This window comes from Fundulus heteroclitus, chromosome 2, assembly GCF_011125445.2.
Source record: "Fundulus heteroclitus isolate FHET01 chromosome 2, MU-UCD_Fhet_4.1, whole genome shotgun sequence".
Classification (NCBI taxonomy): Eukaryota; Metazoa; Chordata; class Actinopteri; order Cyprinodontiformes; family Fundulidae; genus Fundulus; species Fundulus heteroclitus.
The window spans coordinates 22,157,330-22,228,480 of record NC_046362.1 but is presented as its reverse complement, the minus strand read 5'-3'; the positions used below and the strand labels follow the sequence as shown (position 1 = coordinate 22,228,480).

Here is a 71,151-nt window from a genome sequence, read left to right as displayed (position 1 = left end):
GTTTAGGATTGCCTTCGACTGTTCTAGTTAAACTGTTTTGCTGAAACATCATTAGTTAGACTTTGTAGTCCAACTGTTTTTAATGTTTGCTTTTAGTTTCTATTCTATTTTGTTTCTACATTTTATTCCTACTTACTTTTATTCAGTTTTTTTCTTCCTGTATTTTAATCATGTAAAGCACTTTGCATTGTCTCTGTACTAAAACGTGCTATACAAATAAATTTGCCTTGCAATACTGCAACATGATTGGTTTGAACTGTTTGTGGTTCGGTCACAAACGGTTGAACTAGGGCGATACAAGATGGATTCTTGGGTGTTTGTGAACACAAAAATACAGCGAGAATTCAGCATGCAGGCAAGGTTACCAATACTCAAGCCATGGCATTTAAACAAGTTGATGACAAGTTGAGTTGATGCTAAGGTGCTCAAAGTAAACCAAGAAAATATCAGTAACCAAACAGTGCATCAAGAATTTAGCAGATGACTGGTTAAAGGCTTTATTCAAACTCTTACCTACAGAGACTATTTGGCAGAATATGTCGTACCATTTCATTGATACATAGTTGTTGTTTTGTTCTCGGGATTTAATGATAAAAAAAGCTTGAGGTGTTCAAGTCACTAGGGGTTCAGATGGTTCTGGGGTTTAGTTGCGAAAGATATCGAGGTTCCAGTGGTTTGATGGCAAAGGATACAGATGTTAAGAGCTAGTGATAAGCAAGCAACACTACAGGAGAGTTAACAAAACGTTCATGACTGAGACAGAAGCAATTATTATCAGTGGTGTAAATGCCTTGATTGACATATTTTTCTTCTAGGATTAAAGCAACATTACAACCCAAGTGCTAAGAAGCTCAGAGGTGGCAGCCCAGCGGTCTGCCCTGGTCTCACACTAGTCTGACATAGATGGGCCACAAAGGGACAATTTCTATGTGTTGCTATGTTTATAATTTTACGTTTTTCTGCTTTGGTAACAGTTTTCAAAGCTATGTAACTCATAGCAGCAACTTGTTCCTTAGAAGTGTCGTTAAACAAAATACACAGATCATATGAGTTCTTTTAATAACCACCTCGTAAGATAACCTGCATCAGCAGGAAAAGGGTGTAATGACAACGTGTTTATTGACAGCTTGACATAAAAGTATTTATTTACAAGGTCTCTATGACTTTTCTTCTTCTTCTGAAATCACATGTTTACTTGGTAAGAGCACACACTATGACCAGATTGGCCCGGTTAGATGTGTGCATGACTCGTTTACCACTTTAACACCTTTTTAACCCCTGGTTATATAAGTCAGCTGTGAAATAAGGGGAATTTAGATTGAGGTTATGTGTTGTTGACCAGTCTTTGAGGGTTCTGGGACAGGCTTTTTGTTGTGCAAAGGGTCCAACTTGTGTTCAAAACTAGAATAATTTATTCCTATCCACCTATCCTTTTCAACATTTAAAAGAATTCTGTATAATTTCAAGTTTGTTACTGCAGGATTAAGCAGATCTAATTTATTCCAGATTCTGCTGGCAATTGTATCAAAAACGTGGCGGGTTTGCAAAAATAAAAAAAATAGAAAACTTATTATACTGGAAAGACGTTTTCAAAATTGCCTTATATAGACACATAACTCATACTGTGTGTATCCAGTCTACTCTATAGGTCCTATATTATCCTTACGGGGGGAAGGAAGCTTTTAGCTTTTCTGCTCCAACTTCATGGAACAGTTTACAATTAGAGCTTAAACTTTGAACTCTAGTGTCCCTGAATGTATTTAAGACCATAATAGAACTCATTATGTTTAAGTTGCAGAAGTGCAATTGTTTTACCTGAGTCATTTGGATATGTTTTATTGTAAGTTTATGTTTATTGTGACTATGTGTTGTAATTGACTCTCTGTTTGCTACCGGTCTTGGCCAGGTCTCTCTTGTAAAAGAGATCTTTTGATCTCAGTGGGACAAACCTGGTAATATAAAGGTTATTATTATTATTATTATTACTTATAATAATAATAATAATAATAATAATAATAATAATAATAATAATAATCTTTCTGAGAAAGACTACTAGGTTCCCATTAAAAGTATGTGTGTAAATGTTCTGCTTTTTCTAAAATGATTTTATTTTTTGCAGTATCACTTTACTGTACTGTAAAAATGAAGGTACATAAATAAGGAAACATTCCAAAGTCTTTGTCTGAAATTGCAAAATAAATGGATAAATAAATAAATAATAAAAGTAATTTCTAAAATGAAAATAATTTCTAAAAATTAATAAACAAACAAAAATAAAACAAGGAGGAGGAGCTTGAAATTGGCACATACTGGGAAAGTCAGGACTGTAACCAGGTCAAATCCAGATGAAATTTGATGTTTACTTAAATGTGTTGTTGCAGATTTTGTTTTAATCAACCAATTTAAGAAATTACAGATTTTTACTTATTCAATGCTGTAGCTATGCTAAAATCCCAGTACACAGACCTTTGCTGTTATTTTCATAATACAGTATTTTAGAATAAATTCTAGTAAACAAACGGTAAAACGGGATAATAGTAATCAAATGACTAATTTTCTAACAGTAGAGGTAAAATGCATACATAAAATGTTTTTGGAACTCAATTTGTGGCTTGCTTTGATTATTCCACACAGCCATGGATATCCCTGGCCAATTATATTTGACGTTTGTAAATACAAATTCTCCATGTCTCCGAGGATGTTGAAACTCTGACTCGCGTCACCGTTTTGTAATTTTAAAGACCAATGAGAAAAACTGTAGGGGTTTCTAAAAAAATCTTTTTTTCCCCTTTTTCAGAAATTAAACTGAAAAGGCGAGACTTGTTTGAATTGATTCATTACACACAGGGCTGTTACACACTTAATCCCTAATGTGGGTTCTCAGAAAATTGTATTACCACATTAAGGCCGTTGAAAGAGAGTTTAAATGTACAAATGTGGGTCTACTGAAAAGTACATTATTGTACTGTAGTTTCAAGAACTTATTCGTAAGGAAATGTTTATAAAACTAATATTAGATGGGCGCATGGTGTATCACGGCAATTATGAGAAAACCTACAACATTGTTGTGGCATAATATGACACCAATGTGTCGTATTGTAAAATCATTTGACGTCTTCAATCTTTAACAATTCACACCCTTCCTTAGTTACAATTGAGTTTTATTTAAAATTCTAAAAAGTCTAAATGGGATTGTATATTTGTAGTTTAGTTTTTCATTAAGTTGATTCCCAGACTAAGCTGCCTTGTTTTCAGACATTGAATCAGAATCAGGTTACCTGTTATACATCCTTTTGACCACATGATGGAGCCATTTGTCATTTTCTCTGACGTCAAAAGAGACCACTTGTGCATCAGCTGCAGGATTAACCTTTTTCTATTCATAAATAGCAGTGTAGCTTTAATTTGGCAAATATCTAAATGAATACTTAAATATGATAAATCTAATTCATTTTTCTCTGGCTCCACATTTGGAGAATGTTTTGGGGTCTGGACAGTTTGCACTGATACAAAGTTCCCATTTTTAAATCAAAAAACCTTTTAAAAATATTATAATGCTGACTACTTCAAACCCTCTTAATCACTATTGTCCTGCTGAAGTGAGAAAATATCATCCTAATATTGCCTACATGGACGCTTTACAACTCAGATAAGACTTCTGTCTGATAGATAAACAAACAGACATAATTATTAGCCCAATTATTCCATCAATCATGGCATAATTCACTAACCTGACAACAGCCAGCTGCATGTATCGCTCCGCCTAGCTCCACTGTATGGAGATAATTTCCTGCCAAAACGTTGTAAGCAAAAAAATGTGTTGCACACAAATAAAACCTGTCTTGCACACAAAATGATATGTCTCACACACAAAAAATTGTTTTGCAAACTGTTCGCCAACCTTGCGCTCAAAATATCATTTATAAGTTTTCCTCGAGTACAAAACGGTCTGTGCTTGCACAAAACAGCCTCTGCTCGAGTACGAAACAATCCCACCACCGCTGCGGTAAATTTGTGCCAAAAGTCACGTGATGCATTAAGAGTTGTTGTTCAGACTTCCCGACAGCAGGGGGCGCACCCAAAAAAACTGAAACGCACCGGTTTGGCTGAGGAAGAGAGACGTGATAACACAGCTAACAGCATCAGCACCCCACAGGTAACTTTCAAAACTTTCCCGGTGAAAAAGTAACAGCTCACTGATAGATCATGTAAGATTTTAGTTAAAGGCCCTGTTTAGTTTTATCTCTGATCTAAAAATGCTGTGTAACGGACTTTTGAAAAATAATGTATTTAGACTAGGGTGACCACCCGTCCCGCGTAGCGCGTGCGCGCACAGCGTTTGAAGCCCAATTCATGTGTCCCGCAAATTGAGACCGTGTCACGCATAATCAATGCTTTCTCAAAAAAAAAGTTGGTCGCTCTATCCTGGAGCCCCAGGCAGCCAAACGAACATTACTTGACAGTTCAGTAGGCCACACCCACCTCTCAGTTGAACTGCTGACAGGGTTGTCAACTTTTTCATTGTTGTCATGACTACTACGCACGCACGCGCATACCAGACACACTGGGAAGAAACGTTTAGAGGCGCGCTTTCTAAACGTTCTAATCTAAACGAAAATGGAGAAAGAGACTGAGTCATCATCGCCACCAGCATTTAAAAAGAGAAGGTGTGGGTACAAGAAAGACTGGGAAAATGAATATTTGTGGCTGAAAGGTGTTAAGGGGGATACCGAGAGGGCTTTTTGTGACATTTGCAAAACGTCCTTCTCAATCGGACATGGAGGGGAATACGATGTCAAACGACACAGACTCACGGAGACTCACAAGAAACGAGTCCAACAGAAAGAAACATCCAAATCTATGGATGCTTTCCTCCGACCTAAAAACGACTTTATAGCTGACAAAGTGACTGCTGCAGAGGTGACGAGTGTGTATCACACTGTCCAACACGCTACATCATATCGAGCGGGAGATTGTGGCACAAAGCTAGCCCCAACGATTTATCCGGACTCGGACATTGCCAAGAGGATGGCCTGTGGTCGGACGAAGGCAGAAGCCATTATCACGGATGTACTTGCCCCTGCCTCCGTCGAAGATTGCTTGAAAGTCCTCAGAAGACCACTGAATGAGCAACGAGAGGCCACAACCAAAGGTAAATTTAAAGTTATGTTCATGGATGTAACTGTAACATTGTTGTGTGTTAGCTATTTGTGTAACATTAGCTAGCTAATGTTAACTAATCATGTTCTTCTGCTGGTATGTTAAAAGTCAACTTTTCCTTCAGTTCACATTGCATCAGTGGCTAACGTTAGGTAACATAATGCTGCTCATCCGTGCCTTCATGAAACCAGGCTCTGTGTATCCTTACATGATTGTGAGCAACATTTCACTATTAGTTATCTCCCAAACGAAACAAACAAAACCAACTATAATTTTTGAAAAGGTATAAATATTTCTATAGATAATATTTATATAAAATCAATAAATATCAAAGCAGTAAAGGAGTATCTTGTAATTTTTTTTTATTAATAATCTGTTTTTAGAGAATCTCTTTTAAGTTAATTTCAATTTCATTGTGCAGTCTTGCACAATGACGATAAAAGAATTCTGATTCTGATTTCAATCCCTTCTAGAAATGACTCCACGTCTTAATTCTTAAATCAACATTACAGCATTTTTGGTTGTTACAACAGCAGTTACTGTCACATCGCTGCTCTGACAGGGAGCTTATTCTCGGTCAAGTAGTGGTAAAACAGCTATTGACCACAGAGTGCCAGTGGCAGTCTGGGAATAAATTCAATTCAACTTTATTTACATAGCTCCAATTAACACATGCCATCTAAAAACCCTTAACAAAGCCTACCTATGACACCCAAATGTGATCTGCATGAGTTCATTTACTTTTTATAAAAGTTAAATTTCACCTAGCCACCCTTAAGGTGACCAAGATTAAAGATACACTCACAAGGTAAATAAGTTTTTTTTCAAGCCCAAGGGGCTCCACCATTATGTCTCCATGTTATTTATACATGTTAATGGTATCTAAATAATGTGCTTGTGCTGCAGAATGTTCCAATAATTCAAATGTTTGAGATAAACTTTAGTACAAGCAGTTTATTTTATTAGTATACTACTCTTTTAAGTTCATCCCATCTGTGTGTGTGTGTCTCCACAGCCCATACACCATTCTTCTCAGTGGCTTCAGATGCCTCCAATCATGGGACCACCAAGCTCTTCCCACTGTCAGTGCGTTACTGGACGCCAGACTTGGGAGTACAGAGGAAGGTCCTTGATTTCTATGATGACAGTGATGAAACATCTGCCGCCATCTACAACCAGATAGTTACCAAGCTGGAGGAAAACGGACTGGGACTAGACATGATATCTGCGTATTCTGCTGACAATGCTAGTGTGAATTACGGGAGATACAACTCTGTCTTCCAGAAACTGAAAGAGAACAACAATTGCATTTTGAAGGCAAACTGTGTGGCCCACATCGTTCACAACAGTGCAAAACACGCAGGAGATCGGCTACATATCGACATCGAAAATGTCGTCAACAAGACCTTTAGCCACTTCTCCTCATCTGCCAAACGCATTGAGGAACTTAAATCAATTCACACCTTTGTGGAGACAGAGTACCAGTCCCTGCTTAGACATGTGCCCACAAGATGGCTGAGCTTGTGGCCTGCAGTGAAGAGGCTTCACGACAGCTGGGCTCCTATCAAGACCTACTTTCTCTCTTTGGGAGAGGACGAGTGCCCAAAGTCCCTATGGCGGCTCTTCAAGGATGACCAGGATGGTGAGGGCAACCCCCTTGATCTACAGGTAATTAATTTTAATTGCACTCAACTTTTTTTCCATCTAAGTATTATTACATGAAACAGGGATTAGAGAAATGATGATAATGCAAACAGTGTCAGCACACAGGATCATTGACTCTCCTTACGTCTTTTAGGTTTACCTGTCCTTCCTCAGCAATGCGCTGAAGATTTTCCATGACACTGTGCTGGTGCTGGAGCGAGAAGATGGAACTGTCTGTGAGCTCTATGATATGATGTTCACCCTAAAAACCAAGCTACAGCAACGACAGAGTGATGGTTTCTTTGGGGCCCAGACGGGTGTACTCCTCCAGCAGTTTCCAGACAGACGGGCAGCTGTGCTCAGAGAGGACATGTGCAACTTCTACCAGTCCTCCCTCACCTACCTGGAGCAGCGCTATGACTTCTCAGACTCCAACTACCAGAAGAAATTGGCTAGCCTGGCACTAAAGAAAAGCCCATTTAACTTCTCCCATCTCTGTGAAGCTGTAGAGGTCCTGCAGCTAAGCAAGAAGCTGGACATGGATGCGCTATATGATGAGTATTGTGTCGTTCTGCCGCACCAACAGGCCATCGTGCAGTCTGGAGCTTCAGTTGTGGAGAAGTGGGCCACCTTACTCAAGCACACACACACACCAAACATGACAGCATTAGCTTCTTTCCTCTTGAGTGTACCAATCACCAATGCTTCAGTGGAGAGGGTCTTTTCACTGATGACAGGATGCTGGACGGACACAAGGAACAGATGTTCGGTAAACCTCATCAAGTCAGAAATTCAGGTGAAGAGCAACTTCACATTCAGTTGCAAGGACTTTTACACTTATGTAGTGAAAGAGAAGGTTCTCCTCAATGCTGCACGCTCCAACAAGAAATACAACTTCAAGAAGAAACCTGAAGGTAAGAAACTTAGATATGTAAGACTCCATTTGTCTAAGATGAAGTTTGATTGATTTTGAACATTGGTGGGCTGTCTACAGGGGTGCAAATGTGTCACTTTTGGGAAACAGTAGCCTTTTAGGTCAAAATATGTCATTGTTTTGCATAGGATTGTATCTTGGCACCTTTTTGTATTGTTGTCACCTTGTGATGGTGATGGGTTTGCACTCCTCTGTCTATACTGGAAAACCATTTGGAAGCCTATCATAAATTAATTCTGTCTCTTATCTTTCTTTCTTATTTGATTCAGATGCTGGTGAAAAGGTTTGAGTCCTAAAGGTGACCCCAAAGTCCTAAAGGTGACCCCAAAGTCCTAAAGGTGACCCCAAAGTCCTGAAGGTGTCCCCAGAACACTGAACAGTTTTTTTTTCCTGCGCCTGCCTTTACCAACATCCAAGTTCACCATCCTTCCTCCCCCTTCTCGTTCTGTGAACCTCTGGAGTCGTGAGTTAAGACTTTTTTCTTTTTTTTTTACAGTTCCTGTGGTGTAGAGCAACTACAATTCCTGTTAATCCTTTAATTTAAAATTATAATTTATTTGAAGTGAATAAATTGTAATGAAAAATAAATAAAATTAAATAGCTAAAGTAAATCGGAATTGGAAGTGCATCTGTTCATTGAATGTTCAAAGTATTATGAATCTTTTTTTAGAAAGAAATACACATTGGTTGGCCTATTCATGAGCATACATCAGCAATTACACATGTTTATGGGAATAGGGCATTATTAATATACAATGTAAGGTGGTATGTGCTAGAAATGTGTAAACCACTATCAGTGAGTCTGCCCGAGAGGTGGGGGCACCGCCGCGCCAAGCAGTGTCCCACTTTGTCCCTCAGAACATACCCCTTGTCCCCCCTTGGGCTTATTAGCAGGTGGTCACCCTAATTTAGACTATGATTTGATCTTTACTCTCCTTTCAGAATTAAACGTCTTTGGAGACGTGTGGTGCGCAGGAACTAACATACACAACAATGTGCTGCACTCAGGAGAGGACAACAATTCACTTGACCTGTCAAACATGTTAGATAACTTCTGTTGTCACCATTTATTTGTCCCAAGACTACAACTAAGTTTTCACACCATCAGCAGTGGCTGGGATGACAATTCACTCAGAACTGAGGGGAATCTAACACTCAGTCAGTTATGGAAGATGGGAAGCATCCAGCATGCTGTGGTAGAACCAGAAATCACAGAGGTAAGAAGGATTTTTTTGTGCTGGCTATTATACAGTTTCTCACATTAATGCGTATATTTCAAACCAGAAATTAATTTATCTGATCACTCCAATACAACAAAACATTGAGTACATCAGAGAGGTGGCACTGAAACTGGTTTCTTTGAAATCTGTTTATTATGGTCCTTCAAAATAATTAATGGATTTTGGAGTCATTTGCTTTTCCATCCTTAGCTTCATAAATTTAATTATATTCAGTAAGTTGTAGCAACAGAATCACGGCCTCTTTTTTATTCTCTATATATCTTTCTTGCAGGGACTCTGCCTGCCTCATATTGACTGGGACAACAGTGGACTGCTGGATGACCCACACTGTGGGGTCACTATTTCTGAAACTGGGATTGAGCCCTGAACAACTTGGTAGCACTGAGGGCAGCCATGGATGCACTGGGACATTCTGAATCGCACGGCTCAGATATATATATATATATATATATATATATATATATATATATATATATATATATATATATATATATATATATGTTGCTACTCTCCAGTATGACCAACACTTTACGGGTTTAATCCTATTGTGGTTACCATTGTTGCAAAAGGTTTTTAAGTAGTAAAATCTAGTCAGGGAAATGTAACTAAGTTAGTGCATTCACTGAATAAAAGTGTAGAACTGCTGGGATTATGATGGTAAATGTGTATGGTACTGTATAAAAATTTTGAAAATGCTGAGGTTATTGGAAAAAAGGGCACATGGAGCTGTAAATAAACCTGAGGATGCAAACAGTGTGGGAAAATTAAACAGTCCTTTATTTTCCACATTGCATAATAAACATACCCTTTCATAAAGTCTTCATTTCCAATTCTTACCAATATCAATCAAAGTGAATACACCTTTCCACAAGGATTGCTTTTATTGTTGAAATCAAGACTGAAAGAACTCCATTAATTATCCAGGTTTTTCCCAGTAAACAATCCATGTATTACCATAAAGCGGGCTGTATAAAACAAACTGGCTGATGAAATGGATGAAGCCGAAAACAGGACTATGAAAAACAATTTCTGCATGTAAGACTGTCAGGAAATTTAGAACCTCAAACCTGGCCTTTTTTTCCCAGCCTAAACGGCTCCACTAAGAGCTATGAAGGACATGCTGCAACAGTTAGTGATCAAAGTAGTTAATACTGGGAACTAAAACGGTTACATATTAAGTTATTTTTAAACAAGCTCAAATCATCTGCCGTATGTTTAAAGATTACATAAAATTTTGAATTGTTCAAGTCTTTGTAGTCTTGTGATGGAAGTCGGCGTGTCTCAAAGCAGGTTGATGATCTGGTAGCCTTCCATCCAGCCCAGAACTTTGATGACCTTCACCTCATCAGTGGATGCTGGAAAACAGATATGTGTTATGGATATGTAAAGGATAATACTCCTCTTAAAGAAAAAAAAAAAATTACCAAGAGGAAAACAAACGTTTTAAGAAAATATCTGCCCATGTGGCCAATTCCAGCTGTGGTTTTTGCCATGGCCAAACCAATTTTATTAAGTGCACAACACATATTTGCAATTGGGCACAGATGACCTAATTTTTACTTTGAAGAAATTAAGGAGTTAGAAAGGTAGTGAGATATAATCTAGATCTGCTGCTATATGCTTTACTTGTAACATTCATATTTATGTTAGAAAACGCAATTTTTAATTAATTTCCTTACCAATTTTCAAATAATCAATATCCACTCGTTGCAATTATTTTAAATTGCTTAAGAATCCGTTTTGCACATAAGCATACATGCATTGGTGTAACAGTTTTAGGATAAATTATCATATCCAAACACCAATTTAGGTTTACACCAATAAGAACAACAGACAGTCAGTTGAAAACAACATAAAAACACATTATAATCTGTTAACAATGCATTTATCTGGGTATCCACTCAGGTACTATTTATTTGACAACAAAGTAAAGGGAGAAGCCAACCAGTGGGGTTACATACAAAGCAAAAGTTGTTTTAGCATGGCGTTCAACCTAAGGCTAGCTTTCATGTAATTTGCTCTAAAACGTAACATGGTCCCTTACTGTAACACAGCAGTACCTTTAACTGAAATCTTACATGTTCTATCTGCAAAGTGAGCTGTTACTTTTTCACCGGGAAAGCTTTGAAAGTTACCTGTGGGGTGCTAATGCTGTTAGCTGCACTGAGCTATGGTGTCACGTCTTTCTTCCTCAGCCAAACCGGCGCGTTTCAGTTTCTTTCGGGTGCGCCCCCTGCTGTCGGGAAGTCTGAACAACAACAACAACTCTTAATGCATCACGTGACTTTTGGCACAAATTTACCGCAGCGGTGGTGGGATTGTTTCGTACTGGAGCAGAGGCTGCTTTGTGCGAGCAGAGGCAGTTTTGTACGAGCACAGACCGTTTTGTACCCGAGGAAAACTTATAAATGATATTTTGAGTGCAAGGTTGGCGAACAGTTTGCAAAACAATTTTTTGTGTGTGAAACATATCTTTTTGTGTGCAAAACAAGTTTTATTTGTGTGCAACTCATTTTTTTGCTTACAACGTTTTGTCAAGAAATTATCTCCATACCACTGGAGCTAGGCGGAGCGATACATGCAGCTGGCTGTTGTCAGGTTAATAATTTACATGGCGAACGAATCTTCATCAGCACAGGAAGAGTGTTTGTATAGTGAAGGATGCGATTAATTGATGTTATTACTGGGTTGTTGCTGAAATATTAGCAGTAGCAGTTGTGTAAATTCAGTAAAAGAGGCTCACTTGTGCAGTTTTGTCCAAAAACAATTGGCAGTCTTGTTTAGTTGGTGTTCAAAATGTACTAAAGTATTAAATGTGTAGAAAGCAACATATTTTCCCTATACTGTTGCAAATACAAAACAGCTTAATGGGGATTGAAGTGAAATGTTCATAACTTTAAAGTTACAGCAATACCGATCTCCCTGAGTTCTGAAAATAACAACATAAGACCTCATGAAGTAGCCTCGTGAGACCATCCTGATCTCGCGAGCTTTCAAGGTTTCACTCGCAGATCAGTCTGGCTCCGTAAAGAAAATTTGGAGCCGTTCACCAAACGAACGTCCAATCAGCGTTGGCTTTGAGGCGGGTTGAGGTGTGACGCAACGAGAAGCGACAGTTCAGTCTAAAGAACATGGCGGCTTCAGCCGATGAAACTAGCGTTAGCGCGGCTATCGAGCAAGTTTTATCAGAATTACAGAGTATTTCTTTGCTGAGCTAACGAGCCTTTACCTGCAGCAGCAAGAGTAGCTTGGCTTGTGGTTGTGTTTTCGTCGTTGCTCTGTTACGAGCGACGACGAATCTGATTGGTTTATTTGGCCCGTCTATCACCAACATAGGCCAATCAGCTAACCAGTATTTTTTTTTTTTTTTTTTTATTTCTTTTTTTTTATTACAGAAATTAGAAAGTTACAGTTCACGTTTGCATGAAGGGAAAACAAAAACAGTCAAAATAAAATAAAATACATAAAAGACACATTTCAACAACAACAATTAAACCAACCAGTATTTTCGCCCCTTCCCAAAATTACTTCAACGGAAGGTTTCCAGATGGATATGCGGAGCAAATCTATCTGGCGGAGTCAGGTAACTTATGAAGACCCTGGGTCATAAAGATCTTGTGCCTTGTTTAAATCTTCAGTGTAATCTGAATGAACTTTATATTTCCATATATAATTTTTTGCTTTCCCTTTACAGTTTTCTATGCAGGTTCTTACTGTGCACGCGCAAAAAAGCTCATATTCCATATATTTAAAAGAGCTGCTTTATTGTGTGCTTTCTCTTTAAGAAGGCTACACCAGGGACAGGCCTACATCCCCCACAATTCCAAGCGGCACAATCCCGTCCTCGCACAAGCGGAGCGACAGCAGCAGCAGCAGCAGCACCTGATCCAGAGAAGATGACGGGCTGTGCTCGCAGAGGGTGAGTTAGCGGTGAGAAGGTTTAGTTTCACCGGGAGAAATGTCTCTGTCGTCCTCAGACTCGACCAGCCGGAGGAGAAGGACCGCAGAACAGGCGCAGGGTGAGCCGACCATGCTCCTTATTTACGCTTAACTAGAACGCTAAACTTTATTATAACCTACTGACTGTACCAATAATAAAAGTGTAAGCCTGCAACATTCTCCATCTTTATTTCAGTACTCACGTTTTAGTCGTTACTTACCGCTTTGCGGGAGCAGAGCAGGAAATAGTCAGTCACATTGTATTAATTAGGAGGTTTCCTGCCCGGAGTGGCTCTGTTTATGTGCGTAGGAGGGTATTAACTGTGACACAAATAGGCGCACAAACTCCGGACTTAACTGTTGGTTATTACCATCCACAGCTCAAATCTTTACTATTTAAATGCATATGAGAAGAGTTTAATAAATATGTAAAAAAAAAAAAAATTTAATATAAAAAAATAGAAATGCTGTAATTGTCTAAACACAAATAGGTTATTACATATCTATCTATCTGTCTGTCTGTCTATCTATCTATCTATCTATCTATCTATCTATCTATCTATCTATCTATCTATCTATCTATATAATCAAACAGGTGGAAGGAAACTCCATGTAATCTATCTATCTATCTATCTATCTATCTATCTATCTATCTATCTATCTATCTATCTATCTATCTATCTATCTATCTATCTATCTATATATATATATATATATATATATAATCAACCAGGTGGAAGGAAACTCCATGTAACAAAATGCTTAATGAACAGTAATTAATGATATTATTTTAAGGAGATTTTCTGACTTAGACCTCAGATTTCTTTAATTAGTTGACAATCTAAGCAGGTATATTTGCATTTCTCGGTCATTTAAAGGTGTAACACTGACTCTCTCTACGTTAAAGACATTTACTAACTGAAATCATCAACATCCTGCTCAGTCTCACTCATATTTTCACACTTACCTCATGAAGCTTAGAGAACAACAGAAAAGTAGGAACCAAAACCAGACTCTAGTGTGTGGACAATGTTTCCTTTGCTGGTAAAAGGGGAAGTCAGAATGGTTGTCTTAACTAGTAATGTCTTCAGTGTTGTTATATTACCGATAGAAATAAACACACAAAACTGGGGCTATTGCTCTTCCATTTTACAGATTGAAGTGACCAAATGTATCATCAGAAAGAACCACATGTTGACCTAGAGTTCAGACAAACTTTGTTCTATACCGTGTAGATATGCGCTAATCAATCAGAGAATTTTCCACTGTCTGATCGGCAACCAGCAGGCCAGATACACAAAGAGGTTTTACATCGTTTTTCTATTCATTTAATGCATAAAAATCAAATATTGTCACCGTCTTTGTTTTTTAAATGTATCAGTCCACAGCGTGTGCGTTAATGGACTTTTTAGAGTTTAACAAAATCAGCTAAAGGTTAGGGAAATATACTTTGATGCGTTAGTGTGGGATGATTTTGTGAAACTACTCACTCTATAAAGGGGCTGCACCACATTTTTTTCTTTTTTTACGGGTTTTAGTCCTTTATAGAAATTATAGGAATCGGCTGTTCAAACCTCAGAAGAAACCAGAACAGCTGGTATTGGCTTTGCATCTTTAACACTGTCTATAACAAAAAAGAAACACATAAATCCTTTTAATTTAGAGAGAAAATGTCAGTGTTACACCTTTAAATGACCCAGAAATGCAAATATACCTTCTTAGATTGTCAATCAATTAAAGTTTGAAACTGTTTGAAACTGAAATTAATAACATTATTAATCAAAGCCTGGTCTGTGTATATAGTCCATCCATTTTTTTTCAGTACAAAGTAAACGGGTTCTTCTTATGATTGACCTTCGCTGTTTTCCTCTTTAAAGATGAACTCGCATTTCAACTAAAACTATAACTAAAACTATAAACTCTATAAACTATAAACTCTACTGATAAGTGTTTATAGTCGGATGAGACAGAAACTAAGAAAAGTTTGGATTTACACCGTACAAGCTGTTAAGAAAAGTAGTGGCGGCATCATGGTCTGGGGTCTGGTCTCCTTTCAGAGGAATTGATAGATTAAACAAACAAAGAGTTTAAGCTAACAAGCTGAAAATGTTGGTGTCCCGCTAGAGAAATAATCTAAACCACACCTAGAGCTGCTTGTGAGAAGTCTGATTTATTTTTACAGCTTCAAGTTGGCCTTCCCAAACTCCCGATCCGAAATCCATGAATCGTGTCTTGATTCGCAGCTTTTGTATTTCAAACAATTTAATGAACTGGTTAAATAAAGCACAAATCAGGATGTACTTAAATTAAATAATTTTTTCCCCTTCAAATGTCATAGCTGCAGCAGTTAGTACACCGACAAGTTGATGAGACTTGTTTCAGAATGACTGCGCAGAATAACAGGGGCTGCTTCTCAGGAATGAAAGGCTGCTGTTCCTACAGCAGCTTGAAACATCCATCCATTGTCTGGTGGTGGTGGTGATGTGGTGGTGATGGTGGGGGGGGGGGATCCTGTCTCTGGCATTCATTGGGTGAGAGGCAGGGTACACACAGGGCGACACACCATGCACACGCACAAGGGCAATTTGGGTAGATCAGTTCACCTTACAGTCCTATCTTTGGACAATAAAAGAAAACTGGTGTACCCAGAGAGAACCCACACGTGCACAGGGAGAACACAGGCCAGGGTTTCTGCAAGGCAACAGTGCTCCCAATTACTAGGAGCATTCATGCTCCTACTAATGTAGCTAATTTAATGTTTGCAATATAAAGTTTTAATTTGAGACAAAAACGTTGAGTCATTAGGATTTAGTTTTGTTTATTTTAATCAGAGCTGCACAGCACATCCACTTGCAAACAGTATCAAAATTGTATTGTATTAAATACTGCAGTTCCAAAAGGGCTGCCTGCATGCAACGTTTGGTGGGATGTTATATTTCAGGCGCCGCATGTTCACTCTCTGCCCGCCAGTAGAGTATTCGGCCAGTTCAAAGGGCTTTTACTGCCCTCGATGGCAAAAACCCGATGCATGTGATGAGACATCATAAGGATGGGAAAAGAAAAATTATATCGTAACTACATTATTATGTTGCGGTCCTAATTTTCATTAAGTCACTTGATTTTTATTGTTGTTCCTAAACAATGACTCACCTTCGTAATCTCGTGATTAATCATGTAGCTTTATTTATGACAAGTAAAATGTGAAAACGTCGGAAAGAACCTCCTGTTTGGTCTTGGCTGTTTAAGGACATGCTGTGTTCGCTGTGACTGAAGGTGGTAAGACCCTCTGCGGGTCTTCTCACAGTCTTTGTTGGTGTTTCAGATCCTTCATGTGTTCTTGATCCTCACGCAAACTGTCCACATGGAGAGATCCTTGACCCGCCGCTGGACACCCGTCCACCACCCGGTCCGTCTCCACATCACTCCTCATGTCCGGCAGCAAAGTGCTCGTCTGGACAAGCGTGTAAGTCTAATGTGGCAGAAAGCGCCGCGTCTGAGCAGCGTTCCCAGCCTGTCCGCGCGTGGCTAAGCGGTCGGTTTCTTGCTTCTTGCTGCAGGTGTGAGCCGGCATGTCTGTGAAGAGAGCTGGGAGGAGATAAAAAGCAAGAAGACCATCAAGGCGGAGAATGAGGTTGAGGCTAATAAACTGGTCAACAACTACAGGGTGAGAAAAACTAGTGTTCTTTATTTCTTTCTTTCTTTATTTTTTTAAAGTTGGTGGACTCCAGAGGGGTGGTAAATGTCTTACTTGGCGTGTGCATCAGTTTGGTTTCAGAAAGTGGAAGAGCCACGTTACGGCGCGACCGTTTGAACACCGCTCAGACGTTGTGAAGGAGCTTTATTCCGAGCTGAACGTCGTCAAACCACACTCAGGTCCAGGTGCGGGTCTTCGGGTCAGACTGCTTGCTACACAGTTGTTTGAAATCGGCTTGATTTTGGCCAGCCGTCTGAGCTGAACCGAAAAGGGACTCAACCATACAAATCTGAACTTTTAAACTGAATCAGAGTAATAAATGTTACTTTTTGATGACGTGCTAGGGACCTGAGATGAGTGTGTGTGGGATTTCAGCAAAGAAATCTCACATTATATGTGTGTTATTGTTGATGAGGATGTGAAAGCTGTATTGGAAGACGTTTTGGTCATCTCTTTCTTTGCCGTGTTGCTCCCACACATTTATACTCCTCTATCCAGAGTTTTTTAAAATGTAACACACATATAGCAAGCATCCTCACCGGAAGAGGAAACCTTGTGTTTGACACTTGCTGACAGATCAGAAGAATCGTTCTTATGTCATTTTCCATTCCTAACTAATGATACATTTTCAAGTCTGCTTGTTTGACTCTCCGTTTTCAGGTCAGTTCGTCACATGCGGAAATCTTGCCTATGTGCTCCTCTTTGGGTGGTGGGTGTCTCTGGTCTATTTTTTGGTCGGCATTCTGATGTTCAGCACTGTTATCGGTGTACCCTACGGTAAGTGGGATGCTTCTTCAGATATAGTGTTAAAAAGAAGGTCCCTGCTTTATTCCTACTCTTTTCATTTTTTTTATGACTTCAGGGAGGCTTTGCTGGAAGCTGTGCTGCTACTTCCTCTGGCCGTTCGGAAACACAATCCACGAGGTACTGCCTGAGCTCAGCTTCTTTCCGTTGCAGCTTGCTGTAAGACGGAGTCCTGCTCAATCATGTTTCTGCATTATTGCAGAAACATCTGACTATCTGACTTGTGGTGAAGAAAGCAGAAATCCTTTTTTTCCCCTCACTAAAACCACATGTTTTGAAAACTCCCAAGTGCAGGTAATTTTTGCAATCTTGTGGCGGAAACTCTGCACACAATCGCTTCTAGTTAGTTTGCTCATCAAAGATGTAAAGGGTAGAGCCTATTTCTGTGTTGAAGTATGTGATTATTGACATGCATTTGTATTCAACCACCCACTGAGTCTACAATTTGGTTTAGCTCTGTTCTTTGACTTGTCCATTGTAAGGCATGGAGATAAACCAATGCTGTTGTAGCTCTGGCTGTATTATTAGGGTTGTTGTGCTGCAAGGAGAACCTCCACCTGACAATCTAAAGTTTTTTGCAGCCTCAAACAGGTTTTCTTCCAGGATATATTTAGCTCCATCTAACTTCCATGTCAATGCTGCAGAAACGCATCCCCACAGCACGATGCAGTCACCACTTTATCTCATTGTGGGGATGTGTTCAGGGTTATGTCTTATGCGCACTATTACCGTATTTTCGGAGGATAAGGCACACTTAAATTTTTTTTTGAGAAAATCCTTAAATTTTCTCAAAAATGAATGGTGCGCCTTATGTTTACCGTTGTCCTTACTGACTGATTTAATGTGGTATAATGCGGTCAAAAATCTGTTCAAATCTGTAAGTACGACTCTGGTATGCAACGCAGTCGCTCCGCTCAGTGGATATTCGGAGCATTACGGTACACTGTGTCACTACCTGATCAGACACCTGAGCTGTCTACAAGACTGCCTGACTGTAATGTCGATACGAGAAGTGCATTCATGTAAGGCAGCCTGTGCCTGGAGTATGTGCTACCAACAATAAACCATGTAAGTTAATTTAATGTAAAAGTTACGTTTATTTTGCCTTTATGTTAGAAACTGGGCAGTGTAGTCCAACTACTCTGTCCACCCAGCAGAAACGGAGCTTTCTATGTGAAACATGGTGGAGTGATATTACACACTTGGAAAGAATATTTAATGCACCTTTTGGCCCAGAAAATGCAGAACTTTTTCTCCACTCAAAGTATTTGTTTGCCTAAAAGCTCAGTTTTGGTCTCATCTGACTAGAGCCCTTTTTTTCAGATGTTTTCTGTGTCCCAAGACTTGTGACAGACTTTAAACGGGTCTTAATTTGACTTTCTACTTTTTTGCCACTCTTTTATAAAAGCCAGATCGGAGGGGCGAAAGACTGTCTATGAGACTTTTGCTGTCCTGGTAGGTCTATAGTTGTGGAACACTCTTCCCTTTTTGAGATTTTGGACTGAAATGAGCTCTCTGTCCAAAGCTTGGGATGTTTTTTTATAACCTCACCTTGCTTTAAACATCTCCACAGCTTTCTTCCTGACCGGTTTGTTCCTTGGTCTTAATGATGCTGTTTGTTCACTAATGTTCTCCAACAAGGCCTTCACAGAACAGCTAGATTTATACCAAGGTTAAATCACATACAGGTGGGATCTATTACCAAATTAATTGACTTCTGAAAGCAATTTGGATGTCTGAGCAAATGGGGATCAATGTGATTTAATGTCACATTTTTCAGATTTTTATTCGGTAAAAGAAATTGTAAACAATTTTTGTTGTTTTCAGGGAAGGCTTATTTTTTTATCAAAGGAAGCATATTCTGCTGTAGATATATAAAATAATATATAATTGCCCCACCAAGTACTCATCTTTGAATAAAAAAGTTATGAACCACTGTTCCCTCAAAGCTGCGCACCATGCACAATCGCGCACTGCATCTGGAATAAGCGCGCACAGTAAATCTATGCAGCGCAGAAAATGAAATCCAAGCTGAACTGTAAAGAAAAGAATAATAAACAAAGTTATTTTGTACATTTTTGCCGCTCTGGGGAGAAGGTTTTCCACATTCTCACTCTGTGTGGGCCAGGTGCTGATCAAAGCGCACCAATGATTGATGGGTGGGACAGACGCCTTTACTGGGCAGGTGGCGGTGTGCGTCTTTGTTACTCCTGCTGCATGTCAGCTGTTTGTGAGGCTGTGTTTTTTGGGATCTTCTTATCTGAGATCGTAAGTGCCGTTTTTCAACCAATTTGGTTGGCCTTTGAGCGCTACACCTGCTCTTTGTTTCTGGAGCGCTGTTGCTCCGCTGGCGTTATCAGCTGCAGTTGGAGTCCTTTGCAGTGACGCCTTCTGCTGGTTTCTGACCAGCATCCTTCTTCTACCTCCATTTTTGAAAAGCAACTGTGTTTATAAATGTCTTATTTTATGAGTGCATGTCTGAGGACTGCAACAGTATATATAAATGGCTTGTATAGCACTTTATCAAGTCCGACGACCACAAAGCACTTCACGCTACGGTCAGTCATTCACACATTCACACCCTGACGGTGGTGAGCTACATTGTTACCACAGCCGCCCTGGAGCAGACCGACAGAAGCGAGGCTGCATAGCACCACATGCTGGTGCTAAATCTCATTGCACAAAATGTATACAATTTAATGGCCAGTAAAATTTTAACTCTGAAAGATGTACATGTCTCTCAGTTCTTCTTTAGCAGAATCTTCACTCTGACATAAAACATAATATACAGCTCATTAAAAAAATTCCACGATTTTTGTCTTTGTCATGTAATCGGGTTAAATCGGTTGAATGTGAATGAAGTAATTTAGTAGGAATTGTTGCAGTAATTTGATTATTTTAGTAAGCCATGTAACTTGTTAAAATATCAGGTTTTGGACAGATGTAATACTGCTGTAGCACGTGTGATGTTGCTCATAGAGGTCCAGTGAATGCTCAGACACATGACAAATTAGGAGGAACATTGGTTATGACACTGTTGAACCTGCAGTGAGGTTTTTAAACCTGACAGATAAAACTTAGAACCTGATAAACTCAAGATAATTTAGCCCTAGGTTTAAGAGGATGTCCCTTTTCCCTGCACAACTGGATCTCCTGGGTTTTGATTGTTTGTTGTGTGTCAGGTTCAAACACCTAAAACATTCATTAAACAAACACAAGGAGGAGAGACAACAATGAGGTTAGTTTTCATAAATCTTGCAAGGAGAGGAGCGGATAAAATAATTCTATCATTGTGAAATTGCTTAAACTACACTGCTTTAGAGGTTTAAAGAAATAAAATAATGATTCATTGCTTGTTCAGTTGTTATTCTGTTTTTTTTTTTTTAGGAAAATAGTACATATATCAGATAATTTCAAATTTACAACTCAAATTTGACATTATTAAGTAAAATATTAAGTTACAGGATCCCTGAAGGGTCATCAACATTTTAAGTACCAACAGTCACACTGTTATGGACTGATATTCCTCCTAAATTTTTCATGTCAGTCTTAAACGACCCCCGTCTTGAAAAAGAAGCTCTGAAAGTAATGTTTCCTGATGTGCCTTGCATGTAATGGGTGGTGACAGAGAAATAACTCCTCGCTATGGTTGTGTTTGCCCAGATAGGAAACACCTTGAGAAGATGTAGTGAGGACGGACCAGACTATGAGTGCAGCGTGGAGACGATGGAGGACAGCTTACCCGTTCTGCTGCCTTCAGCCACAGAGGGACCAGCTCCAGAGATGCCAGAGAGACCTCCTCGCTCTCCTTACTGGGTAAATACTTTGGAATGAGCACAGAAAACTACACGGACAGCTCTGAGTGTTGGTCATTACTGTGCAGACTGACGGAGCTGTATGCGGTGCAGATTGTTTAGGCTTTTAGAGATAGCTTTGTAATGTGTGATTGACGGCATACGGGTTGAAATTCGGTTGTGCCGTTGAGTAAATGATCAATCTCGTGATCATTTAATCAAAGCTCTGGTTGGATTTTGGGTGGTGGTTGGATTTGACATATACTCAGGGATGTGTATTAACACAAAGTGCTCTCTTGGTTATTAAGCATCGTCTGTCCACCTACGTCTGGCTGCTGCTGGGTTATCCTCCCCTGGCTATCGTTCACTCCCTGGTCTGCTTCGTCTCCTGGATCCTGGTCTTCACCATCCCGGTGTCCAAGATGAACGCCCAGACTCTGAGCGTCATTCTGCTCCTGCCGCCCGAGGACGTCTTGCTCTCCACCAGCTCTCACAGGACGGTAAAGTGCTGATGACGTGTTCATTAGCGACCACATCCAGTTTAGTAGGGATCCATCACTTTCTTTGTGCTTTTAACCTGACCTGCAGAACCAAGGCTACGAGACCAGAGCTCTGCTGTGCTGCTACTACGCCGCAAACTGGTACTACTACAAATACACGGTTGATGGGATCAACGTGTTTGCTGTCAGTATCCTTTGCTATTACTCTGTGTGTGTATGTGTATGTGTCAGTGTTGTAGTACTCGAGTCCGAGTCATTAGCTAAATTTAGAGACTCGTGACTTGTCTTGGACTTGAGCACTGATGACTCGAACTTGGACTCGGACTCCTACATTCAGATCATTCTGACTCGGAAATTGAGAAAAAGACTCGACTTTTTTTATATCATTAGGCTATAATTTTAATATGTCATTAGAAGATTATTTGGTGTATGATTTTAATATCTAAATTATTAGTGCAATGGAATATTACTGCTTCATGTCATACATCACACGTCACGGCATGTTCCTACAACAAACGTTAATTTTCACTGCGGCATTGATCAATAGTGACTCGACTCGGACTTGACTCGGATGAGTAGTGGACTTGACTCGGACTCGACTCAGATTTTTTTTAATGACTTGGACTTGACTCGGACTTGAACACTGGAGACTCAAACCTGGACTCGGACTCGAGGCATAGTGACTTGACTACAACACTGGTGTGTGTGTCATGACAAGACTTGTCAAGATCTTTGACTCAAACCTCAGACCTCCTCCCTCTAGTTATAGTTGCCCTGGTGATCGGATATGTTGACAAGGAAAACAAGTTTGCTAGTTCAGATGTCAAGTTTGCCACAGCGATCTGCTCCATCATACCTCTCTCTTATTACATCGGTATGGGCATCGCAAGGTAAACGACAGACATGGTCCTTTACACCCGCGGGGGGGGAACGGATTGGGTTTTCTCTGATCGTAATTTGTGTCGATCTCTGCAGCATCAGTGCCCAGAGTAACTTTGCTGTGGGCGCAGTGGTCAACGCCACCTTCGGCTCCATCACAGAGCTGACCTTTTACATCACGGCCCTGCTCAGAGGCCACCGGGCAGCCAATCCCTGTCTGCAGGAGGTCGTAAAGGCGGCGCTGACTGGAACGCTGCTCGGATGTATCCTCTTCATCCCTGTGAGCACAACGGCTCTTGTCCTTCATTTTTGATTTTACATTTTTTACAATCTAGGATATATTCTAAACTAAAAAACACCTTAAATATACATATTAAAGCTAGAACATTAGATTAGATTAGATTAACTTTATTGTCCCAAAGGAAATTTGATTTGGGTTACAGACTCTGGCTGCTACATAGTCCAAACTATGCGTCACACTGCATTCACACATAAAACACTACTATAAAAATTCCATTATAAGACAATAAATAGATACATAAAGGAGCATGTTACATTATATTCACAATACAAATTTGAAGAGAAAAAAATAATAATAATGATGATAATAAATAAAGATGTATAAAAAACGTTGTTCTAAAAACATGTACAGATTCTCTTTTAAACTGTATTTGTGTGAAACTAAGTCCTGGTTATAACTCTGGGAACATTTTACATAAACAATTATTTAATGGCTCTTACATGTGTAGCTTCATAAATTATAATAGCAGCAATGTTAATTAATTTAAAAGGGAAACGTGTGTATTATATGTAATCATTACACATAGAGCGAAGCATTCGCTCTATGTGTTCATTTACAGTCACTGACACCCACCACAAAATATTAATACTAAAGAAGCTGGATGCTCTACCTGGGCGTAATAACAGAAAGGACAAATGTGAAAGAAAAAGATGCGGAAGCAAATTGTGTACTTAGACATTTTTGAGTCTTTCATGCTGCCTCTGTTGAAAAGCTTCATAAAGATATTGATTTCATTTTCTAACAGTTGTCAACACTTGTTAACACTGCCAGACATACCAACACATTTTGTAAAGAACATGGTATCACTGTGTTTGATTGGGCAACGAATGTGCCTGACCTAAATGTCAAGAAAATGAGAGACACCAAAGCCAACAATGCAGACGAGCTGAATGCTATTAAAACGATCTGGGCTAATTAATACAAAAGAAACCCCTACCAAGTGTTGAGTACATAAGCTACACACTACATACTTTTCAATAGGCAGACATTTTGTATTAAATCTTTTAATTGGTCTTATAAAGTATTTTAATTAGCTGAGAAACTGAAATTTCAGTTTCCATTTGCTGGAAGCCATCAAAGGTACCAAAAAACAAACAAACACATTATACATCACCCTGTGTGACCGATCTAAACAATATATACGTTTAACTTCTCAATTTGTATAAATTAAACAAATCAAGTTTTCTATCATATTTTAATTATTGAGTTGCACCTGAAGTTAGGGGATAAATGGACACATAGCAACAAATAACCTAATATAACTTATAAACATTAACGTGTACATTTTATGAGGTACCCAAATGAACCATCTTTTTATTTTCAGGGCATCTGTATGATAATAGGAGGTCTGAAACACAGCGAGCAAAGATTCAGCAGTCGATGTACAGGAGTGAGCTCCGCGTTGCTTTTCATTTCTGTCGGAGGTGGGTATTCAAATACCAACAAGTCTTATTTTGACAACATTACAACAAATTTGATGTAATATTAAAGGTGCATAGCGCAAGTTCCTGGACTTTTGCTGACATCTGCCCCCTCTGGCGGCTAGTTGAAATGACACCAGCATGCGCATGGGAGAGGAGAAATAAAGCTAGCTGTTACGACTTCATAGGTCTTTTATTTTAGAGTTGTAATGTCTTCTCCACTTTGAGTCATCTTGTTACTGTAAAGTGCTATATCAATAAACTTGCTTTATCTTTTGAGCTAAGAAAGTTAGAAATATTATTTTGATACATAATATTAATTTAGAAGTAAAATTTTTATTCTGAACGGAAATTTTTCATACTGAGTCAATAGTAAAACATTTTAGGGGAAACACATAGCTACCCTGTTAGTTGGTCAATAACAACAGGGGCAGACTGGCTATCACGCCACTGCAAAAATGCTGGTCCGGTCCGCTCAGCGATCACAAAGGTCCGGGTCGCTCTTAATAACAAAAACCAACCATGCAGTTCATGCTGCTAGCTCACTCGGGTATCTGTCAGGCTGAAACTCCCACAGATTGCAGTTGCGAGAGGGAAAAGACAGACACACACCCCTCCTTTCATTTTGGCTCTCTGTCACAGCAGCGCTGTTGCCAGCGACTTTTCAGACCTCTGCTCCACCGATTTATTCATTAAAAAAAAAAAGCAGCTTTTCGTCCTTTTTTCTGTGTTTTTGGAGACTTCATGTGACAGCACCATTCGCTCTCCAGTTACTTGAGGGAGCTGTGATTCCCTTTCCACTTCTGCAGTCAGTCTGTCAGACAGCTGCTGCTGCCTCGTCCTGGCAGGTATGAAGCTTCATCATACCCACCTGCAGCCAGAGCTATGTCAATAGATGGAAAACTATGTGGCCGTGAAATAAATTTTCACAAGAAAGCGGTGCACTGCAAAAATAGAGCTAAATATTAAAAAAAAAATTCTTAAAAATTAGAGTGTTTTTCCTTGATTAGAGCAGGAAAATAAGATTATTTACCAATGGAATAAGATTTTTGCACTTAAAATAGAAAGAAATTAATCTCCATCATCTTATTTTAAGTACAGTATATCTAATAATCTTATTTTAGGGGTAGAAATACTCATTCCATTGGCAAAGAATCTCATTTACCTGTTCAAATCAAGGGTAAATACATTCATTTCAAGAAAATTTTACTTATTTTTAGTTCTCTTTTTGCAGTGTGTCAATTCAGTGAGCAGCAGTACTGCAGGACCTCATGCTGGCATGGAGGTGGTGCAATAAGGAGTCAGAGCAGGGCAAAACGGAGCTCCCTCCATTGTCTGAAAACTTCCCTGATTTACTCTGGTCCTCTCCCGTTGCCAATCAGTCTCTGATTTTTCCCTTTTCGTCGCACTAGCCATTTAAATTTTTAAATGGGTCATTGATTTGCATCTGACTTGGAAAGCTCTGAGGAGGACAGTCTGTGATGGGGTCTGAGATGCACTTATGGGAATGAAAATAAATAATCTTTAACTTCAAAACTTGTGCAATGCACCATAAAGGTTAATAATAAATAGGTTTAACAAGACAAAAGAAACCATAATAATTTATAGATTTAAATTCATATAAAGAAACTCAGTTGTTGATGATCAGCTGGCTGTGGTAACTAAGGATTCCATTTTTTTTTGCCTTTTTTAGTTGAGTAAACTTCTTTTTCCTGTGTCTTACAGGGGTTTTTGCACCGACGTTGTTCTCCAAGGCGTACGGGAACCTGGTGTGCGACGCCTGCACCAACAGCACAGGAGGAAACAGCACGAGCAACGCCAGCGGGTCGTTTGTGTGCCACAACTGCCACTACGATCTGGTCAATAGATATCCAGAGCTCACAGACCACATGTTCATACCTATATTTAAAAGTTCAGTCTTCAAAGCTGATTTTTGTCTGTGTTTTTTTTTTCTTTTTTACAGAAAAATGGTACACTGTTCCGTGACCACATCCAGTGAGTCCTGCTTTATCTTCCCAGTTTTTACAGGTTCCTAAAAAGGAAAAAATACTGAAATTGTAGAATATTTACTCAGAAACAGACATTTTTGGTCCTATTCAAAAGAATTTTAATTTGAGCAAATGTTACTCAGACAAATTTACTATTTATAAATGTTCTATGATTAAACTCCAGACTTTTCAAGACTCGGCTTTCTAGAGTTCTCAGTCGTGTATGTTATTTTTTTTACGTTCTATATTTTATAAAATATAAAACACTAAAGATCACCGTGAGGTCATGACAGATATTTCTATGGTGGATGGGGTTAAAATGTGGAACCTGGAAAATCCAGGAAACTGCAAAGAAGGAGGGAAAGGCAGGAAGGAATAAAGTGCATAAGAAAGGAAAGTAGGATGGGAGGAAGGACACAGGGAAGGAAAAAAGGAGGAAGGTAATGACAAGGAAGGACACAGGGAAGGGAAGACAGATGGAAAGACACAAGAAAGTAAGACGGAATGACAAGGAAGGAAGGAAAGGGGCAAGAAAAAAAGAGTATGACAGAAAGAAGGACACTAGGAAGGACAGAAAGGCAAAAGATGATACAAGGTGGCAGAAAATGAAGGAAAGAGCTAGTAAGGCAGAAAAGAGGGCATGTCAAGAGGAAGGAAAGAAGGAGGAGCGGTATCAAACAAGGATGAAAGGACAATCGGGAAGAGAAGGAAGGAAAGAAGTATGGACACAAGAAAGGCAGGAAGGACATGAGGGAGGAAGGAAAGGGAAGAACACAGGAAACGAAAGAAAGAAATGAAGGAGGGACAAATTAAGGGGATGTGGAGGGAAGGGAAGATGTGAGGAAGAAAAATAAAAAAAAGGAAGAACAGAAAGACATAACCTGTACAGGCAATAGGATAGAAATAAATTCTGGAAAAACATTTTTTCATACTTTTCCAGATCTGGAGAGTATAGAAATTAAATCCCATATTCTCCCTGTGTGTCTTTGCCAGGCCTCTGGTGTACACGGTGTCCGCCCTCCTGCCTGCTGCCTACATCATTGGACTGATTTTTACCCTGAAGACGCACTCGCACATTTATAACATCCACGTTGAAGGACAGGGTGAGGCTCACACACGACTCAGTGTCCCGTTGTTACAGTTCTATACATGCATACATTTGAGCAGTTTTTCCCAGAGTGGATTGATATTACAGCAGTCAACACCAGTAATTTTTAAAAAAAAATTGGAGGAAGCAGTTTGTAATTATTGTGGATCGACATCAGCCAGATTTCTGCATTGGAGAAACTAAACAACAACTACATAAGCACACCCATGGGACAGGAGAGCCCGCGGATCGGTGCAAGATTTAGCAGTCCACCCGCACCTCAAGTACACACGACACACTTTTGAAGACAATGGTGTTCAGATTTTAGACAGAAAAAACAGGGTTGTTGTTCCAAAGAAGGGTGGAGGAAGCCGTCTTTGTCCAAAGAGAGAAACCGAAGGGGAAGGGTTGGCGGTTTCAGCTTTCCAGCGTCGATAAATCGGCATTGAAACTCATTTCAAAGAAGTTACACAAGCAGTTTCATTAGGATTCAGATGACCGAGATGATCAATTCACACCAAACAATAGACGCTAATGACCAAGGACAGGGACGAGTGGGTCATTGATTTGCATCTGACTTAGAAAGCTCTGAGGAGGACGGGCCTCCATGTTGCTTAAAAACAGCAGCCCCTAAACTGCAGGTTGCTGAACTACGAGCCTCCAGAGCTGACAAAGACTCCTGGATATGTGTCAAAACACAATAGGTGTATTCACAAAAACTGAGCAAAAGTCTGGTTGCCTTTGATTTAAACCTGCTGTAGTTGTCATGACTCGGATGCCTGTGAACATGCAAAGGGGGAGTGAATTGTGGATTTTCCACATGTATGCGCCTTAAAACCAACCTATCAACAACATTTAACAACTACTATTAAATGTTGGTGTACACTGCAAAAACAGAACTAAAAATAAGTACAATGTTCTTAAAGTTAGTGTATTTGTCCTTGATTTGAGCAGGTAAATAAGATGACTTGCCAAAGGAATAAGATTTTAGCACTTAAAATGGGAACAATTCATCTCAATCATCTTATTTTAAGTGCTGGATGTCTAATTATCTTATTTTAGGGGGCAAAATACTAATTCCATTGGCAGATAATCTTATTTACCTGCTCAAATCAAGGACAAATACACTAACCTTAAGAACATTTTACTTACTTTTAGATCCGTTTTTGCAGTGTATATGCAGATTCTATGCACCAGTCCACACATTTTCAGCAGGTTTCAGATTAACTATCCCTGAAGCCTGATGTTGGCCTGCTTTATCCGTTCCAAATGAAAAATCCTGTTGTCTGTTTGGGATCGTTGTAGATCCTGTAGGAACGTCCATCTTGGTTCAGGTTTCAGCTTTTTAACCCAGGAGTCTTCAACTCTGGTCCTCAGGACTCTCTGTCCTGCATATTGTGGGTGCTTCCCTGCCTCCATGCACCTGACCTAAATAAATTGGGGATTAAAAGGCCTCTGCAGTCCTTGATGGCTACTGAGGAGGTGATGCAATCATTTGATTCAGGTGTGGTGGAGCAGAATCATGTCTAAAACATGCAGGGGGTCCTGAGGACCAGGTTTGAAGACCTCTGGTTGAGCCACTTGAGCTGAGGTTGAAGAATTTGGTGGTAGTCTTTGTAAACTACCATTTCATCCAGTTTACGCAAGGCACCAAAACAGCCCCGCAGCATGATCCTCCCACCTCCATGCTTGACAGGTGTTGCCGCATGTTCTGGATCAAGAAGGACTTGACCTTTGGTGGTTCATAGATCTTTCTTGTTCATTCTAACAAAGTTATTTCTATGAGCCGGTAACAGTTTTGGTCAGATGGTTAAAACCTGGATGTAACTGGATGTTTTACCAGCCCGGTGTCCCCAAACGTCCCCCAGAAATGCCTTTTGGAATGGATAAAAAACGGTTGACAACAAGCGTCTGGAAGGTCCTGACCTCAACAATAAAGCCTGAAATCAACTTTGCGCCCGGTATGCTGCTCACCAGTAGACCCTGATGATCCGTGTCTGTTCAGAGACCAGCCACCATGGGACGGTGGTCCACTGGTCGCGGTGGAGGTCTCTGCTCATCCTCATCGTGGCCACCGTGCTCATGTCTGCCTGCGCCGACCTCGCCACCGAGCACATCCAGCCCATCCTCAGCCAGCCCAACATCTCTCAGGTCGGTGCCTCCGCCGGAACATGCTCAGCTCCATGCTCAGGCTCTCTCCCGTCTCTTCTGTCTGTGATGATGACGCTCTCTACACCTTTCCTCCTCCAGTACTTCATCGGGGTGACCGTTATCGCAATGGTCCCTGAGATCCCAGAGATTGTTAACGGGATCCAGTTTGCACTCCAGAACAACATCAGTTTAAGGTAGTTTCTGTCTTACTAGAGATGAAAAGTTTAAAAAAAATGATTTCTATAAATTTGCTTTTTTTCCCCAGTTTGGAGGTTGGAAGCTGCATAGCTGTGCAGGTCTGCATGTTACAGATTCCAATTCTGGTCTTTTTTAATGCCTTCTGTGTAAGTCACTCTCCTGTCTCTTCTCATTTGTTAATTCTTGAATAGAAATGTTTGGTGACTGACGTCTAACACAATGAGAACCTGTTTGTGCTTTTTGTCAAATAAGGATGTGGGGTTTGTGCTGCTCTTCAGCGACCAGCACATGTGGGCCAGCATCTCCAGCGTCATTCTGGTCAACTACATCTTCATGGATGGCAAGTCAGATTATTTCCAGGGTAAGTCCTGAGCCAGTTTAAAATGTTTAGAAGATTTTATTGAGAGTGCGTATCTTTTTATAGCATCAAAACCAGAGGTGGGTAGAGCAGCCAAAAATTTTAACTCGAGTAGGAGTAGCACTGCTTCAACATATCTTTTACTCAAGTAAAAGTAAAAAGTAGTCAGTCAAGAAATTACTCAATTAAGAGTAAAAACGTATTCAGTGAGAAGGCCACTCAAGTACTGAGTAACTAATCATAACCGATTATTTAATATTTAAAAATTATGTAGACCGACAGAAATCTAAGGTTATGTGCCAATTCTGGTATTTTAAAGACAAAAATAAAAATAATCCACAAAGACATAATTGCAAAACAACAAATTCAGGCAAGAAGAGACTTTTCTAAATCATTTCAACATTAAACTTGAAAACAATACTTACAGCATTTAATGTATATACAGTATGTTAGAACAGTCCAAAGTATTTCCATTGACAATATCTACCATTTACTGTATGTTTATTTGACCTCCAAATGATTCAATGAGCTCAGCTGATGACATTAAAATAACAAAGCTGGTGCACAAACAAGAAGTCTCACTTAAACATAAACTCTAGGTTTTGGTCTCTCTGGTGCATCTTAGGTTAAAACATGTATGTTATTTATTCATGAAGTCATAATATGACTCAAGTAAAAATAAAAAGTACAGTGCAGTAAAATTACTCCTAAAAGTACATTTTGTTCAAAACGTTACTCAAGTATCTCATCCTAGCATTAAGTACCAGATCCCTTCATGTTCAACAAGGGTTGATGTCCAACTCAACAAGCTGTTCTCTTGAATGAGAATATTCTAATAAAAATAAAAAAAACTTTTCAATTTCTTGTTTTAAAGTCCCTGTTTACAAACAATCTTTATCTACAGGCCATTTTTGTTGATTGTGGTTAATGCAGAGAAAAGTCAAATTTAAATTGCAATTATGGTTGAAATAAGACGAAATTTAGATTTTTGGTAAAATCTAAATTGTTTCGCCCTATTCAGTACATGTACGTATCGAACCGACAGGGCGGTACCAGATATTTTCTGTACGATTTTGTGTAGTTATGCCACAAGTTATAGATAAATGGGATTTTTTTTAACAGTTAGACTGCTTTGATTGGTTCCCACTGTGATCCAGTCCAGAAGAGAGCAACCAGCGTCTTTGTAATCTTATTAAAATCTCACTAAAAGTCCCTTTTTGTTTCTTCAGGTACAGCTCTGGTGGTCGTCTACCTCATCCTCCTGGCTTTGTATTACTTCGCGCCGTCTCCAGCCGGCTGTTGAGAACAGAACCGAGTTTCAGCTCAAGTTAGACCTTTTCTTTCTTTTTTACAAACCCGAAGGACAAAATTAGCTAAAAGAAAATTAATCTTTTGCACAGAATCTGATGGTTTTATTGTTGTGTGAAATCTTGAAAGATATGTCTGAAGAAATGTTCTTATTGTAAACAGAAAATCTAACTCAGGAAGGTACTTTTCTAACGTCTTAATACTGCTGAAAGACGTGTAATATACAGGCTAACGTATTTAACAGAGTTGCTTTGTACTCATAAAGTATTGTTTTTTTAAAACTGTGAAAGACTGAAAATCAGTGTTTTATTTTATTTTTTTAAAGGTAAGCAAAGGTTTAATTAGAAACCTTTCCAGATGGGACTGTGGACGTTTGTGCAGGTGCATCTTAATATATTAATGATCAAAGTTAATTTCAGTGGTCAGTTACAAGCAAGGAAACTCATTTATTACACAGACCCCTTTATTTCTGTTAATTTATTTATGGAAAAATTATGTGATAAAAAAGAAGCTATTAATCAGCTGTGGAGTTATCAAATTTAACAGCTACAGCTTGAAATATCTGTGTCATTAATGTACTGAATACGAGTTTCACTGAGTAGAATCACTGAAATAAGCTTCATGTCACTCCAGCTGATTGAGATGAACCTGCGACCGAGCTTTTACAACAGAAATAAACACAGCAACACGGGATTTTTTTAGTTTCTTTTCTCAAAAAACAAACAGCTGCCTGTTTTTATTATTTGCACAAACCAAAGATTAAGAGTTACAAAACAACACAGCCATATTTTCCTTAGAGGAGACATTCTTTTCTTCCCCGTAAGAATATGTACAAAGCGACATGTCGACCATATAGGCATGCAGAAGATCCAGCTTTCATGAACAGAAGGGGATGCAAACCTAGACAGGCCGATACATTTACCGAGCACGCTGCTTCAGAAAAATTAAAGCATAAATAAGGCCACGAAATGTCAAAAATTAACTAAGCAAAACTATTTGAGGAGCAAAAGGAAGAAAATTCAAAAGTATCAAACAGTAAGTTTTGTGAGACAAAATTATGATTCAACAGGTGGGGAAAAAAAAGGCCTGCAACAGTATCTCCAAAGTAACTCCTCACATTTGGTTAGTCTGCAGAGAACTTCACACCCGTCACAGTTTTAAATATCCTGAGTACACCTTACACACGCTGACAAGGCGAAATTACAAACCAGCCTAAGTTACAAACACTCCCCAAAGGGGAAAAAATATCTAAAACTAACAGTATGTTACAATGTAAAAGCTGAAAATGGGACCATAAAAAAAAGAAAAAAAAAAGAGGCAACTGATACAGGACATGTTTTCAAAAGTTGAGAAAATGAGCAGCACGATGCTTAAAATAAATAACTTAAAAGTGTATGCAAGGTCTTCCTGATGAGGTGTAGAGCACCATCAGCCCAGTTAAAAAAAATAATCAATACATATTCTTTAAAAAAAAAAAAAAAAGAGACAAAAGTTTGAATAATCTGCAATTTGGGGGATCAAAAGGCACCAAATGCATGAAGGGAAATAATGTGAACCATCATGTGCAAATTCATAATGAAGATACTGGGTTCCTACACAGTCTTGGAAAGTATGGAGTGGTTTTCCAGGAAAAGTTTGAAAAATAGAAAATTGTGAAATTCTAGACATTTTTTCTAATTTCTATAAAAAGAAAAAATGCAAATAAATTTAAAAAACACATTTTTTATTGATGTTTATATTTGACCTAATCACAGATTGAGTTTAGCATTTAAAAAGCAGCAAAATTTTGATTTGAGTCGCCCCCAAAAATAAAAAAAATGGCCATTTGACTGCCTTTGTAGGTTCTAGGAAACTAGAACTCCTGTTTTTTTCTTCCACTATCTAGACTGGATCTCTGCAAATAAAGCGTAAACAGAATAAAGTATTAAAGATCCTAAATTGTGCTTGAAAGAATTGCCGTTTGGTCCTAAGAGCTGATCTAAATTAGTTTGGATGCCAATAATGTAGTGGAATACCCCTTTATCGTACCGCCGAATGGGAAGCATACTTTAGCATTGCATCGTTCCTAATCGTAAAAGCATTATCCAGGAAAAATGTTTTCCACCCAAATCCCTAAAAACTGCGAGAATCATATGGAAACGTGTGACTGGGAAAGGGTGTGATTTTAAATGGTAGCTGTGTAGGAACCCTAAAGATAAGAAACGTTTGTAGAGGCACCAGAAGTTTCACAGTGAGCCTTTAAAAAGAGGCGGCGGGTTTTCCTCTGAACAGAGAAGCAAAATGTGATCAATAAATGGATAATTTTTCAGTTTGAACAGCTGGACATTTAAAATAAACTGAGATCTCTTTAAAAGCGTTGCAGAGAGACGCCAACGCTGGGGAGTTATTTTCCAACCAAGCATTTATAAACCAGCTAGAGATTTCCTGCGGTCAAAACGAGGAACCACTGCAGCAGGGTTCAGTGTGGTGCTAAGCAATCGGCAAAATCTTAAAATGACTCAACCGGCAGCCAATTTCACTTAAATGGGTTTGTGAATTTTTCCTTCATGCTCTACAAGTGTCTGGGGCAAAGAAAGGAACATGCACGGTGAAGTCAAGTTTGACATGTGCATAGAAGTTAAAATCTGCACAGCTTCGCTGCCTCCGATGGACGTTTGAATTTTTAACAGATAAGCTCAAGTGTATTTCAAGAACAACAACAACAAAAACCACAAAGTATCTTCCCGACTGGCATCACGGAGCCGCCTTTGACCTGCTTACCACCACCTTTAGTGTCAGTCTTCGTTCCTTACTGGTCGCTTTTTTTTTTTGGGGGGGGTGTTCAGTCTATTTGAGCCTCTGGACGAGTGAATGCGGCAGTCCCAGGCTCAGCAGCTGGAGGGTGGACAGCTGCGTTAGGTGAGGGAACATTTTCAACAGTTTCTCCCAGGTCATTTCCAGCAGGCTGGGCACAACCAGCCACACTTTATACAGAGAGGCAGTCCTCCGGTTTCCAGACATGTTGACGACCCCGCCGTGGACGTACATGCAGCCAGCCTGAAGGGGCAGCAGACGGTACGTTAAACTGGAATATTTACTGCTTACTAGCTGCTACCCTTTGTAACCTGTGAGATAATTACAACCCTAAGCTTTAGTGTGACAATACCATCCAACTTCCTCCATTTATATACGCTGTGAGTATAAACGAGTGGACTGTAAAGTAGCTCAGGACCTTTGACGTCCATCAAACCACGACCCGCCTCAGCCTGTATATCTACAAGTGGCTTAAAGCCACGTCCCTATGTCTGTCTTAACTTGAGTGGAGCATTACAATTTCACCTTTTCTTTAATTATGATTGACTGTATCTTTAATATATAATGTATTTTCATTCAAAACACATCTACTTGCATATACGGAACTTTAAAGCACTTTGATCAATGTAAGTATGGCATTTCCAAACTGTCTCCTATGTTTAAATCATGAAACTAATGCAATTTTTTTTCATTGCTTTTAAATCAAAGTGGATCAGCGGATAACAGGAAGATTAAATGTTGTAAAGCAAAGGTTGCTCTATTATATTCTGTGACAGCCAAAACAAAACATGCTAAACACAATTTCAAAATGTCAACTCCATTATCAATTCGCCTCTGATTTAAAGGTTTGAAAACATTTTAGTGCTCTTGTATCTTTCAATATTTAATGTTCTAGAAGTGTTCTGTAAATAGTCTGGATGTTTGACTTTGAGGCACATCGTGTGCCTTCTGTGAGGACGCCACTGCAGAGCAACGGCTAAGCAAAGCTTTAGAGAAATCAGAAAACGGCCACAACGTTTCTGATTAACGAGAATATGATCCAGACGCACAAACTCTGAGCCTTTTCTGAAAGTTACTGACCGGCGTGACTGCGGCGCAGTGGAAGTAGGCCGGCTCTGGCATGACACCGGGCAGCTTCATCCACTGAAAGGTCTGCAGGTTTATCTTCCACAAGTCGGACAGGATAAGCTCGCCGTTATAACCCCCGCATATAAACACGTCTGAATGTACAAACGGGTCAAGAGGAAAAAGGTTGAATCCCGCGTTTCAGGCACACGGCATCGTCTTTTGTTGGAGGTGTGAAAATCTGCTTACCGTCTTTGACCTGAACGCAACTGTGACATCTGCGAGCAGCAGGATAACCTGTGGAGACGAGTTAAAGTCATCATAGGGTTCATAAAACCGAAACTTAGCCCAAGAAGTTTTGAAAAAAAAAAACAGAAGGTACCTATGTTTTCATGGGGTCTGGTTACTATTTCTTCCCAGTAATTGGTCTCCAAATTATATGCATGAATCTGATGAGTAGAAAAGAGCAAAATGCAGACTTACAGTTCAAACCAAATAGTTGCATTCAAAATAAAATGACAACATTTTACCTCACTGTCATTAAACCATTGCTTAAACCTTTATTGTTTACGGTCAGTTAGGATCAATTATACTATTTGTATTTGGTAAATGCCAGAACAACAAGAGCAAGATCATTTTTATTTACTTAGACTAAGATAACTAAGCCTCTGTTAAGCCCAGAGGGTTTCAGAGGCAATTTCTGCCTGAAAATACACAACTGAAATAAATCAACAAAAGCTCCACAGTTAGAGGGTAATAATGCAACCTTCTGGTTCCAGAGTAAAGCTAAGCTAAGTAATATTTTTCCATGCAGAACAACTATCACTACTGTTACTGTCTGATTTGTGATTAAACAAACAAAAAGAAAACATTTTATGAGTCTCACCTCAAGGTTTTTTTTTTTCTAAATAAACCGTGAAGAGTACCATGAAAGTCCTTTTGAACGCCTAGGAGACTTGTCAGATTGTATTTATCAACATCTTCACTATGACTGCAGTATCAGAGGAACTATTTTTGATCCACAATGGGTTTATTGGGCCAATGTGCCAAGTCATTTTAGCACAATTTAGCCAAATGTGTTTCTCACCTAATAAAGACAACCTGATTTCCATTGTAAGACTCCTTCTGCATACGCCGGAGCCTTTGCTCATTACATTTCCACTTTATATCATCAACTGTGTCTGGAGCACTTTGTGCAGCGAACTGTGCACAAAGCAAAGGTTATAGCAGTGTGTGACACTGTTATAACCTCTGTTACACACGCGTCACCTGACAATGCCAGAAAAAGGGGTGCGATAGGTTCGACTCGTTAGTTTGCAAGGATACCGGCCAAAAGGGAGCAGAGGGAGAACATATATGTGTCGTGAAGCAATTTTCTGGAAGAGTCCTCCATGTTTGATTGACATTTCATTGACCTCTTGTTTGTTTAAAATGCTGTAAAACTGATTATGTTTGTGGAAAAAAAAACAATTTCAGCGACTTGTTTCAGAAACATTAAAGCTCCTCCTTTGAGGGATTTAGGAGAGAAAAAAAAATACGACCGTGTTTAAACTACTTTCACAGAAGCTGAAAAATGCGCAGAATGCAAAAGGATAGAAAACTATTAAACTTTTTATTTACCTTTTTTTTTTTCTATCATGGATATACAACTAGCAATCGATATATATTGTTATTGAATTATCGTCCAGCCCTACTATCGGCCTTTATGAACTTGTATTGGTCGAGCTCTAATACAGTGCAAGCAAATCTGCTTTCAACTGTTTAAAGTCCCAAGTTTTTTTTTTTTTGTTCTACTTACTTTGTCTAACGGATACGACATCCAGGAGGTCCCACCTCCTAAAATGTATATTCTCTGTCTGTCATGAGCCAGCTCGTGTCTGTACCTGGGGGAAAAAAAAAAAATCTGAACTTTATCCGTCTTTTACACTGAAAAACAGATCTAAAAATAAGTAAAATGTTCTTAAAGTTAGTGTATTTATCCTTGATTTGAGTAGGTAAATAAGATTATCTGCCAATGGAATGAGTATTTTGACCCCTAAAATAAGATAAATAGACATCCTGCACTTGAAATAAGATGATGGGGACGAATTGTTCCTATTTTAAGTGTAAAAATCTTATTCCATTGGCAAATCATCTTATTAACCTGCTCAAATCAGGGACAAATACCCTCATTTTAAGAACATTTTACGTATTTCTAGCTCCGTTTTTGCAGTGTATCTGCAGGGATATTCTGGACACGACAGAGGAAACCCAGAGACTGAGTTTCTGTTGAGTCTTATAATCTTTCTGAGCAGACTGACCTCTCATCAGGAAGATCTAACGGTGCGTTTTTGGGTTTGAGATGGACCCACTCTCTGGTGCTCAGGTCCAACCGGTGCAGGTCAGTGCTGTAAAGGTAGCCTGTTGTGCCTCCAAACACGTACAGGTAGTCGTTTATGATGACCATCGCCTGCAAACGCAGAACCTCCGGTCAGTGATTGGCAAAAGGAAAACCGCAGCACAGCACGCCGTTGAGGCCTGTGGACAGGAACGTCACCTGCCCGTAGATCTTATTTGGTTTCTTCCCCTTGCAGTTGAGCAGGTTCCACCGTCTGTACTGGACGTTGCAGACGTGGACGTCGTTGCTGTTGTTTTCGCCGAAGGGAATCCCGGTGCCACCAAACACAAGCAGGTTGTTTCCGTGTAAGACAGCTGAGAGACACGAACACGATTTAACTCTTGAATCTCAAACTAAAACCGTTTCAAAATGAATCCACAGGACAAAAGCAATTACAAAGTTTGCATGGGACAGTCTGCCTCTCATCTCATATTAATGAGCCTGTCTGGCTGTTTAAATCCAGCAGTCTACGTATCTGAAAAGACAATGTCATGTAACACATATTTCCATTCTACTAACATATTTTGCTGTGAATAATAAAAGAAAGGAGAGAAATTAAGACAGAAATGTAGACAAAATAAAGGAACTAAATCAATTATTTGGTTAACCATCATCCTAAAATAGTATGTTAGTTAAGCAAGCTCCACATAAAATCTAATTAGAGAACAAAAATTCTAATTTGCAGACACACAAGCCAACATTTTAGCCCAATAAAGTTTGTTAAACTATTAAGAGGTTCAACAGGTTCCGTCTGGCTGCAAAAGTGCACTTAGATTCCTGGTTTGTCTGTAACTAGAGGCTCACAAACGACAAACAACTAAGCAATCACACCAGCCCCTGTTTTCTAGGGCCGTTTATCGTGCAAGGACAAGAATCTGGGTTTACATTCACTTTCAGGATATTTGTGTGCTCACACAACGGCGGCCCTAGTTCCCACCTAGCATGCCCCACATCAGTCCGTACCTGACATGGACGCCAGCTCTGTGGGCATGTAGCCCTCTGTGCGGACCTGCTGCCAGGTGGCTGTGGCAAAATGAAACCGCCAGAGCTCCCTGAAGAGAGGGTAGTCCTCGTTCTCCGACCCGCCTGCCTCCTCAAAGTCAGGGTTGTAACCTCCGAACACGTACAGGTTGGAGCTGTCTGCAACGCAGCGGTGTCCGCTGCGTGCCGGCGGTATACAGTGTCCTGTAGGGGGGAAATAAGACCTTAGGCGACAGCAGCACCTCTTTGGATTCACAGTAAACGCGTTTTTGCCCTCATCCGTCTCTTCCTCCTGAGGTTTCAGCACCTTCTCTCAGGAACCTGTTGGGGATGCGGAAGTTGAGGCCGTCGAAGATGCGTCGAGCCTGAAGCCACCGTGCTCGCTTCTTGGAGCCTGAAAAAAAAAAACGAAACAAAGACGAGTCAAAAACTCGAAAAACGGTCCCATCTGGACAAGGCGCTGCACAAACTATAAAATATGTTAATAACTGATAATTACATGGAACAAGAACAAACTACGTTATTGTATCTGTTACCTTACAAAAGTAATTTTACTCATTGAACTTTAAAGGAGGAATAAAAAAAAATTTCTCATGCGCACCAGATATTTTGTGGTGAGCACCAGAAAGTTAAATTTTGTTCCCCTTCAATGTTCCTTTAGGGGCTTTGTACGTTTTGCTACATCAAAAACAATACATTTTATGATTTTATTTGAGATGGAAGAAACTGAATTCTGGATTTTCAACTTTATTTACAAATGAAGTGTGTTGTGTACTTTTATTTAGCGCCACAGAGTCGATAGCCTGTAGAACGGCTTTCCGTTGCAGATACAGCTGCAGATCTTTGAGTTACGTTATTAACACACGTCGAGATTTTATTGTTGTTTTTTACCAATTTTCTTTGGGAAGCCTTTAAGCCTTGACAAAGTGCGAGCTCAGAGGGGGCCGTGCTTTTTCTGTGGCAGCTCCCAAGCTATGGAATGACTTCCTTTGAGTTTAAGGACTCTTCACTCAATGTTTTTAAGTCCCTTCTTAAGACTCATCTTTTTTCTTTAGCTTTTGGCACAATCTGAGAGGTTTCACTTTGTTTTATTGTGTCTGTATATTAATATGTATTTCATATTCGATCCTTTCTATTTTATAATTGCTTTGTATTTTATGATTGTGTACAGCACTTTGGTCCTGTCGGTGTATAAAGCGCTTCATAAATAAAGTTGGTATGGCATCGTAAAGCTCACACGTCGCTCTACAGGGCTAAAGAATATTGACGGTGGGTAAGGTGTGTTTAGAGAGATGTGCCGTCTTAGTTTTCTGCCACACTGTGCTTTGCATGCGAGACCAGAAGGTTTGGTTTTATCTGAGCAGACGACCGACTCCCACGGGTTTGCAGTTCTCCCAGCTGAGCTGTAGATCTCTACTGCTCGTCCAGACTTATGAGCCTCTTGGCTTTCTCTCCTTACCCGGCACGCCAGTTTACGCCAGTGGTGCCCAAAGCCGTCCTGCATGTTTTAGGCGTTGTCCTGGTTGACCGCGGCTGAACATGAGTGCCTATTTAGCAGACTGAGAAGGTGAATCCTTTATATGAATCAGATGTGTTGGAGCAGGGACAGATCTAAAGCATGCAGGAGAGCGGCCCTCCAGGCTTGGAGTTGAACACGCCTGCTTTAGTTGGATTGTCATGCCTTGGAAGGTTTGGAGCAGGGATGGCCAGTTATTGTGCCATTTATCGTTCTGGTGGTTTTGTTTTTATACATCTAAAGAGTTTTGATTTGTTGTGAAAATGAGAAACGCAACGTGAAGAGGTTAAGAAACTCCAACCACTAAAAGTTGGCTCCATGAAAGCATCAATAAATATAAACTTTTTAAAATGTGATTAATTGCTGGGATTAATTGCAATTATTTGGTGCTTTTAAGCAATAACATTGCACCACTTAATGTAGTAGAGTCCTAAAGTAGCCTATTAAATAGTTGCGTATTTCATTTTTGTTGTTTTTTTTTGCTTTTTTGTTTAAAGGAAGTGTGCATCTTTGCGTGGCTCTGACAGCACACCGAAAGGCAGAACCATAGAACCTATTTCTAAAAAAGGCATAGGATTTTCTACTACTGGTATTAAAATGTCAGTTATAATGAATGTGTTATTAATCACAAACAGCATAAAACATCCTGATAAACATTTACATCCACATCGCCCAGCCATAGTTTGTAGTTGTGCCATATTCTTCTTGTTTTGAGGATGGATTGAACAGGGCTGAGAGCTTCAGAGTTGATATTATTTCAGTCTAACCCTGCTCTAAACTCCTCCTAAGACTTTATCCCTGGCGATGCTGTTCAGTAATGTTCTGTAATAAGCCTCTGAGGCTTTCCAGAATATCTGGGTTTGTACTGAGACTCAATTACACACAAGCGGACTCTCTTAATCAGGAGACTTCTGAAGGCAACTGGTTGCACTTGATTTTATTTAGTGGCATCAGAATAAATAGGACTGAACACAAAATGCAGGCCACAAAGATGAGGAAATTAGGAAACGTTTAAGAAACTGCTGTATAGGGCTGTGTTAAAAAATATATTGATTTTCCAATTCTGAATCGATTCTCCTATTAATGCCTAAAGACTGATTCATACAACCATAGACCGATAATTTTCCACCGTGAACTAAAATGTGTGAGCCGGCATTTCCGGCTCACGCTCCACTCCAGGAGGTGAATATTTAATGTCATATTTTTAATAACACTCCAGGTTTAGTGTCCAAGCAGCAGCTGTAGATATCTCTGGCGTCCTCTGTTTTCTGCCCTGGATGCGTTTGGGTATTCTGCCCCACAGCATGTTTGCAAAGGCTCAACATTTAGGGAGAAAATTTGGGCCTTACAGCCTCCATTAACCACCATTCCTTTATTAATTTGCTGTTGAATATTAATATACTAGTACTAGCAGTATGTTGCATAACTACAGTCCTGTAGTTGCGGTAACAGCTATAAAGAAAAAAAAAGTTTTTAATCTCTGCAATGCAGTTTGAGATCAGATCGAAACGAATCGATTCTAAATGTTGAGAATCCGCAAGGAATCGATACCCAGGCCTAGTGATGTAAACAAAACTGTGTTTGTGGAAAAAAAGCACTCCTGCTGCAAAATAAGATACCAGACCTCCACAATGTTTAAAAAAATACAATGAAAAAGGATTCGTTCTTAGTGTGTTTTGATTAAACAGCACACTGTAAAGACAAATCTGCACTGTTTATTTTCTGAATAAATCATGTACAATGGTGGTTGACCTAAGACTGGACTAATGGTGCTAAATATGCCGCCTGTAAAGTCGTTGTGTGCTGCTGTTCCTGAAAAAAAAGCAAAACAATGATGCCAAAGGTGTTCACGCCTGGTCTTTAGTCAAATGAGGGATAAACCTGCGCCCTGTTTAGAGCTTTGGCCTGACCTGCTCTTCCAGCATGTTGCCTTTATACTGCCACATGTCCATCTGCAGAGATAACATTGACAAAAGCGCTAGCAAACAAAACCTGCTGTGGGGCTTCCGTAGCAGCGGTAGCTAACTCCGGCCTGTGTGCCTTACCGGTGTAGGAAACAAAGATAGTTCACATTAACTAATTATACTCTGCGCAACCACAAACTTAAAAAATAAACAATAAAAAGCATGTCTTTGCTGTGTGTGTGTGTGTGTGTGTGTGACGGGCTGCGCTCTTGCTAGCAGCTGGTTTTGTTTACTAACCGGAGTCGCGGTTACAGGGCCTCCACGACAGCTTCTCAAACATATTGAGGAGACTGAAGGTTCCGTCCGGTTCAAGCGACGACATTTTCCCCGGAGACACGAATGCACGGCGTGTTCACACCAAGAACTGGACCAGAACCTGTTCGCCCCCAAACGCCCAGGCATCAGACTGCAAGAGGCGAGCTGCAGCTGCCTAGCAAACATGGAACCGAGCTGTCGCCTCTGCTCCCTGCGAACCAGCTGGTCGGAACTGGCCAATCAGAAGAGGAGGCGTCGGTCGCGTTGCGTTCAAGAACCGCACGGTTCGCAAAAAAGTTGGAGCGAGACCCACAAGTTTTTTTTTTTTTTTTTTTTTTTTTTTTTATTTAAGTAAATCCAAAATACAATTTTCAAAATATCAGATAAGTACAATAAAAAATATGGCAGCCATAACAGATTTTTTTTGAAAGACAAAAAATAAAATAAACTTAAACAGTCTCATTAAAGTTAAATCAAAAGTAAAAAGAAAATAAAACAAATAACACAGGGGTTTAGCTAAAGTATACTGTTATCAAATCTGAAAACTTTAAGGCTTTGTTACTTTCCAGTAATTTGATTGAAGCATACAAATTCTTTACATCATTTTGGAATGCTTGAAAATTTGGAGAAATTTTAAAAAATTTGCATTTGTGAATAAAGAATTTTCCAATAATGAATATAGTATTACACAGAAATTCTACCCTTTTATCTTGAAAAGTAATGCCAAATTTAACTCCTTTATATTCAAAATTAGGAATCACATTTTTTGTTGATAACCAATCATGAATCTTGTCCCACAAAGACTTAACCACACAACAACTGTAAAAAAGATGTTCTTGTGTTTCCAAATCTTTCTGACAAAAATTACATACATCAACATCAAATTTAAATCTTAAGTTTAGGAACTCTGCACAGGGATAAATATTATTTATAGTTTTAAAATGAACTTCTTTCATCTTGGGTAACACAGGAAATGAGAAAAATCTGGTTCTAATCTTAATCACATCCATCTCTGAAAATTCGTTTAAAGATAAATTCTTTTTAAATGGGAGAGGGAAAATTTCGTTGTTTATATGTTCTCTCATCATTTTGTTACTGAATTTGAGATCTGTGAAATCGTATTTACCTATAAGAAGAGAGGGAAAGATCGGAGTTACATCAGAATATTGAATCATTCCTTTGACCAAGTTTATCATGGTTGCTGGAATTGCCTTGATCACAGATAGAAACTGTCTCTGTGGGCAATCTAAATGATATTTTCTTTTAAATTCTGTGTAATCTAGAATATTACCTCTTGTATCCATTAGATGTACTATGGCCCAAATTCCTTTTTCATCCCAGTCCTTGTAGTATAGAGATTTTCTCTTATATAGAATATATTTGTTGTTCCAAATAATCATATTATGTGGTGTAAAGTTGTGCTTGTATAGCATTTTCCAATACTTAAGAACTTGTGTGTGGTAGTCTGATAATTTAATTGGTAATTTTGCAGGATCAAAGTCACATTTTAAGAGAAATTTTATTCCAGCGAGACCCACAAGTATCCGATGTTTAACTTAAAAAAATCCAACAAGCAAAGCAGCACATGAGAAGCGCCATGGGATGTAAATGCTTGCATAACACTTTGCCTCTCTTGATTCAAAGAAATCCCTGAATTCACTGAACTATAGAGGGGAAATAACTACATAAACTTAGACTTAGACAACTTTATTTGTCATTTTGTATGCACAGAGTGCGTACAGAACGAAATTTCGTTGCATAGAGCTTGTACAATTGCAGAAGAATTGAATTTACAGTATGAGGTGAAGCAGTGATTTAAAAGTAAACAATTTAAATGTAGACAATGCAAGAGACGTCACAGTGTACAGGCGAGTACTTTTTAAAACCATTTCTATGTGCAGAAATTGATTGTGCAAGGGCATTTGTGCAAGAATACAGCTTGTAATTCACCGTAGATTTAAAATACAGTATAAGGCGCAGCACTGGTTTAAAAGTAAAACAATTGAAATGTAAAAAATGCAGGAGAAAGTCACAGTGTACAGGTGAATATATATATAAAAAAAACATTTGTATGTACAGAATTTAAAAACTAAGAGTTTGGCAGCATTTGTACTGCTAGATGGAGATGCAATGATGCAAAACTCTAAATCGCCTTAATGAATTTGGACTTTCAAATATAGTTGACCTTTTTTTCTATTTCTATCCCAATTAAATGTGTATAATTCCAAAACAGGTAAAAATAAGAAGCTCAGGTATGTGGAAAAGGCTTTAGCAGCCCATCTGTGCGCAGCAGAATGTTTAGTTTTCCAATTGACTGTTACAAAGACCACAAGTCTGAATTAAACACTCTTGTTTACCTCATGAATACAACGCTAAACTGACACAAACTTAATCTGCTGACTCCCAGGAAGGTGGGTATTTAGACATGATTAAATGCACAAATGTGCTGTGAGTTATTTGATTAGATTAAAACCACTCAGTGAATATAATATTCAGTGGATCCAGACAGAACGATAATCTGACTGCCCTCATCTCTTGAAGTTTTAATAGAGGAAATTAAACCCCCACCCCCGCACACCTGAAAAACTTAATTACGTGGCATCAAATTTCAGATTTGTTCAGTACCTACTGCTTCAAGATAGGAGGAACAAAAAAGCAAACAGTTCTGGCTCTTTTAATTTGCATCAATGTGTCAGACAGTTTGATAAAATAGAGGAAGGAAACCTTGTGTGACCCAGATGATCAACTCATGTCTGACACACAAGGTTTTAATATGTTTTATAAAAATGTTCAACATGATATTACTGTCAGAAAATTGAGTGAAGGTCACCAGAAACAGAGCATGCCATAGAGGAGACACCGGTATATGTGAAGCGATCAAATCCGCCAATCATGTGTCTACAATACTGTGCAGGTCAAGTTGTTTGCGAGTACCTAACTGGTTCAAATATTAACCTATTCTGATAGTGACTGCTCCTGCAAACCCCTCCTTCTGCTATATATAGACGTTTTCAAGCCTGCCACAATGTTTTCTCCGAATTCCAAAAGTAAAAGCTGAAACAACGCTTGTTTTGAGTTGCTGTATCGATAAAAAATTCCCTCTGCACCGACGTGGTGCACTGCACTCTTCACATGTGCAATTGCACAAAATAATCACCCCTTCTCTTGCAAACTGAAAATAAAACTCCTTACAAAACTCCACAAAGTGCTGGTAATGCGTAGAAATGTAATGTAGAAAGCATCTTCCGTGTCTTCTGACCTTCACTGACTGCTTAGACTTGCGTTGAACACTGCCTCTAACACTGATCTTGATCTTGACTAGTGCTGCCTTGACTTATGGGCTCTAAGCCAGCCACTTTCAAATATAATATTGTACATATCCATCACTGGTCTACAGGTGAACCAGTTCATCACTAGATCAGACCACTCCTAGTGTTCGATTGTTCTGTTGATGAGTGGATTTCCCCTCTTCCGGCATGTTTTTCTGCACGGAACTGTCCGCATATTTATGAATTTTCCTAGGTGTGCGAAGTGGAAACTTTTGGCTGTGCGGAGAGGCGTGGTAGCCAAAATGACTTAATATGCCTGCACAGACCTTGTGGATGTGTGAAGTATACAACAGCGTTTAGCCCCCAGAATGCTCCCCGGTGCCTCATAGTAGCAGTCCACAGCTCTCGAAAAGGGATGGGTTAAATGCAGAGAAACTGTTTCCTCTCCGGGATCAAAAAAAATATATAAAAGTTAAAAGTGCAACACCTTAATTTTGTAAATTATTGTTAAAGTAACACTGTATAGATAAAAAAAAAATGAAATTGGTCCAAGGGACCAATCGGTTACAGTTTCTGCTCCAGGACATGTCATCATGAGAAACTGATGAGTGTTAAAATCTTCAGTATAGGGGCCATAACAGGGCCCAGTTCAGCGGGGGCCCTGGCCCCTGTCGGCCCCCGTGTTGAACCTCCCATGGCAGTTTCCCCAAATCTCAGCGCGTTAACTGAAATAGTGTCAAACTACGATTATGAAGTTTGTACCTGAACGTTTCTGTCCTTAAAATCCTTTTTATCAGTCTTGTGTGATTTTTAACTTTTCCGAGAACTTTTACTTATCTTGTTGTTTGTTTATAGCCATAACCAGAAATAAGTGCTTAAAAAAAGAGAATTTGTGAGATAAACGAACTTTGAGATTATATTTTCATTTCTGAGGACACCTGATTATGTTTTAGATTCACGCCGGTCACGTGACACAACTTGTGCCTAATGTGCTTTCTTCACAGCTCCCGATGAGGCAGCTTGAGCATAGAGCTAGAGTTGGTAGAACTGCACGCACTTTGTGTTTGAGCAACAACGAGCCACCTTTCGGCAAACAAACTAAATGTGACTTTCAACCTGAGTTTAGTTTCTAATCTCTGCAGGGAAAAAAAACTAAAAAAGAATCCGCATTGTTTCTGTGGTTCGTAACAGCAGCTCGCTGTGTGCTCCTCCGGGTGTATTTCTGTGCCTGGGCCCCTCCTCCGGTCGGTTTGGCCGCTGCTGGAGGTGGATGTCGCTGGCAGAGAGTCTCCAGGACAGGACACAACTAGGTAGAGCTGGCCAGAGAGGAGGAAAACAGAAAAAAAGAAAAAGAAAAAGTGGGCGATGTTGCAGCAAGGATCCCGTTTATGGACGCTGCGGGCAGGCTGCTGATATCGGTCCGGTGGCTTTGTGGGCGCTGTCAAGCTGAAAGGTTAAGGTAGTCTCGGAGCCGCAGTAGTATTTTTAGATCTCTTCTTTGAGGTACACACACAAAAAAATGTCGTCTCCAAGTCCGGGCAAGAGGCGAATGGACACCGACGTGGTGAAACTGTATCCTTTTTCAGACCGAATATGGTCAAATGAAGCCGACGCGTCTCTCGGGGACGATCGCCAGCTGATCGGTGGGGATTCTTTACAGTTTTTATTTACTCGGCTACGTGTTCTCTTTTAACTGTTTTACTCTGACGTTCATGGCAACCCCCCCTCCTCCTCTCCTCTTAGTAACACCACCTATTTACCGCAGGAACCGCGCCAGCTGTTGATTTAGATTGATCAACGACAGCGCCGTACATGTTTGTTGAGGTGTTAGCTGCGGTCGGTCCTGTTTGTTTCCACCGTGAATTAGCAGCGGAAACTGTCGCAATACAACCATGGCTGTTAACTCTGTTAGCTCACTGCGCCGAAGTTGGCCTCTGATTGGCTGCCGCTGCTGCTGCTGATGATGATGAGGCGCTTCATTAAAAGGGCCGTTTGACACCCGGGTCACCTTATGGCAGCTCTGGTTTGAAATCTACGTTAGGTAGAGAAATCACAGATGGATTATTCAAAACTTTGAGATTTATTTGTTTATTTTTTTGCGTGTGGAAACTTTGTACTCTGTTTCAGCCCACGTTTGTGTTCTGACCAAAGGGGAAAGGATTTCGCAGTGTAATGTCGGTGGTGTTGAAAATGTAATAACATTTTTCAAGCGGTATCCCGTCTAAGATGGGGTTGGCGGCCAAACCCCCCCCCCCCACAAAACTAACAAAAGAAACGTTGGCATGCGAAACCCTCCCAACTGAATAAATGTTAAAACTGTGTTTTAAATATTGTTTAGTCAACCCAAGCCCACTCCGCTTGGGTTGACTATGCGTCCCTCTCCAGGCTTCGGCAGAATTGCAGGACACATGGATGAGGAATTTTAGTTGATAGCACTGTTGCCTTGTAGCAAGAAGGTCCTGGGTTCAAATCCCGGCCTGCATGGAGTTCTCTTTATAGTTAATAGTAATATCATCTTTGTTGTCATTGAAACATACATTACAACGAAATTTGCCCTCTGCTTTTAACCCATCACCTTTGGGGAGCAGTGGGCTGCCATGTGTGGCGCCCGGGGAGCATTCTGGGGTTAAGGGTCTTGCTCAGGGACCCAGAGTGCAGGCGCTGGGGATCGAACCGGGTACTTGCATCCTTCTCTGAGGCAAGGGGAAGCTGGAATCGAACCCACAGACATCAAGCCACAGTCGCCCAAAATACATGCGTGAGTTCTCGCCAGGTACTCCGGCTTCCTTGCACAGTCCAAAAACATGGCTGTTTTGGTTAATTGGTCTCTCTCGCTCCAAACTGGCCTTAGGTGTGACTGTGTCTGTCTGTGCATTTCTTTGTCTTTATGTCTCCACACTGGTGTACACTTATGACCCCTGGAGGTCATTGGGTACACGGCCCTCCCCCGTGACCCCGCAGGCATAAGTGGGTATAGATAATGTATGGATAGGGGGGAATCGGGTGTGTTGGAGAAGGGATCCTTGCTAAAGTTGCAGGATAGTAGCTCAGGAAGACTCGACTTGGGCAATCCAATCTAGGGCAATTCGGTTTTACTTATTTAAGAACAGTGGTTTTAAACAAACAAACAAACTGTGTTCTAAAGAATACTTTGACTGTGTAAAATAATTCAGTCTTGGTTAGACTTGTTTCAGTACGGCGTTTTTGAAGCAAGCTCCATTCCAGTTGCTCTTCATACCACTTAAATTGCCCCTTATGTTTGTTTTTACAGATAACGTGGTCCACAGATCATTAAGTGACGTTTACATAATCTGTAGGCAGTATAAAATGATTCCAACCAGAGTTCACTGTCCTAAAAAACTCAGATTTTAATCCAGAGCTCATCAGAAGTGGTTCAGGATCCTTTAAAAACGCTGAAAAAGGCCCTTTGCTGTGTTGCTGAATCGGAGGTTCGAATCGCACACCAACTTCAGCGTCCCTGTTAGCTTTGAACCTTGTTAGCCTTAGCTTTAAAGCGTCAAGTCAACATTTTAGCTAATATCAATTGTTCCCACTGACTGACAACACGCTACAGAGCACGAGCGTGGGTGTTTCTGCGTTTTAGAGGCGCTCCTTTGGAGAGACACTGCTGCTAAACCGTGATTTTGTGAGGTTTGCAGCGCAGCAGCTAGCTAGCCGCTTAGCCTGCTGCTACCGCGAGAACAATTAAACTCGATGAAGAGTCGGATTTCAGTCAAATCTTCACGCATCTGCAGGGAATATGTTGAGTTTATGGAATCACGGATCACTGTGTTGGATAATTATGTCTTATTTAGACGAAAAGTGATCGAATTCGTATGATTCGTTTTTGTAAAAAAAAAAAAAAAAAAAAAACTAAGCGGAAATTATTGCTATAAATAAGTGACCGTTGGCGTGTTTACATTAAATGATTAAAAGTGAAGACGATGGTGAAAATCATAAAACAAAAACGTATTTGAACTGAGTAAAACAGTCCGTAAAAAAATGGATTTGGCATGTTTGTCCTTTTCCTGAATTTATTTATATTTTTATTCCTCCCCCTTTTGGCTTTAATAATCATGTTTTGTAACAAACCAAAAGCTTTTCCGTGTATTGCTTCATGTTGACAGTTACTCTGGCCGATCAGCTGACGCTTATTTATTTTTTTACCCCATTAAAAGGTTTAGGGAAAAACGTGCTGAATTGTTTTGTTTTTGTCCTGCAGCTTCATGCTGCTCTCTGATTGGCCGGCCTGTTACCATCCGGAACACGGTAGAGGGCGGGGCTTGAGCGCACAGCTGATGGGGAACAACAAGCGTGCCGTAGGGGCGCATCATGCAGGGGATGGGGGCAGGGAACATCCTTCCAGGGGCAGGGATCTGGTCCAGTGGGCTTAGCAAGTTGTTCTCACACAAGTAGCTGACCAAGCAGGTAAATGGGTGAAAATAGGTTGATTTACAAATGGATCCAAAACACCCAGCCTGTTATCAGGTTCAGGAAATAGAAATGCTATCTTTCACTTTTAACATGTGATGCCAAAAGTAGTACAGTAACTAAGAACAGATAATACTTTTTTTAGTTGGAATAAAGTATTACTTTTTATTTTAAAATGTTGCTACACTTTGATTTTCAGCCCTCTATCCCACTTCAACAAAGTTGTCTCCTTTTTTTTTAATGCTCTTTTCGCACTCTTGCAGATTCTTAACAGACCTTTTCAGATATGAGAACGGGACACTTTGTAGTGACCAGTGGCGTGTACCGTATCACATATATATTGTTGTCGCAATGGTAATATCACAGAGGACTGTTCAGGGTACAATAATCGTTGACTGAAATATTCTAAGTACCATGACCTTGATATTTCAATTCAATTCAATTTTATTTATATAGCGCCAAATCATGAAACATGTCATCTCAAGGCACTTTACAAAATCAAGTTCAATCATATTTAGCCTGATTGATGGTGTCCTGCTGTAGCTGATGTTCACACCTGACACAGATGACTGTGTCCATATAAGACATTAGGAAGACTGGAGCGAGGAAAATGTGGATATATTGCAACTTATATCATCAATACAGTGTTTGCCAGTTATGTCACCATTGTAGGATTTTCCTTTTATCGTGCAGTATTTTACTCCTTGGGGACATTTTGTACCTGCTTAGATGGCTGATATTTAATAAACTCTTCTCATAGGTTACTGTTTGGAATCCTGGTCTCCTGAAAACCATACAAATATGTTAAATTATACATGAGACTAGGGCATTTTTATCTGTCCATAATTATAGATGCCAAAAGTAATCCACCTAAGATTGGAATTAGCCAGTTTTCCCCTCGATTGACTCTGCTTGGTTCATGTTAAGTACTAAAATATCAGATTGGGTTGAGTAAAAATCAGCAAAAGGTTTAGAAAGTATGCTTTGATGCATAGGATGGGGACGATTTTTGTAACTTTTCTCTGTTGGACTTCAAAATACTAACCCTTTCAAAGAAGCTGCTGCTTACATCCTTGGATTTAAATTTTTAAAATGTTCTTTCCTTTGGTTTATTTTAAGTGGTTATAAAGATCCTCAAAGGATACTTGCTACGTATATGAAAAAGATCGCCTGTGCTTATTTCTGCAAAACTTTACTTTAGTTGGACACCGTCCTGCAGGCAAGGCCAGTTTATTTACACATCGCCGATTTGTTCATAAATAACAGGAGAATAAAGATTCCGAGGTATTATGAAAACAGGAAATACTTAAGAATAACAATAGTTAAAGCTAACTATCACATGAAAAGAAAGAGATGCATATATGCTATTTCAAAACCAATTATAAACTGAAGGGCACCACTAAATTAAAGTGCCTTGTAAGCTTTTCACCCAACAGGCTTTCTCTACATCAGACTGAAAGAGCTTTGCTGGAGTTTCTATGGGTAACCCTCGGGGGAGTGTACAACATGTACATCTCTAACCGGTTTTATTTATAGGATCCTTTGCCGGAGATCACATTTAGAGTCTTCCTGTCTGTGGTTTGCTGCCATTTTCTCTGTGGCAAATGTTTTTAAACCTCTGTTTTTATGCTTATATGAAGTCAAGTTGCTTTGAGTTGTTTTTGCTGCTGCAGTTGAAAGACCATAGCTACCATATGAGCGTTTTATAATTAAGACTGTTGGAATATAAATGACTAAAAGTTTCCTGACAGACTGACGAAAGGAGATGTACAGCTTACTTTAGTGTAAAACTGCTGCAGCCGTTGAGATTAAGTACACCCTACCTCTCTGTGTTGTTGTGGGACAGCTGACTCACTCATGTTTCTTGCTGTCACCACATCCTGTAACTATTAACCAGGCTGAAGGTTCACTGTATTATTTGCGTTAAATGACTCGTAATTCCATCTTTGCACTTTTGACTTGACTGTGCGGGTGAAAATTACTATTATTAATGTCTCCTGCTCACCCCCCCCCCCCCACCCACCCACCCCCCGAGATGATTGTGCTGAGGTTTTTATGTTTGCCGGTTGTGTTTATCCGATAGATGCGTCTGAATTATTGATTTAATTGTTGTGGCTGATGGTATTGATCCAGCCTTTGACCTCTGCTCAGTCAAGTTCATGTAAAGGTTAAAAAGGGAACAGTTTCAAAAACAGATTTCATGCAATTTTACCTTTTTTCTCCGCCCATAGTTTTTTTTAATGCTCTGTAGGTTGCTGGAGTCACGATTTTCTTTAACCAGGCATCAGCATTGAAAGTAAACACGAGGTGACCATCCTGAGTGGACTGAATGAGTTTGTGGTGAAATTCCACGGACCACCTGGAAGTAAGAGCCTTTTGCATTTTTCTTCAGCTGCATTTCACAATGTTTTACTAGACGACTGTATTTAAAGTTAAATGTTTATTTACAGTTAAATTCACACATAGCCTAGTAGGCTTTGAAACACTTCAGAGATGTTTAGACTTAATGTAATCTATCGATCTATCTATCTATCGATCTATCGATCTATCTATCGATCTATCTATCGATCTATCGATCTATCTATCGATCTATCTATCTATCTATCTATCTATCGATCTATCGATCTATCTATCTATCTATCTATCTATCTATCTATCTATCTATCTATCTATCTATCTATCTATCTATATATCTATCTATCTATATATATACCCTTTGAACTTTTTCACATGTTGTTTCATACATATGTCTGTATTTTATGTTATAGACCAATACAAAACAATGACTCTGAACTCTGACTGGGCCATTCTGACATGCATTTTCTTTTGGTCTACACCATTTCATTGCAGCTCTGTCTGTATGTTTAGGCTCGTCTGTCGAACGAAGACAATGTGTTCGCCCGTTCAACTCTGATGGTATTTAGCTGTCAGAAATGCCGCCTGCGTTCACTTGTTTTCTGCCGTTTCATCAGCGACGAATAACAAGGAATCTTCTTCCTCTTCCGATTCAAACAGTTTGTCCTTCGCCTCCTCCTTCACCAATTCAAAACCTACCCTCTCTGCCATTGCTGTGTTGTTGGGTTGTCTTGAATTTCCACAATCTCAGCGCTGCATTGGGCAGAACTTTTTAGGAGTTCGGCACCTGAGTTTCTTGTGAAGTATGAATAGTCAAAGCTAAAGTTAACTTTTTTTTCTTGTTCTTGCCACCTCGAGAACAAGGACAGATTTCTTGGTTCTCACAGCGTATGTTACAGGCCTTTTCCATTAGTAACGTTTTTACGTGGAACCGTTTCTGTTTTTAGTAGCTGCCTCGATGTGGTTCCAAGTGCAGCAAGGCGGCCCAAAGACACGACATCAGGAGACGGTCACTGATTCACTAGGGAGTGGAGTCGCTAGCTATGTTTACATGAACAAAAGTAATTCAAATAAAGGGCCGCTCGGAATAAAAAATGCGTCACGTAATCAAGCCAATCGGAATATGATGATCGGATTAAGCTCAATCGGAATGAAATTGTATTCTGAATGAGAGGGGTGGTTTATGCCGATCGATAATCCGATTCACACATGGATATAAACGCTTGTCAGGCTCAAGTTATTCCGAATGTGGCAAACTGACCCAAGTGCGCCCGATGTAAATGTGACGCATTTCCACATTGGTGAGTGGCAGAAATACGTCGTAAAGCAAATCTGTCAGAGCTCCTGATACAACCTTTATGTTGAAAAAAATAAAAGAGCTCAAAGTTGAAACGTAACGTTTCAACCGTCATTAAATCATTGTGCAAGTCCAGTCTGGGACGCTTGGAAGACAAAAGAACTTGTATAATACTGCTTTGTTTACTATTTTTGTTATTTAGCAAAGAAGGAAGTACTTCTGTGTGTCTTTTTGCATGTCAGTGTGGTTCTAGGTGCAAGGTGCATATAAACGCACATTATGATCGGATTAATTGATTGTGTGCCCATTTAAACGGTACAATCCGATTATTTAATCCAAACACATTTTAATCCGATCGTGAATTTCTGTGCATGTAAACATAGCTACCATTTGCGTAAATAGAGCGCTTCCAAAACAAGAATATGACCCGCCATATATAAAACAAACAAACAAAAAAAACACGCACACACACAACAACGGCCACAACAGTTATCCGATGCTAAATGAAAATGGAAGCCGCGAGTCAATCCCCTGGTCTAACGCAGAGGTGCACACTTTTTTTGGTGCTTGGTGCCTGATAAAAAACCGCAATACGTTTTTCACCGCCCTGCTGTGTCGACTGCGGCCACATTGACGTGGGTTTCGGTTGTGATGGAAAACCGCCCGTGTAGAACCGAATCAGGCAGACCAGTGTCGAATCTATGTCACCATGGAAACGGGGCATTTGCTGCTCCTTGCCCAGCCTGGCAGTCGTTTTCCTTTCCCTTTATAATTACGCTCTACTTTGTGTTGGTTTATCACATAAAAGACCTTAATCACTCACTCACACACACACACACACAAAGAAAGTTTCTGGTCTGAATGTAAAAAAAGTGTGAAAAAGTTCAAGGGGTGTGAATTATTTTGCAAGGCAGTATATTATTCAAACTGAATACTGTTTTTTTTTTTTTAAGCACCGTATGAAGGAGGCGTGTGGAAAGTTCGAGTGGACCTACCGGATAAATACCCTTTCAAATCGCCATCAATAGGTACAGCTATTTGGAGTCAAGATCTTTGAAAAATTAGATTAGATTAGGTTCAACTTTATTGTCTTTACACAGGTACAGGTACAAGGCAACAAAATGCAGTTTAGGTCAAACCAGAAGTGCAATAGCAGGTGGATATTACTGTGAATAGAGTTTTACAGATATGTACAATAGCATAATATACAGATGATTATTATAACAGAGTTTACATGTACTATGAATATATGTACAGGTGGCTATTACTGTAGGCAGAATTGTGAGCATGATATACAGGTAGCTATTACTATAAAATTAATAATTAGAGTTTGGACAGCAGCTATTTAAATTAAAGTGCAGCGGAAGGTAATTGCATATTACAGTTAAAGTACGGTATTGCAAATGTATATGTAATCAATTGTGAATAAACAGTCAGAGTGGCGGTTTGAATCTTCTGTGACTCTTATGACCGTTATTAATAAAATCTGCTTTATCTCAGGTTTCATGAACAAAATCTTCCATCCCAACATTGATGAAGCGTAAGTTGAACCACTTTCTGAGCATAAAATCCGTCTTTCGGGGTGTGTCGTTCACTCTCCTGTTTGATGTGTGTTCCTCAGGTCAGGAACGGTGTGTTTAGATGTCATCAACCAGACATGGACAGCTCTCTACGGTAGGTCACAGTGACGTCAGCTGAAGATCTGACCTTCACGTAACGGTCGTAGGCAAAACAAACCCGGCATAGGCGGAGTGAACGGCTCAAACCGCACCTCCGCAGTAGAGTTTTCCACCATGTCTCTGTTTAATCAGCTTACCCTGTAGTGAGAACTGCTACTTGTATTCAGGTCAAGCATTCAGAACTGGTAGAGGAGAAAGTCTCGAACATGTGGGAAAGACATGTTTGCTGTTCATTTTGTTCATCTGGTGTCTTTGCAGTTTAAGGCAAAAAAGGTCCGGCACAAAGTGGCGTTGTCCACCGCCGGATGTTCTGTACGGGCCATGTGTCGATTCCTGCTAGGGTTACGTTTAGTACCTGCTTTAACAGCCAGCAGCTTTAAGTACTTTTCTATAAACTCAATATAGTCTACTGTGAGGAAAAGTGGATAAATGAGCTAATATGTTAACCTTCCAGTAAGAAGTTGCTCACTTATTTTGGGTTGATCAGGGCTCTTCACGTCTCAACAGCCCAAACTGGAATTAGAACCCAAACAAATGGGAATAATGTGTAGTGCAAAGTTTTCAGGTAATAATATATTTACAATTGAATTACATTTTTTACACACATTCTTTAAATTAGGTAGGTATAATTCATATTACCTAATCCAGACTGTAACTCTGTGTTTTTGTCACTGACATGACCGGATTTCCCCATTGTGGGACAATAAAGGTATTTCTATTCTATTCTATCTGCACAGGACACTTCTTATAATATCAGGACCAGGAGATCAGATACAATAAAATATGTTGTAGAGAGAGCAAACTTGTTTAATTATTTTAAAACTTCACCCTCTGTTATTCCCCTTAGAGTGCTATAATAGAAATAGCTGTAAAGCTACTGTACATATCCTAAATTATTACAAGTTATACAGGGAGTGGCATTTGAAAATGTCTTGATTAAAACAATAAACAATCATGATAAAATACTGAGTATCATAAACCTTTAGCTTGACTCAGACCGGCGCTTGTACACCGCAGTGCTCCGTTAAACAGGTTTAACGGGAAAAGCAGAATGTGTGGAGGAGTCTGGTCAGATGATGACTGCATGGTGAGACTTTTTTCTGGTCAGGCGTTCCTTTGCTCATCTTCTGAATGCAAAAAACAACCACAGAAAATCAGCTGTTCCCCCGTCAATCAGTTACATTTTGCTCGTTATGTTTCCTTAGATCGCATTCGATCGCCAGAACTTGCCGCTCGAGATATCCCCGTGGATCTCTGTCAGAACGCGGGATTTTATATCAAGTATTTAAATGTTCTTTACCAAGGTAATTAGCTGTTGGACAAAAGGAAGGATGCAAATAGGCCTTCCAAATGGAAAACTATTGAAAGGGAGAAACTGTTGGGAACAATGTTGATACGAGTGTGGAGGAAGTGACAATTCAAGAGGGCAATCGAAGCCTCCGCAGCAGCTGCCAGTAACAAAAAGAGCCACACAGTGAGGACGCATCTTTTTTTGCTGCTGGATATATCTCGAAAATGGATTCAGGGGATGTGTGGGATGTGGTGACACCTTACAGTCAGATATACAGTAAAAAAAAACACATAAAGCTGGTGAACAATTGTCGACCGTAAGCCAAAGAGATGACTTGTTTAACTGAGGAAGATGATGTTTTGTCTCATCACTGGGAGTTTAGGTACTTAAAGCAGAAGTTGACATTATTGTCATGTTTGGGGGGAATAAATACTGAAGTTTGAAAGTTTCAATGGTGGTTTTTAAAAATTAGTCTCTGTATGTTTAAATAAATCATCACCAGAACTGCTCTGTGGTTTCATCCAAGGACAGGACGGCTGCAGACTCGCCAGCAGCTCTGTTTATAATACACAGACACATTTGTTGTCCACTTCCATATTATATTAGGTACATGTGACGTAGAGCTTATATTTGTGAAGAGCTCTTCCCCATGCTCTGCTGTAAATGTTTGCTTTTAAAAGCCAAGTGAAAAGTCATGGAGTTTGTGAATTAGCCAGCTGCTGTAAATCTTTTGTACAGAACATCAGAGGCACTTTAAGTCCACTATGCCTAATTGCATCGCCGCTGATAAAATATATAATGGTAATTAAAGGTTTGTTTTTTTTAGTTTCATAAACAAGGGGTGTTGACTGACAACATAAAAATGTTTTGTGTCCAAACTGCATCACTGAAGGGTAAAAGTCGTGAGTTAGCTCGGAAAGCGCAGCACCTCCTGAGGCGCTGCTTTATTTGGAAACACTGACAACACCAATGAACTCCTGAACATGAGGATTTTCCTTCTGGTTGGTTTCCTTTTAGCAGCCGGCGAGGAAACTCCTGTGTGCTATAAAAAAGGTGCAGCTAGCCCTTTGTGTGCTGTTAGCTTCCTGTCTATAGTTGAGGTTGTGATATTACACAATAGACAGCAAAACCTGAACTGGACAGCAACTTTTTCCTGAATTATACCAATCAGGAGAAAAACATTCAAAGAAAAAGGGCAACCGTACTGCAAAGTCTGTAGAGATGCTTCTTGGAGGACCGTCTAAAAATAATAATCAACTTTATTGTCATTGCAACATACAATCCAATAAAATATGTTCTCTGCATTTAACCCATCCCCTTGGGGAGCAGTGGGCTGCCACTCTGCTGCGCCCAGGGAGCAATTTGGGGTTAAGGGTCTTGCTCAGGGACCCAGAGTGGCAGTCTGTGGGAGTTGAACCCAGAACCTCCGGGACACGAGCGCTAAGCTCTAACCACTAGGTCACCACTCCCCAAACTATAAAACAGCTCCAGAAGAAAATATTCTAAATTGAGAAGCATTGGATTAGGATAAAACTGCTTAGTTTTCAATCAAAAAACAAGTTTTTGAATGAATGAATGAATAATTTATTTCAATCACTGAAATTAACACAAAGTTTTGTGTAATAATATATATGTAATTAATATATAGAATTATATTTATAATTTAGTGATTGTATGAAAAGGGTTAAACTTATTTAATCATGCCCCTTCTCCTCCTTATAGTCATGAGCACCAATAATTTTCCCGATTCCTACTTTACTTTTAACCAAAAAATGAGTATAAACTGCTCCAGAGTGAGAGACACCTTGTGGCTAATCTTGATACTGCACTCACATGTTGCTCCCTTCCTTCACCAGACCTCACCAACATCTTCGAGTCCTTCCTCCCTCAGCTGCTCGCCTACCCCAACCCCATCGATCCTCTGAACGGGGACGCTGCCGCCATGTACCTGCACCGACCGGAGGACTACAAACACAAGATCAAAGGTAGCTCACAATACCTAAATTTTACCATTTTATTTGTTTGGTTTTATTCACGTTTTCCAGCCTTTTTCCAGTGCCTTACAGATGTATTCACATTTTGTAAAGCTCAAACTAAAAGCTTATTTGTGCTGTATTGGGAGTTGATGTGATGGACCGACACAAAGTGTTGCATCGTTGTGACTGAAAGGACTGAATCAAAATGACACGTAGCTTTTAATTGCTTTAACAAATCTGAAAAGTGTGGTGTGCATTTTGGCAGCCCTCTCTCCTCTGGTGCCCTTAGATACACCAACCAGAAGTCACATGATAGGATCTAACTGGGTTTAAGTTAACTTCAATATAAAGCCAGCTGTTCAGTGAAGGACTCAGAGGTTTGTTAGAGAACATCAGTGAACACAGAGAAGCATAAAGACCAAGGAACACAGCTTTTTGTTCATAAAACAATGTCCCAAGCTTTCAGTGTTTTAAAGAACACAGTTCAATCCGTCTCAAAATGGAAAGATTAAGACACAACTTTAAATCCACCAAGGCATCACCGTCCACATAAACTGACAGGCTGAGTAAGGAGAGCATTGATCAGAGAAGAAGCTATGGGTAACCGGAGGGGGTGGAGAGATCCACATCTCAGGTGGAGAATCTGTTGACAGGAACGGAAAAAGCTCTGCACTTCTCACATCCTTGCCTTTATGGAAATGTGGTAAGAAAAAAATACAATTGTTGAAAGAAAGCTATTAGAAGGCCTGTTTGCAGTTTGCTACAAGCTACGCTGAAGACAAAGCAAACATTGGGTAGAATGTGGTCTGTTAAGATGAGATATAAGCTGAGGCTGCATGAAATGTGTGATGGAAAGCCAACCCTGAACACACCATCCCACGGCTAGAGTACCCCGCTGCAGTCGCAGGGTGCCACCATTTTTACAGCCGGTGCCGTAACGTCTAACCAAATTGCCGGAAGTGGCCGCCAGATCGCCGGGAGTCGGTCCCAACAGTCGTATTAAATCCACTGACCCCAGGTTTAGGTATCTTATCCACCAATGATGGGGGTTAGCCCTCAGGGGAGGGGATGAACTGCAGGTATGAAATTAGAGGCCCGTTTACACAACACTTTTTTTAACCGAGCCGAGACCAGTCTGAGCTCGGTAACCGAGATAACTCGTGTGTAAATGGTCAACAGGCTGAACCGGACCGCGCTAACTGCAGACCAGTTCCTGAGCAGTTCTCGGCCTGTTTTTTTTTTTTCTGGCCCGGTTATCTGATAAAGAGCGCATGAGCAGACCGCGTCATCCCCTTACAGTCAGCTGACTGTCCGCGGTTTTTCCGGCGTGTCTGGCTGCACGTCCCGATTCACACTCCATTCAGACAAATTACAGACATTTATAAAAATACTAGCTTCCTTACCGTGCCACACGATTTCCAGAGACGATTCTGCTTAGCAGCGTGATGAACCTCAGTGTCTGTCGTTGTTTCCTGTGTCTGTAAATCCTTATTAGACGTTTGTTTGTCTTATCCACGTCCCAAAAGCCGACTCTATCAAGTAAATTCACCAATGGTTGCCTTCTTCCCCTGACTCTCCGCAAACACAGAAATATCACAATATCATGCATAACATCCTGAATGTTACTTACCTGACTCCGCCAGATAGATTTGCTCCGCATATCCATCTGGAAACCTTCCGTTGAAGTAATTTTGGGAAGGGGCGAAAATACGGGTTAGCTGATTGGCCTATGTTGGTGATAGACGGGCCAAATAAACCAATCAGATTCGTCGTCGAAAACACAACCACAAGCCAAGCTACTCTTGCTGCTGCAGGTAAAGGCTCGTTAGCTCAGCAAAGAAATACTCTGTAATTCCGATAAAACTTGCTCGATAGCCGCGCTAACGCTAGTTTCATCGGCTGAAGCCGCCATGTTCTTTAGACTGAATTGTCTTCTCGTTGCGTCACACCTCAACCCGCCTCAAAGCCAACGCTGATTGGACGTTCGTTTGGTGAACGGCTCCAAATTTTCTTCAACGGAGAGTAGCCAGACTGATCTGCAAGTGAAACCTTGAAAGCTCGCGAGATCAGGATGGTCTCACGAGGCTAGAATGTTACAGGCGCAGCCGTTTTGTTCTGCTGCTTCCGCCCTCAATCCCAGAGAGCGGTAGTACCGCAGATTGCCACTAGGAGGCGAGGAGCAACCAAAGAACCGGGATAGTGTGGTGTGTAAACGGTCGTCTTGGCTTGGTTAACTGATCCAAGCTCAGACTGGGCTCGGCTCGGTTAAAAAAAGTGTAGTGTAAACGGGCCTTATGGTTAAGGTAATAAATCCACCGACCTTAGGTTCAGGTTTCCTTACCTTTCTCTCAGTCTCCACACATTATACAATGAAGAAATGTCCAGAACATCCGCTGTGAGCCGCCGGCATTTATTGTAAAAATGGCGCCGCCCTGCGACTGCAGTGGCGTGCCTCTCCCCCGCGGTAGAAAGCCTTGATGGCAGAATCATGATGTGGGGATTGTTTTTTTTTTTTTTCTTCAGCAGGGACAGGGAAGCTGGACAGAGTTAATGTAAAGATTAATGGAGCTAAAAATGCAGGATATTACTGGGAGACCAGCCAGACACTAGGGGGGCGTAGACTGACTGTTCTCCAGTATACTAACCCTGTGCATACAGTTACCATACCAAATTTTCCTTCTACTTCAGTTATGTGCTACTTTGTGTTGGTCTGTTGCATGAAAATCCACCAAAAAAACATAAATTTTTGGGGCTGCAATGTGGCAAAAAGTCAAGACGTTTTAAGTGGTCAGAATATTTTTGCAAGCCAGAGAATCTGTGGCTGAGACATGGGAGTGTAACGAACTACATGCACTAATTGATCCGTTTCTCTTCCAGAGTACATCCAGAAATACGCCACAGAGGAGGCTCTAAAGGAGCAGGAGGAGGGCGGGGGCGACTCCTCCTCCGAGAGCTCCATGTCAGACTTTTCCGAGGACGAGGCTCAGGATATGGAGTTGTAGTGAAGGCGGAGCCGTCCTTCACCCCGCAACAGACTGTCATTTCCTTAAGAGCAGAAACTCAGTAACTATATTCGTATTTAAACAAACGGGACACTTTTTTTACGGCAACACAAGGATTTTTATTGCCACCCGAGGTTTTGCAGTATGAAAAAAAAAAAAAGAAACAAAAACAAACAAACTCATGTTTAGGAAATCACCTCCATCAGCTCAGCGCTCTTCATCTTCGCTCAGAGAGATCAGAACGAAGTGCTGCTTTATCTCCACGCTGCACCGTAAAAACCGACGCGGGACGACACATCCGCGCCACCTCTGTACTTGTCTTCTGTTGCCGTCTTTTCCTTTTTAAGGGCAGAGCTGGAGGACGGATTTGGTTTTGAAATCAGCCTTGTTGTTCCATCGCCACCTGGGATGAGCTGGATTGCGAAGCTGCAGCGGGTCGCGGAGCGCTCCGGACGTCGGCGCTGCAGACGGTCTTTCTGCGGAAAGATGCGGACGCAGCTCGCGCTTTCTGACCGCATCAGTGAGCGTGAATCTCATCCTTCGATGCGCTGGGTTGCTCTGGCCTCTGATGACGCTCAGCAGAAAATCGAGGGGGACCCATAATCAATATCCTCTGTTTTCCAGCACCCACCTCCTCCTCCTCCTCTCCGTTTTAGGAAAGTGTTTTTTTTTTTTTGCTGCCATTCTCTGAGTATCTTTGTGTGTTGTGGCATGGCACAGAAGTAAAGTTTGTGTTGGCCTTGGTGGAGCAGTGTCACTGTGGGCATGAAGAGGACGCCTCTGTCTCTGAGGTCTGTGGGGATTGTTGTTGAACTTAACTTTGCCTATTGCTTGTGTTGAACTATAATAGGTGTCTACCATGCGTAGGGATAGTTGGTTTCTTTGCAGGTGGTGAATCCCATCATGTATGGATGGTTTAATGCTTATATGATAAAAAAAAAAGTAATTCCTTTTCCTGTTGAAGATGTGGAGAGTTAGAGCCTCTTCATCCGTTAAATTAATCCCCTCCAAAGACATGTTGCGCCCCTTATTTCTCTGCGCCGCCTCATGTAAATGTGTCCGTCACATTCATGCTGTCGGCAGTATGTTTTTACCAAAAAAATAATAATATCGGGACCAAAAATTAAATTATTTCATGTTCCCCTCAAGGGTTGAACTCTAAAAACACTTTTGGAAAAAAAAAAAAAAGTCTTGGTTTACCTCTGCAAAGCTTTATGGATCTGTGGGCGACAGAGCGGGGAAGGTGTCTATGGTCACTCTTAATGCATGGCGAATCAGACTTTTTTTTTTTCTTTAAGCAAAAAATATCCAACATACGTTTCACTAAAAAAGGTTAATTTCTTGCTGTTTGAATGGGAAGTGATTGTAATCAGACTCCCATTAAAACTCCCCTGACTAGTCTTTGTCCCAAGTACACTGCATGTTGGTGTTAGTCGTAGGACAACATGATGTCAAGGTTTTCAAATGCAACAATAACAAGAGAGAGAGAGAGCCCCTCGCCCACCCTGTTTGGATGTCATCAGGATTCATCGCTGTATATCATTTTTTTCTTTTCTTTTTTTTTTTACTAATGCAACACAATGTTTGACGCCTATAATTTGTCTGAATGTTTTTATTTTGAACTTTTAAGCCCTATCCAAGATATCCCTGATTTTAAAAATGGCAAAAAAATAAATAAATAAATGTGCTTCCCTTGTAACTCAAAGAAAGAAATAAACAACAAAAATATATATGATCAGAGTTGCATTTTATTTATTTTATTTATTTATTTTTTCACTAATGAGGGCAGAAATTAATTTGCCATTTATTTTAAAGCCTGTATTTTCATTTTATGCGGTTCATGAAATTTCATCCTGGTTAGAAAAGTCTTAAGAACAACTCTTTATTGTCCACTAGATGGCAGTGTCTGGGTGTTTTATCATCAGAAGTCTGATTATGCCTTCAAAGGAAAGTAGATTCTTGTTTTCCTTTACACATTTGTAATAATGGATACTAATAATTGAAACATGAATTAAAACAAACCAAACAACCAGATGTTTACTTTATACAAACATAAAACCTATTCAGAGACAACAGTAATAAGGTTGCTATATTAAAATGGCAATAACCAAACATTTTGTGAAAAGATTTTCCTTTTGGTAAAGTATTTATGCACAGGTTTTACTTTTAGACATCAATCACAGCTTGAAGGCTTCTTGGCTAAAGCTCTGCAAGTTTGGTTAACTTATTTTTGGGTATCCAGATATTCTCCAGCTCGGTCTCTGTTAGGAAGAGCACCGTCAGCCATTTTTAGGTCTTTCCAGAGATGCTTGGTTTGATTTTAGTCTGGGTTTGGGCTGGACCACTCGGTTACGTCCACAGGCAGCTCCTGGAGCCGCTTCTTTGTTATCGCTTTTTTTGTGTTTTGCTACAATGTAATGTGGGGAAATGACTCTTCTATTTGCTCTGAGTTCTAGATCATTCTGGAGAGTTTTCTAGAAGAATCTCTCTTCAGCTGCGGTCTTTTCACCCTCCATGTGGACTAGTCACGCAGTCCCTCTGACAGAAAAATATCCCCACAGCATGATGCTGCCTCAGCCTTACTTGACAGATGGTGATCCTAGACTATTTTTTAGACTCTTCTGCCGCGGATTCAGGCGGTGGCGCAGGGGGCGCGCGCACCCCCCTTTTGGAGACCAAAAGTATTTTTTAAAGAGCCCGAAATTTTAAACATCCTTCATAGAATTAAGATTAATAGCCAGTACCTGTCATTTAGAACGCACTGTGACGCCGGCGCGGCATAAATTGTCGTCGCAATCACCGATACTGGCGGCGGCATTTAGTGCCCAAATATGGGCAGTAATGGCGGCCTGACGTCACATCCTGTGTTGTTTCAGAGGCACTGCGCTCACACAGGTGTGATAAACAAGAATTATTTCAGATTCCCAGAGGACTTCACCATTGAAATTTTCTAGAGCTATTATTGAAGCAACAATGCCCACGTGCATGGCGGTTTGATGTTGCAATACATCGGGTAAAAGTGGAAAAAACATCTCAAAAATAAGGAGACCGCTGCTGCAGCAGACAGATTCAACTCACATCATTCCTTTTTGGTCTCCTTGCCTCAAACTGGTATGGCTGGATTTTGTCAAAAATCAGGTTGCTGTCAAGAAAGTCTTCTATATATTCCAAATCGCTCTCAGATGATGATGATAAATCCATGAAACTCCATCACTATCGCTAAATAATCACTCTCTGCCGCACCGGTCGTCGCCATGTTGGATAATAGCGCGCAGTGACGAGCATGTTCTTCTTCTTCTTCTTCTTCTGTTGTGTTTTCTGGCAGTTTACATCCTGTGTGCATTACCGCCATCAGCTGGACGGAGATGTAATTTAGAAATATATTTTCCTATATATCTTTATATCTTAATGAAACTAAATTATATCTATACTTACACACTCACACACACATACACACTAAATCCTCCCAGCTAACTCTGTATCTTTTAAATATTTAATAAGTGCTTTAAATATTTTATCTGATTGATGCTTCCCTAATAAATCAGCCATCTTTACTGAACTCCCCAATACCCTTTCCAGTTCTTTCCTCTCTTTTATATATTTTCTACAATAAATCAAAACATGTTCTACTTCTTCGATTTCTCCACAATAAGAACAATTACCTGTTGGATGTTTCCCTATTATTTTTAAACCAGTACTTAAACTAGTATGCCCTATCCTCAACCTGTTTATCTATATTTCCTCTCTTCTATTCATTATACTATTATATCTTATGATAATATCTTTCTGTATTTTATATAAATGTCTTCCTTTTTCTTCTAAATTCCATCTCTCCTGCCATATATTATTTATTTTATCTTTAATAATTACTTTTATTTCTTTTCTACTTAGCGGGACATCATATTCAATTTCTCTTGCCTTAACTGCTTCTTTAGCTAATTTATCTACTTTTTCATTTCCTAAAATTCCTTTATGTGCTGGAACCCATGTAAATCGAATACTTATTTTTTGTTGCTTTATACCATATATTAAATAACTGACTTCATCTAGAAGATCTTGACGGCTTTCAGATTTTCCACTTTTAAAACTAGTCAGGCAAGACAATGAATCTGAACAGATAACTACATTTCTATGCTTCACCTCCAGCACCCATTGTAATGCCATAATAATTGCCAACATCTCTGCTGAAAAAATTGATAAATTATCTGTTGTTCTTCTTTTTATAGAAATTTTTTCTTTCAGAATATATACTGCTACTCCTGTTTTACCATTTTCCTGTTTTGATGCATCTGTATATATTTGTGTCATATTTTTATACCTTATAACTAAATACTGCTGCATAATTTGATACAAACCTCCACAGGACTGTTCTATTTTTTTGGTTTCTAAATTTACTGTTGACATTTCAAAAAAACCATGGAGCAATTTTAGATGTAATTACAGTATGCTATATTACTTATACCAGAATACTCTGCATAAATATTTCCTTCCCATCCAAAACTCCTTATGTGATGGCCATATTCCCAACATTCTCTGAATATCTGTTTAGTAGGGTGATTTTCCTCATGTCCTTATAAATTCAACCAGTAATGTATTGACAGTTTCATTCTCCTTAAGTCCAGTGGCATTACTCTAGTAATCACCTGAAGAGCAGGAATTAGAGATGTTCTAAAAGCACCACAACATATTCTAAGCGCTTTGGCTTGGATTCTATCTAAATCTAATAACAAAGAATTTGCAGCTGACTTATAAACGATACATCCATAGTCCAACACATATCGAATTAAAACATCATATATTCTTTTCAAAGATGTACTAGTTGCCCCCCAGTCATTCCCTGACAAACATCTCAAAATATTAATACCTTTTTTACATTTATCAATGATCTTCTGTATATGTATCTTAAATGAAAGTTTTTCATCAAACCATACGCCGAGGTACCTTACGATATTTACCTGTTTCAATTTATGCCCATATAATATAAGATCTACTGTTGGATTAACCCTTTTCCTTGAAAAACATGCTGAGGTCAACAATGGGACAGGAAAGGTTTGTGGCTTTGCTACTTATGTATGTCCACAAGGACATTCATTTAGACATCAACAAAATCATACACACATTTGCCCAGAAGCATCCTAGAGGGTTGACATTCATAAACCCATTATCATCATCATCATAAAGTTGAAGGTGTTGTAGAAGAGAGCAATATTCTTTGTCAAGTCTCACAGTTCTATTATAGGCTTATGGCTTAACTTCACCGTACATGTTCATTGGTTTAACTTACTTTAAAAAAAAATTCTCAACATGGTTTATCTTGTGAAAATGTGTTAAAAAATCCTTTGTCACTTGAACTATACCAAACTGTTCTTAAGTCCTTGGGTCTTTCTAAGTATTTTTTTTCTTAATATAGTTTATATGGTTAAAATATATTGTTAAAATACATGTATATTTTTAAAACTCTTTTGTCACTTGAACCATACCAAACTGTTCTTTAGTCCTTGGGTCTTTTTATTTCATTTTCTGTATACATATCATTTCTGGAAATAAAGAAAATCTTTGTTTGATTAATTGTTGATAAGGATAATTTTTCTTCAAACTACTTTTTAACCTTGTGCATGCTGTAAAAAGCACGAGATTTTGACTTAAAAACCCATTTTCAATTACAATAAGGTAATCATGCTAATTCCACTTATGTTCATCCATTAAAATTATTATCAATTAAAAAATCCTTAGATGAATAATTAGGGTAGTGTGAAAGAATAAAGATGGCATTCTTTGGTCGTTTAGCCTCACATTGTCTCGACCCCATGACCCTTGACCCCATGACCCTGAGGTGCGCACCCCCCTTTGAAAAATCCTGGATCCGCCCCTGCTCTTGATGCCTGCAGCTCAGGACAAAGTCTAATTTGGTCTCATCATGCCACCATCTAATGTGGTTTCTGGCAAAATTCAAGTGGGATGTAAATTGCTTGTAGTTTTCATTTGGCCAGTCTGCCGTAAAGGCCTGGCCTGCCTTGTGCGTCAGCTACAAAGCTAATCTTCTGGTTGGTTCCTTCCCCCCATGGGAACACTGAAGCTTCATGTTAATGATGACAATCGGGTTTTTGGTCACTTATCTGACCAAGGTCCTTTTTCCTCGTTAACTCAAGTGCCAAGAGGTTCCTGCTGGTTCCAACCATCCTCCATGTCTGAATAATAAACATCTCATTGCTTTTTTAAGATTAAATGTGAGTTAAAAACAAACAAAAAAAGCAACTTTTCTGTCTTTTCCCATATTTGTGTTTTGACACAGTCCACTGTTGGAGCTGTACAGTAAATTCCCTTCACACTATTGCTTGGTTTCTTGCGTTAAAGGGGAGAGATCTTGCTTTTCAGTTCTTCCTTTTCACATTTAAATCATTCAGATGTGTCCTACACAAAATGGAACTACTTTGGTTTTAATTCCCTGTTAATTACCTCCACGTTTCCCCTTTTTACCCCGTTCTGAGGTGCGTCTGAGGTTCAACTTGTTTTGTTGCTGTCTCTTTAAATCTAAAGGAGGCACTTCACACCCTGACCCCCACCACCTCCAGATCGCAGAGCGTTCCTCTCCACCCTGTTCGATCATTTTTGTAGTATGCTGAGGGCAGCACACTACAAATGAGTTATGCAGCTCCTGGACCGACTTCATTCAACTTTTCTGCATTCCTAGAGACAAAATGTATTTAACGAACTAAAAAAGTGAACTCTGCATGATATGTCCCCTTGAAGAGTAATGGAAAATTCCCCAACATTTTGGACTGGTTTTGGCCGAGAATTCATTTTCATTTATACAGCACCAATTCACAACACACATCTTCTCAGGGCCCTTTACAAAGTCAATTCAAATAAATCATACGTATTGATTAAAAAGTTTTCTATCTAAGGAGACCTAGCAGATTACATCCAGTCATTGACTCTGTAACGTAATCCTTGACTCGACTAAGGTGTGGCAGAATTGGATTATAACTCAATGCTGCTGCATCAACATTGTAGACAACTATCGCTGACGATGAGAAATGCAATGTTACTTTTCTTATGCTCCAGAAAGCAACTTGATAACAACCAAAAGCTGTTTAAGATAATGAATAAAGTATGGTGGAACTATCCTATGTCCTCAAGTGTCCTGCAGCAGCAAATGGAAAGGTGCACGCTGACTTGACTAGGGTGATGTTTTTTCTCCTGTGGGGATTTCATGGAAAACAAGGACGGAGGACTGAGAAGACGATGGTGAGGACACACAGTCTGGTGTTTGTGAAGAAAAAAACTCTCCATTTTAAATTAAGCTCAACTGAAAACCATTGACTGGGCTAGCTCATAATGACACTTGTGAATTTCTGAATTAACGGATGAGAAGAACGGAGGCGTTCAGCATCAGCTACTGGTGAGTTTGGTGTAAAAATAATGAACAACTTTATGGAAAAAGTTGTCCCAAGGTCCTAGAGCAGGATATACGATATAAATCCTTATAATTCTCACACCAGAAACAAGGTTCATCTCCTTCCACGGTCATCTCAGTCTCCAGGGCTAATTCCCATCGAAAAGCAGGGAAGATAAGTCTAAAGTTTCTAGATTGTGGACAGAAGAATGCCCAAATATCCTCTTTTCTGTATCTTTGAACCTGATTAAATAGCACAGGAAAACAATCTGCTATCCTATTGACAAAAAAGGGGTTGTACATTGTACTGAAGAGTCCTGAATGTGTTACCCAAGTTTTCAGGTAAAAAATTATGTCTTAAATGCACCAAGGTTAAAGGTGGGATTTACATACAGTATACTATAGTTAATGCATTTGAGACGCGGCTCAAAGTAAATGGTAGTTTATGGAGGTACATGTACAAAATATAACTTTTTAATAGTTGTTTAGCTACCACAGTTGATATAAACCTTTATAGTGTATAAAAGGACATGATGTTGTTTGATTTAAAAGTAGGTATTTTCACTGGGTTATTTTATTTTGATTAATGATATTAGCAAATCATTTTAAGATATAAAAATGTCTTTAAGGCTATTTTATGTAAACCTAAGATGACATTAGAGTATTAGCTCATTAGAGAACAATCGGTTGTTTCGTGTGTGTCCAAAGCACAAACAGTTTTAATTAATAAAAGCCTTTAACCCCAAAACACACAAATGTAAGTTTGCAAAAAACATCAGAGTTCATCTAATAAAAAACAAACAAAAACAAAAAGCGACTAATTTAATCGAGCACAATGTTTTATAATAAATTATGGCAACTTTATTAATTTGTGCTGTTGGGTTTAACAGTGTGGCAAAGGTTAAATTTCACAGAGCTCTCATTGTTTGTGGCGTGTATAAAAAAATATCTAGAAGTAAAAGCAAATCTAGGAGAACACAATTTAGACTTTTGCTCTATTTTTTCTTCTTTCCTCTTTTAGTTTACTTGTGTAATTAAAACGTTTTGGAAAGATCTCATAAAGAAACAATTTAACAACAGATTAGAACATTTCTTCCCCTTTCCATTAAACTCATTATTGGCTTTGCATAATACAAGAGCGCGATGAATGTAGACTAATATAATGCTGAATGACGCCGTGATGAAGTCCAGACTCTGAGTATAATGATCCACTGAAATATTTATGGTTATATGGCCACGCTGCCCCTTTCTGCGCTTATTCTGGTTTCCAGTTGCAACATCAGTGTTTAATTTGGCTACACATCCACTCTCAGTAATTAGAGCTCATCCCATTGTACTTTATTATTTCCGTCTCTCTCCGTGGATTAGAAATGTGCTTTAAAAGCAACTATTAAAGGGTTGGATTGGTATTTCAGTTTGAGAACTGATTTAAAGGTCTGGTTTTAAATTATAAAACACTATAATAATCGTTTTACAAAATAAAATTTGAAGAATTTACCCAGTTTTTTTTAAGAAATGGGGAAAGATTTTATTAGCAAAAGAAAAAGATGAAATAAATATCTAGATTTTTTTCCCCCTCTCTCGGAGTAACCCGAGAAGCTGGACAAGTAGCGCAGGGCGCGCAGAGCAATGAGCCTCAGCTGACCGGCTGCGCCTCCTCCATAATATATGGAGGAGAACAAAGGTGGCGCGGCTGGATTTCAAACTTAACTTTGAAAGAGCCGTAACCCAAGCCCGGACTATCCGATAAGAGCGGGTCCGCATCAGCTGAAAGGATGATGCGTCTTTTTCCACCTGCAATCTGTCTAATAATCACCGACAGCAGGTAAATGAGATGCGCAGGGAGCTGTGGATGCTCGTATAAAACGCAGCGCACCGGGGGCCTGCGCTAAACCCTCGTACACGCAGAGTGGGGATGTCTTGCATACCCTGGATGCCGGTGAGTCAAGTTCATTTATTTGTTATTTATTTACCTGCAGCCTGAAGAGGTTTTATTGGAAATTACATGGATCATGTCTGATGAAGTGGCTTTTCTCATATGCAAGGCCTTAATGATACAGTTGAACAAGTTAAAGGGTGATATTCTGCTCAGGCTTGCAGCTT

General features: G+C 39.7%; 4 protein-coding genes across 5 annotated transcripts; 3 read left to right on the top strand and 1 right to left on the bottom strand.

Annotated features, from left to right (window-relative positions):
• Positions 1-5,028: 5,028 nt before the first annotated feature.
• Positions 5,029-8,638, top strand: LOC118556511. The gene is made up of 4 exons (XM_036145056.1): positions 5,029-5,152; positions 6,176-6,828; positions 6,959-7,718; positions 8,008-8,638. Exons 1-4 carry the CDS (start codon positions 5,029-5,031, stop codon positions 8,025-8,027), a joined length of 1,557 nt encoding a protein of 518 aa, XP_036000949.1. The 3' UTR covers positions 8,028-8,638.
• Positions 8,639-12,819: 4,181 nt separating this feature from the next.
• On the top strand, positions 12,820-31,699 carry LOC105935579 (low affinity vacuolar monovalent cation/H(+) antiporter). 2 transcript variants are annotated; one of them, XM_012876075.3, is made up of 20 exons: positions 12,820-12,998; positions 16,241-16,381; positions 16,476-16,582; positions 16,683-16,797; positions 17,273-17,389; positions 17,475-17,536; positions 21,080-21,232; positions 21,519-21,710; positions 21,799-21,898; positions 22,459-22,600; positions 22,686-22,869; positions 24,215-24,314; positions 26,037-26,170; positions 26,275-26,306; positions 27,293-27,402; positions 29,392-29,537; positions 29,637-29,731; positions 29,803-29,881; positions 29,988-30,096; positions 31,323-31,699. In XM_012876075.3, the coding sequence occupies exons 1-20, from the start codon at positions 12,938-12,940 to the stop codon at positions 31,394-31,396; spliced, it is 2,253 nt and encodes a 750-aa protein (XP_012731529.2). In that variant the 5' UTR covers positions 12,820-12,937; the 3' UTR covers positions 31,397-31,699. The 2 variants fall into 2 exon arrangements, with proteins under 2 accessions (XP_012731529.2, XP_021179020.2); XM_021323345.2 differs by lacking the exon at positions 12,820-12,998 and having other exon boundaries at positions 16,261-16,381; positions 16,694-16,797.
• Positions 31,700-32,103: 404 nt separating this feature from the next.
• On the bottom strand, positions 32,104-42,583 carry LOC105924665 (kelch domain-containing protein 10). Its single transcript, XM_036150968.1, has 10 exons — positions 42,335-42,583; positions 38,925-39,011; positions 38,600-38,821; positions 37,796-37,950; positions 37,560-37,708; positions 37,058-37,142; positions 35,642-35,708; positions 35,509-35,556; positions 35,275-35,414; positions 32,104-34,437 (listed from the first exon to the last, which is right to left on the bottom strand). Exons 1-10 carry the CDS (start codon positions 42,417-42,419, stop codon positions 34,228-34,230), a joined length of 1,248 nt encoding a protein of 415 aa, XP_036006861.1. The 5' UTR covers positions 42,420-42,583; the 3' UTR covers positions 32,104-34,227.
• A 4,210-nt stretch (positions 42,584-46,793) lies between these two features.
• LOC105935585 (ubiquitin-conjugating enzyme E2 H) lies at positions 46,794-63,382 on the top strand. The gene is made up of 7 exons (XM_012876084.3): positions 46,794-47,193; positions 52,341-52,417; positions 54,658-54,732; positions 55,205-55,244; positions 55,326-55,378; positions 58,531-58,659; positions 61,528-63,382. The coding sequence occupies exons 1-7, from the start codon at positions 47,141-47,143 to the stop codon at positions 61,650-61,652; spliced, it is 552 nt and encodes a 183-aa protein (XP_012731538.1). The 5' UTR covers positions 46,794-47,140; the 3' UTR covers positions 61,653-63,382.
• Positions 63,383-71,151: the final 7,769 nt, after the last annotated feature.

Bases quoted from the DNA above. Each gene is read 5' to 3' on its own strand.
- LOC105935579 (XM_012876075.3), top strand. From the start codon at position 12,938: ATGTCTCTGTCGTCCTCAGACTCGACCAGCCGGAGGAGAAGGACCGCA. The intron at 17,537-21,079 runs GTACTGCCTGAG...GTGTTTGCCCAG, and splicing joins TCGGAAACACAATCCACGAG to ATAGGAAACACCTTGAGAAG. The intron at 30,097-31,322 runs GTAAGTCCTGAG...TTGTTTCTTCAG, and splicing joins CAAGTCAGATTATTTCCAGG to GTACAGCTCTGGTGGTCGTC.
- LOC118556511 (XM_036145056.1), top strand. From the start codon at position 5,029: ATGGCCTGTGGTCGGACGAAGGCAGAAGCCATTATCACGGATGTACTT. The intron at 5,153-6,175 runs GTAAATTTAAAG...GTGTCTCCACAG, and splicing joins ACGAGAGGCCACAACCAAAG to CCCATACACCATTCTTCTCA. The intron at 7,719-8,007 runs GTAAGAAACTTA...TATTTGATTCAG, and splicing joins CTTCAAGAAGAAACCTGAAG to ATGCTGGTGAAAAGGTTTGA.
- LOC105935585 (XM_012876084.3), top strand. From the start codon at position 47,141: ATGTCGTCTCCAAGTCCGGGCAAGAGGCGAATGGACACCGACGTGGTG. The intron at 47,194-52,340 runs GTATCCTTTTTC...ACCAGGCATCAG, and splicing joins GACACCGACGTGGTGAAACT to CATTGAAAGTAAACACGAGG. The intron at 52,418-54,657 runs GTAAGAGCCTTT...TTTTTTTTTAAG, and splicing joins ATTCCACGGACCACCTGGAA to CACCGTATGAAGGAGGCGTG.
- LOC105924665 (XM_036150968.1), bottom strand. From the start codon at position 42,419: ATGTCGTCGCTTGAACCGGACGGAACCTTCAGTCTCCTCAATATGTTT. The intron at 39,012-42,334 runs GTTAGTAAACAA...TTTTTTTTTCAG, and splicing joins GCCCTGTAACCGCGACTCCG to GCTCCAAGAAGCGAGCACGG. The intron at 37,709-37,795 runs GTGACGTTCCTG...CTGCGTTTGCAG, and splicing joins CAAATAAGATCTACGGGCAG to GCGATGGTCATCATAAACGA.